This window comes from Podarcis raffonei, chromosome W, assembly GCF_027172205.1.
Source record: "Podarcis raffonei isolate rPodRaf1 chromosome W, rPodRaf1.pri, whole genome shotgun sequence".
Classification (NCBI taxonomy): domain Eukaryota; kingdom Metazoa; phylum Chordata; class Lepidosauria; order Squamata; family Lacertidae; genus Podarcis; species Podarcis raffonei.
This window is the reverse complement of record NC_070620.1, coordinates 21,728,257-21,800,345: the sequence shown is the minus strand read 5'-3', so window position 1 is coordinate 21,800,345 and position 72,089 is coordinate 21,728,257. Positions and strand designations below refer to the sequence as shown.

General features: G+C 44.1%; 1 protein-coding gene across 1 annotated transcript; it reads right to left on the bottom strand.

Moving 5' to 3' along the window:
- Positions 1-37,930: 37,930 nt before the first annotated feature.
- On the bottom strand, positions 37,931-40,069 carry LOC128406021 (syncytin-2-like). The gene is made up of 2 exons (XM_053373075.1): positions 38,242-40,069; positions 37,931-38,098 (listed from the first exon to the last, which is right to left on the bottom strand). Exons 1-2 carry the CDS (start codon positions 39,356-39,358, stop codon positions 38,061-38,063), a joined length of 1,155 nt encoding a protein of 384 aa, XP_053229050.1. The 5' UTR covers positions 39,359-40,069; the 3' UTR covers positions 37,931-38,060.
- Positions 40,070-72,089: the final 32,020 nt, after the last annotated feature.

Here is a 72,089-nt window from a genome sequence, read left to right as displayed (position 1 = left end):
ATAGGGAAGAATTCCAAGAATGTGAGGTCCCGGGTGATGGGTTGGCCCTGCCACTCTGAAGGCCACCTTTGGGCACACCACTGTCCCCGGAAGTAAACCCCGAAGCCCAGAGATCCAGCAGCGTCCGACTGAACTTGGAAGTCGGCCTTTAGGGACATAGACTCTTGCCATAAGGATACGCCGTTGTACTTGTCGAGGAATTGGAGCCACATGCCCAAATCCGCCTTTACTTCCTTGGAAAGGCGAACCCTATGCTGGGGAGCCCTAAGTCCAGCGGCCAATCTAGCCAGGCGGATGCAAAAGGGGCGGCCTGGCGCAACAACTCTACAGGCAAAATTTAGGTGGCCAAGCAGGGATTGGATTTGCCTAAGGGTGATCTTCTTAAGGGGCAGAAGCTGCTGGATCACCGTTCTAAGGGCGGACAGCTTCTCTTCCGGTAGTCGCGATGTTTGCGCCACTGTGTCCAATTCAATGCCTAAATAAACCAAGGAAGTGGCTGGACCCTCCGTTTTTTCGGCGGCCAGGGGGACCCCTAACTCCTCTGACAGGGCTGTGAAAGCCCCTAGGAGGGCGGAACAGCCCTGCCTACTGTCGGCCACTAAAATAAAATCATCGAGGTAATGGGACACGCCCACAGACCCTGTTCTGAAGCGGAGGGCCCAATCGAGGAAAGTACTAAAAGACTCAAAAGCCGCACAGGCTACGGAGCAGCCCATAGGCATCGCTTTGTCAATGAAATACTCCCCTTGAAATTTAAAGCCCAGCCAGCGAAAGTCAGCTGGGTGGACCGGGAGGAGACGGAAAGCTGACTCAATATCACATTTTGCTAGCAGCGCTCCCCTCCCGAATTGCCGAATCATTTTAACTGCTTGGTCAAAAGAGGCATATTTTACCGTACAAAGTTCCTGGGGGATGGCATCGTTGACAGAGCTTCCCCTCGGGTAAGATAGGTTATGGATCATGCGAAATTCTCCTGGAGTCTTTTTTGGAACGATGCCCAACGGGGATAGGTGAAGCCCTTCGAATGGAGGCGCAGAGAAGGGACCTGCCACCCTACCAGCCTTAATCTCTTTCTCTATCTTCTTCCTGGCTATGTCAGGCCTTTCCCTAACAGACTTTTGGTTTTGCGGATCTCTGGGGGTAGGGGGAACAGCCACAGGGATTCTGAAGCCTTTTGAGAAACCCTCCCACAGGTATTGCGCAGCTTTTTGGTCCGGGTAAAGATCTAGCAGGGCTTTTAGTGGCTGGAGTCGGATAGGGGTATGGGCCAACCGAAGCTCGTGATTACTGGCGGTTACTAGGTCCTTGATGAGATGGTCCGGGGGCACCTCTGGCATTGTTGAGGAAGTACCCCCTGCCCCCCGAAAGGGCTGCTGCTTATTCTTAAAGCACGAGGAGGCGGGGTGGTTTCCCCAACACCGCTCACATTCATGGGCATACTTACAAAAGGGGCGAGAACAGACGCCCCGATTGAACTCCCAGCACTGTCGGCGCCTTTTTGCTTCAAACTTACCAGTTTTGGCCGGGTCCTGGTTTTTCTTTTCTATGTAGGGATTGACGTCCTCGCCCCAGTAATTAGGATCAGTTAGGTCCCAACGGGTGGACGGCAGGAGAGAGGCATTCCTACGAAAGTTCTCATCATACGTTAACGCAGCACTTTCTCCTGCAAGTGAGTACGCCCTTCTCACGTGAGCCAGATAGGCCACTAGGTCCATGGATCGCCGGGGATAAGCGGCGCAAACGACACCCATGAAAACCTGGTACCCATCTAACCAATTCTCGAAGGTGCGCTCCGCCCTAGGCGTTCTATACCTCCGTTTTCCGTAGGAACGCCTCTTTTCGCCCTTTCCCGTTAATTTGGCAGGGGGTAGGAGGGTAAAGATATCGACATAGTCCCCGTTGAGGATCTTATTCCTCTTCTTTTGGGACAAATGGTTCCCTAATATGAAATCAGTAGCCTGGTTGGTGGATACTTTCACATCCTCGACCAACGCCCCATCCCTCCATTCCAGCACTCCATTGAAAGTTTTGCGGTGGGAGTTAGCCCTCCTTTCATGTGCCCAGAGCGGAATCCCATGGTTGCTCTCGCCCATCCCCCAGTACCCATCCATCTGGTCCTCAGAGTCCGACTCGGAAGAAGACGTACCTGAGTCATCCTCGGTTTCTGACTGCTTGTTCCGTTTCCTCTTAGCCGACGTATGTTTCTTCTTAGCTTTCCTCTTACCCCCTTGTGCCTCACTGATTGGCGTGCTCCCGCTGGCCGCCGGCTGAGCACTTGGAGGATCCGGTTGCTCCCCCTCGGAGCCGGAACATGCACTGTCCTCTGTTGAGCTGTGCTGAGGGTGCTGTCCCTGAAAGACACTAGGGATATCTGCAGCCAGTGAGAGGGTATTGCCGCTGGTACCTTTGGTAGGCGCCTTCCCCTTACCGGGACCCTTCGCTGGCGCCTTCGCTCTGCCTGCGTTATGGCTAGCCTTCCTAGCAATAGCTGCCTGGGCACGAGTATTAGGGTGGCTTGCTACTGAGGGCCCGGGATGCGCGTTGACCCCCGGATTTGCCTCAGCACCCTGCTGCCCTTGGATATTCGGGGGCGTATCAGGTATCACGTCTTCTGATGGCTCGGATGCTGGAAGCGCTAGCGATCCTCTAGACCTGCATTGTCTGTAAAAGGTTTCGAACGCCACAAAAAATTGGGCGAAAGCCTGAGGGTCGCATGGCATGGCTGGTAACTGTTCACCCCCAGAACTATTGGATGCTGGCTGGGTGCCAGAAGTAGATGGCTGCTGGTCACCACCTGAAGCCATTCCTAAATCCAAGGACAACAACCCACGGTCGAAAGGACAGTTCAGTATGGGCTACACTGACAGTGAATACGCTTCCTTTTCCTCCCCTATTTAGTTATTTTTTATTTATTTATTTATTTATTTATTTAATTTATTTATTTAATTTTTTTATTTTATTTTATTTTATTTTATTTTATTTTATTTTTATTATTATTATTATTATTATTATTATTATTATTATTATTATTTTAATTCAAAACTTTAATTGCCTTATTTAGATTATTTTATTTTATTTTATTTTATTTTATTTTATTTATTTATTTATTTATTTTAATATAAATTTAGCTATATAATTATTTATGCATTTAAATATTTATTCTCCTGCTTATCTATTTGTTTATTTATTCACTTAAAATTAAATTTATTTAATTATTCGTTCATTTATTATTAAATTTATTATAATACCTGGCAATTATATATTATATATATTCAACAACCGCAGTGGGAAACAGGCAACCCGATCTACCAACAATCTCTGGCTGTTGCTGTAAATAAGGGATCTGAAATGCACTGCACAAAAAAAATAAAATAAAAAAAATAATAATAAAAAAACTGCAAATATATTTCTTGCCGCTAGATGGCAGTGTTCGCCATGAGTTCGCTTAAACCCACTGCAGAAGACGGGAACCTAGCTCCAACCAACGTAACTAAAAATAGAAATTTGTTGTTCACCAAAATGCGAAATAAACAGTAGCTGCCAAATGCAGATGCGATATATATTAGTATTGTCTTCTAGATTTTTACTGATTAGCAGTTAGGAGCGTAAGTATGAGGCTTTTATTTTTTATTTATTTATTTATTTAATGGTTAATGCCCAATCCCAGCGAACTGCGCTGGCAGGGGCGCCCCTGTTGGTGTCTTAGAGGCGCGCTGATAGTAAACCCGAGTGTATCAAAGCCTAGAACCACGGGAAATATGTATAAACTCAAAACAAATCAAAGGCAAGACTATTTAAAATTTTAAATGTGGTTGCCAGGCCCTTTTCCCTTAAACAAAATGGCTGCCCTAGCTTCACACGTGGCCTCCCAAAATGGCGACCGGCAGGGGAACAACAGTACTCTGCCCTTACTCAAAATGGCCTCCCTGCCTTCACCACGTGGCATCGCAACAGTGACGCCCGGTGGCTTCTCTAGCAACCGGCAATGGAAGGAAACCCTCCCCTAAGGCACTACAGACAAGCTGCAAGCGGCGTACAGGGATTACGCTTGGAAACAAAGCTGGCACAACAGGAGATCCGTGTAGGAAAGGCTGAGGGGGGAAGGGATACAGGAAGCAACAAACAAGCGTACCGGGATGACGGCTGGAAGTAAAACCGGCGCAACAGACAGGACCATGCAGGAAAGGGGGGGGATGGATATAGGGTGTTTCAAGCACACGTTACCCTTCTACTTGGCACCCGATCCTCTGCCGATCCTTGCGATCCGCTGGACGTTGTGCCTGCGCTGAATCCGCTGCAAGGACCAGGTAAGCTCCTTTTAGACCCCTGTGCGGGTCCTCGCTTAACTATGTTGCGTACAGGCACGCTAGGGGTAAAACTGCTCGCAAAAATAAAAAACAAAAGAAACCCTACAGTCGCAAAAACCAAAAACCGCTCAGCTGCTGGGCGAGGGGGAAAAGAGGGCGGTCCCTGGGCGTGCCTGGCCTTAAGTAGCCCAGGCTGCGCCTCCCCTCACCTGCCGATTGGCGGGCTGGGTTGCAGGCACGCCCAGGGATTCCCCAGCTCTCGCGGGGGCAAGGGAAGCCCCCGCGAATGTGGGAGGGCCCTGCCCGCAACACCCTCTCCTCTGCAGGCTCGGAAAGGGCTTTGGTTCCAAAATTCCTCTATGTTTACTCCATATCTTATAGAGTGATCTCCTTATTACGTGGCTTAAAAATCCTTTGTGGACCTTCACCTTTTTGTATATTAGATAGGCATGCCAACCAAACCGGTTGCCGTGCCCCTTAGGATCCAGCATGTCTGTGTCTTTTAATGTAATCCATTTTTTTAACCATACTAGTCCAGCTGTATCATGGTATAATTCCAGATCCGGTAGTCCAGATCCTCCTCTTTCCCTTTTGTCTATCAATAAAGGTAAAGGTAAAGGGACCCCTGACCATTAGGTCCAGTCGTGACCGACTCTGGGGTTGCGGTGCTCATCTCGCTTTATTGGCTTCCGGGTCATGTGGCCAGCATGACTAAGCCGCTTCTGGCGAACCAGAGCAGCACACGGAAACGCCGTTTACCTTCCCGCCGGAGCGGTACCTATTTATCTACTTGCACTTTGACGTGCTTTCGAACTGCTAGGTGGGCAGGAGCTGGGACCGAACAACGGGAGCTCACCCCGTTGCAGGGATTTGAACCGCCGACCTTCTGATCAGCAAGTCCTAGGCTCTGTGGTTTAACCCACAGCACCACCTGCTGATGTTTAATTCTTGGTTTATTTCCATTCCAGACAAATCTGACTAATTCCTTTTTCCACTCCTGGAAACATTTCATTCCTCCCAAAATTGGTAAAGTTTGAAACAAAAAGAGCATTTTGGGGAGGATGTTCATTTTTATTACCGAGATTCTTCCCAAAAGGGAGAGGTGTAGTTTAGTCCAGCTTTCCATATCTTTTTTATGTCTTTCTATATTTTAATATAATTATCTTCGTAGAGATTTATATTTTTATTTGAAATCCAAATTCCCAGGTATTTAACCTTATTTTTAATTTCCAAACCTGTTTTTTCCTGTAATTCAGTTTTCTCTTCCTGTGTTAAATTTTTGGCCAGTAATTTTGTTTTCTGGTAGTTTATTTTCAGGTCCATTAGCTTCCCATATTTTATAATTAGGTCAATAGCTGCTGGAATGCTTTGGTTCAGATCCTGCATTGTTATTATTATATCATCTGCGAACGCTCTAATTTTATATGATTTCTCTCCAATTATAATTCATTTTATTTTTTATTTTTTCCTGATGTTATGCAACAGTGGTTCCAGAGCTAATATAAATAACAGGGGTGACAAAGGGCACCCCGTCTGGTTCCTTTAGTTATAGGGATGTTATCTGTTAGATTTCCATTTATTATTAGCCTTGATTTTTGATGTTCATATATTGCCTCTATTCCTTTTCTAAATTTTATTCCTAGATCCATTACCTCCAATTGTTTATTCATATAATACCACAAAACGTTGTCAAATGCCTTTTCTGCATTGAGTAGTAAAAGGGCAGCTTTTTTATCGTTTTTAGCTTCTAAGTATTCTATAATATCCACAATATTTCTGGTATTGGTCGAAATTTGTCTTCCCGGGAGAAATCCTGACTGATTTGGATGTATTATTTCATTTAATCTTTATTATCACTATTCTCCCTTTGGGGTCCAAAAATAACAACTCTGGCTCTAACACAGGTCTAACATAAATCACTACTGCTCTTTTTTTTTACATTGTCTGCAGCAATGAATTCTTTTCCTAGTTTGGGGTTGTTTGGGGTATTTCCTGGAGGCAAGTAATAACATTCTTTTGTTTGGTCAAAATGTGTGCTATTTTATTTCTTTTTTTATCATTTAGTCCATTAACATTCCAAGGCAATATTTTTAAATTCATCTTTATTCGTTAAAATATGTTATAACACAAAGTTTATTTACAATTTTTATTTTTGGCAATTCAATTTGTTGTTTTTTTGTGAGGTATTTGCCACTCCCTGAGCCATGGTCTGAGTTTGTGTTTTTCAAATTCTTTGGGCTGGACTCTTTTTCTGTAAAATGTCTATCGCCCCCTAATTCATTTTCGTATGTTCTGTAAAAATTTTCTGCGTCTTCCACTGTTTCCAATCTTCTTCTTTTCCCTTTAAAATTGAAGGAGATTCCTTCCAGAAATGCCCATTTAAAAAATATGGATTTCATTTTTAGGACTTTTGTGAGGAATTGCTATTTTTCTCTCTTTTTCAGCAAACGAGGAGGGATCTCTTTCAAAATTACGATTTCCTCTCCTCCAATTTTGAACAATTTTTTCCTTCTTTGCAGTAGTATCCTATTCCTTAGTATATTTGATGTAAACATAATTAGACAGTCCCCTGGCCATTTACTCATCTTTGCTTTCTTGGAATTTACTCTAAATATACTTTCTGTATTTTCAGCAATTTCATTTTCTTTTATTTCTAACCAATTGGCTAGTTCTTTTATAATAGTGTTTTGCACATTCTCTTTTGGGTTCTTTTGGACACCGCGTATCCTCAGAGTTCTTTCTTTAGTTTGCATTTGAAGAATGGATAATGCATCCCGGGTTGCTTCCTGGGTGACTTTAAAAGCATCATTTTCCTTTTTAACCTTATCCCATTCTTTTTTACTTTTTCTTAAATCTTTGGATGATTTCTTATAAAATTCTTCTAAATGTTGTGTTTTAAGTTCCTGAACGGTTTTTGTTAGTTCTTTCTTTTCCTCTGCAAATTCTTTTACTTGTCCTTTTAATTCCATTACTGATTTAGTATTCTCATCTATTCCCCATCTTATCTAATTTGTCATCTAGTCCTTTTACTTTACTTTACTGTTCATTTCCAGCTTAAGGTCATTAAATTATTTCTTCATTTCCCCTATATTGTTCTTCAAACTTAATATAAGATCTCTCAGATCCATTTCTTGTTCGAGTCCAGAATTCATTCTGCCTTGCTGATTATAAGTAGGACCAGTATTCCAGCACGCTTCCCCCTGCGAGCCTCTGCAGGTCGTAAAGCAATTAGCAGATAGCAAAGTTGCACAGCGGACGTGTGTTGGAAAGGGCAGTAAACAAGCCCAGGCGTTTCTTCTGTCTTAATATCTCTTTATTTGCTCAAAAGTAGCATATTTACAATTCATAAAAGCCATCGGATTCCAGCTGCATCTTCTCCCTCTGTTTGCAGCTACGCAACAAACTGCTTTCGCTTTTTACTCAGCTCACAGCATTCCAAACTGCCTTCGTCATGTCCTGGCTTACTTCCCTTGTAAGCGCCTCCTCTCAGGCTTGAGTCACAGAAGGTTAACCCTTCACTACACCCAACAGATGACATGCGGGTCTTCTTCTTTTTTGGATCATCTTTTGGATCTTATCAAGTTTTGAGTTTAAGTTTGATTCTTTGGTTGTCTATTTTCCTTCTAAATGATGTTGTTGTGTTGTTTAGTCATTTAGTCGTGTCCGACTCTTCGTCACCCCATGGACCAGAGCACGCCAGGCACTCCTGTCTTCCACTGCCTCCCGCAGTTTGGTCAGACTCATGTTTGTAGCTTCGAGAACACCGTCCAACCATCTCGTCCTCTGTCGTCCCCTTCTCCTTGTGCCCTCAATCTTTCCCAACATCAGGGTCTTTTCCAGGGATTCTTCTCTTCTCATGAGGTAGCCAAAGTATTGGAGCCTCAGTTCCATGATTTGTCCTTCCAGTGAGCACTCAGGGCTGATTTCCTAAAGGATGGAGAGGTTTGATCTTCTTGCAGTCCTCCAGCACCATAATTCAAAAGCATCAATTCTTTGGCGATCAGCCTTCTTTATGGTTCAGCTCTCACTTCCATACATCACTACTGGGAAAACCATGGCTTTAACTATACGGACCTTTGTTGGCAAGGTGATGTCTCTGCTTTTTAAGATACTGTCTAGGTTTGCCATCGCCTTTCTCCCAAGGAGCAGGCGTCTTTTAATTTCGTGACTGCTGTCACCATCTGCCGTGATCACGGAGCCCAAGAAAGTAAAATCTCTCACTACCTCCATTTCTTCCCCTTCTATTTGCCAGGAGGTGATGGGACCAGTGGCCATGATCTTTGTTTTTTTGATGTTGAGCTTCAGACCATATTTTGTGCTCTCCTCTTTCACCCTCATTAAAAGGTTCCTTAATTCCTCCTCGGGACGCGGGTGGCGCTGTGGGTAAAAGCCTCAGCGCCTAGGGCTTGCCGATCGAAAGGTCGGCGGTTCGAATCCCCGCGGCGGGGTGCGTTCCCGTTGCTCGGGACCTAGCAGTTTGAAAGCACCCCCGGGTGCAAGTAGATAAATAGGGACCGCTTACTAGCGGGAAGGTAAACGGCGTTTCCGTGTGCGGCTCTGGCTCACCAGAGCAGCGATGTCACGCTGGCCACGTGACCCGGAAGTGTCTCCGGACAGCGCTGGCCCCCGGCCTCTTGAGTGAGATGGGCACACAACCCTAGAGTCTGGCAAGACTGGCCCGTACGGGCAGGGGTACCTTTACCTTTACCTTAATTCCTCCTCACTTTCTGCCATCAAGGTTGTGTCATCTGCATATCTGAGGTTGTTGATATTTTTTCCAGCGATCTTAATTCTGGCTAGGGATTCATCCAGCCCAGCCTTTCGCATGATTAATTCTGCATATAAGTTAAATAAGCAGGGAGACAATATACAGCCTTGCTGTACTCCTTTCCCAATTTTGAACCAATCAGTTGTTCCATATCCAGTTCTAACTGTAGCTTCTTGTCCCACATAGAGATTTCTCAGGAGACAGATGAGGTGACCAGGCACTCCCATTTCTTTAAGAACTTGCCATAGTTTGCTGTGGTTGACACAGTCAAAGGCTTTTGCATAGTCAATGAAGCAGAAGTAGATGTTTTTCTGGAACTCTCTAGCTTTCTCCATAATCCAGCACATGTTTGAAATTTGGTCACTGGTTCCTCTGCCCCTTCGAAATCCAGCTTGCACTTCTGGGAGTTCTCAGTCCACATACTGCTTGAGCCTTCCTTGTAGAATTTTAAGCATAACCTTGCTAGCATGTGAAATGAGTGCAATTGTGCGGTAGTTGGAGCATTCTTTGGCACTGCCCTTCTTTGGGATTGGGATGTAGACTGATCTTCTCCAATCCTCTGGCCACTGCTGAGTTTTCCAAACTTGCTGGCATATTGAGTGTAGCACCTTCACAGCATCATTGTTTAAAATTTTAAATAGTTCAGCTGGAATATCATCACTTCCACTAGCCTTGTTATTAGCAGTGCTTTCTAAGGCCCATTTGACTTCACTCTCCAGGATGTCTGGCTCAAGGTCGGCAACCACACTACCTGGGGTATACGAGACATCCATTTCTTTCTGGTATAGTTCCTCTGTGTATTTTTGCCACCTCTTCTTGATGTCTTCTGCTTCTGTTAGGTCCTTTCCACTTTTGTCTTTTATTATGGTAATCTTTATACGAAATGTTCCTTTCATATCTCCAATTTTCTTGAACAGATCTCTGGTTTTTCCCATTCTATTGTTTTCCTCTATTTCTTTGCATTGCTCGTTTAAAAAGGCCTTCTTGTCTCTCCTTGCTATTCTTTGGAAATCTGCATTCAATTTCCTGTATCTTTCACTATCTCCCTCACACTTTGCTTGCCTTCTCTCCCCCGCTATTTGTAAGGCCTCATTGGACAGCCACTTTGCTTTCTTGCATTTCCTTTTCGTTGGGATGGTTTTAGTTGCTGCCTCCTGTATAATGTTACGAGCCTCCATCCTGAAGACAGAGTTCTTCAGGCACTCTGTCCACCAAATCTAAATCCTTAAACCTGTTCCTCACTTCCACTGTGTATTCATAAGGGCTTAGATTGTATCTTACTGGCCCAGTGGTTTTTCCTACTTTCTTCAGTTTAAGCTTCAATTTTGCTATAAGAAGCTGATGATCTGAGCCACAATCAGCTCCAGGTCTTGTTTTTGCTTACTGTATAGAGCTTCTCCATCTTTGGCTGCAGAGAATATAATCAATCTGATTTCGATGCTGCCCATCTGGTGATGTCCATGTGTAGAGTCGTCTCTTGTGTTGTTGGAAAAGAGTGTTTGTGATGACCAGCTTGTTCTCTTGGCAGAACTCTATTAGCCTTTGCCCTGCTTCGTTTTGAACTCCAAGACCAAACTTGCCAGTTGTTCCTTTTATCTCTTGACTCCCTACTTTAGCATTCCAATACCCTATAATGAGAAGAACATCCTTCTTTGTTGTCATTTCTATAAGGTGTTGTAAGTCTTCATAGAACTGGTCAATTTCAGTTTCTTCAGCACCAGTGGTTGGTGCATAAACTTGGATTACTGTGATGTTAAAAGGTCTGCCTTGGATTCGTATCGAGATCATTCTATCATTTTTGAGATTGCATCCCAGTACAGCTTTTGCCACTCTTTTGTTGACTATGAGGGTCACTCCATTTCTTTTATGGGATTCTTGCCCACAGTAGTAGATACGATAGTCATCCGAACTGAATTCGCCCATTCCCATCCATTTTAGTTCACTGATGCCCAGGATGTCAATATTTATTCTTGCCATCTCATTTTTGACCACATCCAACTTACCAAGGTTCATGGTTCTTACATTCCAGGTTCCTATGCTCTTTTTTTCTTTACAGCATTGGACTTTCCTTTCGCTTCCAGGCATATCCGCAACTAAGCATCCTTTCGGATTTGGCCCAGCCGCTTCATCAGCTCTGAATCTACTTGTACTTGTCCTCCGCTCTTCCTCAGTAGCATGTTGGACGCCTTCCGACCTGAGGGTCTCATCTTCCAGCGTCATAACTTTTATATGCCTGTTGCCTTTGTCCATGGAGTTTTCTTGGCAGGGATACTGGAGTGGCTTGCCAGTTCCTGCTCCAGGTGGATCACGTTTGGTCAAAACTCTCCACTATGACCTGTCCAGATTGGGTGGCCCTGCACGGCATAGCTCATAGCTTCTCTGAGTTATTCAAGCCCCTTCGCCACGGCAAGGCAGTGATCCATGAAGGGGTCTAAATGATGTATTTTGCATCAAATAATAATTACCATATGAAATTACAGATTTGCTCAACCAATTTCCTCTCCCCCACCAATTTTTGCACAGAATGACAAAACTTCAATTTACACATAAAAGTACAGAGCTACAAAATCCACCTCCTCCCTCCCCTCCCCTATTCCCCCTGAATTGTTGGTTAAATATATTAATCTAAAAATAATTCCATTTTTTTGTATGCCAATTCTTATCTCTTTCTATTATCTCTTAAGTAAAAAGAAGGGGAGAAAACAAAAAGAAACAAAAAAAAGGAGGAACCAAAAACATGCATTGGAGAAAGCCAGAATCTAATATTTCTTATTCAGATATCTTACTGTCAATTTTTTGTTGTATTAATTATACCCTTCTAATTTCATTAATCCAAAGCATTTTCTCTTTTCCTTTCCTTCCCCTTTATATTTTATTCTAGATTCAATATTGCAGATGTCACTTTTTCCTTTGTTATTGTCCACCAAATCCTTATTGCTATATTCCAAAAAGGACTGTCTTTTTCTTACCCTCCTAGTCTTTTACCAAAAACACTTATTCAAACAATGTTACAATTCAGTACAATTGACTGCTTTTCTGCTGTTCACCACTGGTGTCGCTATCAGTATTTTCTCAAGTCTTTATGTGGAGTGATCTATCTTTAATTCTGAGAGGTCGGATGCCTTTCTGCTGTTCGCCACTTGGTGTCGCTGTCTCTTTTTGAAGAGCAGCTTATCTTTACTTTTATAGTCCCTCTCTTCTTTTGACCAGATCCTTCCCTCCTTTTGCTGTTTTTCTTCTCTTCCTGATTCTCCAAGTAGTGCAGCCGTTTCTCCTAGACCACGCTACGCCATCTTTGCCATCTTTATAGGTAAGTGTTTAATATAAGATCAATATTAAAAGTGTTGCCTTCTCTTTTACCTTTGTTTTCCAGTAGTTTCCACTCTTTTACCACAAACAGCGCTGGCAATCCAAATCTTTTAATTCAGTCCCTTTTACTGAGCTCACGCTGCTTCAAAGTAAAAAGCAAATTAAGTCCTTAGACTCCGTTTCTTTTAATGAGCTAATGCCGCTGCAGAGTAAAGTTTGAAACTGTTCTCTTTTTCCTACTGGTACTTCTTGGAGATTTCTGTGCTTATGGTTAAGTATAATGAGAAAGATTTCCGATATATTTGAAGTAAAATCTCCCGTTCTTTTCTCTGTATGCGCTAGTCTTTCGGGGTCTGTTTCAGAACAGTTCACTTTGTATAAATAAGTCTCACAGACCCTCTTCTCTTCTTCTCCCCAGTCTCTCCTTTTTAGCTTAGTCCAGAAGTTAAGGGGATTTAGAAAGTTGGACTTTTTTTTTTACAATAATATTTATTAGTTTTCAATAGACATAACAAAAAAGAGAATATACAACAACACAACAACATAACAACAACAACACAATATAGAAGTAAAAAATAAGAAAAAAGAATAACAGACTTAACATACCTAAACAGAAAAACAAAAGAAACTCAATTAATTAATTAAAATCCATTTTCATGAACATTTTAGTTGACTTCCTCTAATCTCCTCCATCTGAATTTCCTCTTAAGGACTTCCGGATTAGCGCCATCGGCTAATGGCGGATTCCCTCCGAGCTCCGGAGGGAATCGGCTTCGTAGGAGTTGGGTCTTGCCGCGGCGGCGACGCGGGGACCCTTAGAAATCACAGGCGGTGAAGCCTGTGAACCTGGTGACTCGGCGGGCACCATTAGCGCCCCCCGACCCACGAAGGAGCCTTTTTAAAGGCTACAGAACGGGGGACGGGGTGAGTGGCGCGGTGCTGAGAGTCAACTGCTTCTCCTGCGGAGTGAAGCCGCGTTGCCATGGCCGGAGAGCGCTGACTTCTTCTTGTAAATTTGGATTTGCAAAGAAAATTTTCTTTGAATTAGGCACGATCGGGGAAGGCGTAAACAGGAAGTCCGTGTCCCCGTCCTGTAAACAATCTAAAACAAGGACCTGCTAACTAAGGTCGTGAGAATTCTTTCTCTTTATTGGGCAAAAGATATTAATTTCACGATTTGGCACTACAAGTAATTGTACTGGAGGATAAGAGCTAATTTTGGGAGCTGAGGTACCACCCCCCCTCAGACCCGGGAGTGATCCGCGAGAGAGCCTGTTGGAAAGGTATTGAAGATTTTGACAGCTGTCAAGACGGAAAAAGGGAACTTTGTTTCTACTGCTTCTGCTGGCTATATCTGTGACAATTTGATTTTATTTTGTTGAAAATAAGGAAGAACTGATACAAACTAATTTGATTTTTGGATTTGAACTGGAAGGAATGCTAAGTAACCAAAATCCCTCTAGAGGGGGTTTTGGGACATTACAAGAATGGCTGAAGGAGGGGAAATTCAAGCTAAGTTGGACAGAGTTTTTGTTCTCTTGGGAAAGCTACAAGGCCAAGTTGATGTTTTGGCTACAAATGTTGCAACTCTGGACTTAACAGTAAACAAATTCATTGAATTTGATAAGGATTCGACTCAGGAAGCTTATGCAGCTGGTCAAGAAGAGAAACTTGAGAGATTTGAGAGTGAGGGGAAAGAGGTATATGTTGTTCCTGAAGAAAAGGAAGGAGGACCTGCAATGTTGTCAAAGATAAAGGAAGGCCAGAGGCCTGACACGATGGCTACAAAGGAAAATAAGAATTTGATGATGAAAATCTGGTTTGAATTGGGAACTGAAAAATGGAGGGATCTCCTTATGTGGAAATCTGAAGACCTAAGGATTACAAATTTGATTAAGGTGGAAGGTGGAGCTTTGGGGACATTTGGACTTGAAAGGATTAAGAAACAAGATTCAGGCTCCACTTTTAAATATGGAGGTCTGGCTGGAGGAAACTGTTGGGATACTGCCAGGGAGATAAAGTCCATCTGAGCCCCCAAGCTCGGTGCTGGACGATCCATCGACCTCCCGTAGTCACGCAGTAAAAGCAATTTAGCGACACTAAGCCTCAGGCTTAGTGCACACTCTAACAGCAGAATTCACACAGCAAAAGTTGCACAGCATGAGAGCAGAACATGCATATTTACAGTTTATTCAGCGTAGGTCAGAACATGAGAAGACATGACCGTCTGCTCCGACTGCTCAGGCAAAACAGCAGAAAACGAAAGGAACAGACAACATAAACATCCTGTGAGACAGGAAACGCGCAGGCTGTTATACAAACATCCTGCTCCCTTTTAAGGTGGAACGGAAATATCCTAACATCCTCCCCCTTTCCGTGTAACCTGTAGTACCTGTGGTTCAACCCAATTGCAACCTTTGTACGTAAACCTTAAGTTGTTCTCTGTTAACAACCTTAGACAACAGATCAGCAGGAATTTCATTTCCTGGCATGTAGGACACCTGAATGAGTCCTTTCTGAATACACTCTCTTGCACAATGTAGCTTAATCTGTAAGTACTTGGTCCTTTGCTTGCAACTCTCTGAGTTCAGCAAAGCCAAACAAGATCTATTGTCTTGATACACTTGTATAGGACATTTCACAGAAACCCCAATGTCCTTAAACAGTTGCATCAACCATTCACAATCCATGAGTGAAAATGACAGAGCATTGAGTTCTGCTTCACAGGAACTTAGGCTAACTGTTGTCTGCTTTTTGCACAACCAGTCAAACAGGCAGTGGTTGTACATGTAGCGTACTCCAGAAGTGCTTGTACCATCCGTGGTGTCACTTCCAAAACTTGCATCTGCAAAGATTTCAAGACCTCCAGTCTTCTGACTGGTGAACCTCAGCCTGTAGTGCATAGTCCCTTTCAAATACCGGGCTATGCGCTTCAGAGCTTTCCAATCCTGAACAGTAGGATTGTTAGCATGTCTGCTCAGCAGGTTAGTGCTTACAGCAATGTCAGGTCTCGAACATCTAGCAATGAAATTCAACTTGCCTAGAATGCATCTGTACAGCGTTGTGTCAGAAAACGCTTCAGCAGTACTATCTACCTGGTAACCTGTCACCATCGGTGTGTCTGCTGGGTTTGTATCAACCAAATTCAACCTGGTTAATACATCAGTAATTTTCTGTGTTTGGTGTACCAGAAAATTACCTGCTTGGTCCCTCTCCACCTGCAGAGAAAGATAGTTGGATACCTTACCAAGATCCTTCATGTCAAAGTGCTCCTTCAGCTGAGCTAGGGTGCTTTGGTAAAAAGCCTGATTCTTCCAAAACATCAGAAGATCATCAACAAAACATAAACAATACAGTTTGTTTTGCCCCTCCTCCTTGACAAACACACATGGATCAGCTTTGCCCTGGTGAAAACCTAGAGAGAGCAATGTCTCAGTGAGTTTTGTGTTCCAACACCTGGCACTCTGCTTGAGACCATATAAGGATTTCCGGAGTTTACAGACCATTCCCTTCTGTATCTGCATTCCATCAGGTGGAAGCATGTACAGCTGCTCGTTCAAAATCCCGTACAAAAAAGCTGTATTAATGTCATGATGGGAAACATGCAGTTTCTCCTCCGCAGCGATCTTGAGCATCAGCCGAATGCTCTCATATTTGACCGTGGGTGAGTAGGTCTCGTGGTAATCCTGCCCTGGTACCTGTGAAAAACCTCTGGCAACCAATCTGGCTTTGTGTCTGACAACCTTGCCATTCTGGTCTGTCTTGGCCTTGAAGACCCATTTGCTGCCAACCAGTCTCATCCCTGGGACTACCGGTACCAGTTCCCAAGTTTGGTTCCTGTTCAAGGAATCAACTTCAGCCTTCATGGCATTAAGCCAAGGCTCAGCATCTTTAGAGGTTAACTCCTGAACCTCTTTGAAGCTCGAAGGTTCCCACACCTTCTCTGAGCTACTAAGAACAGCAGTTGCCGTCTTAGCAAACTCATCAGCAAATCTCTTTGGAGGTTTGCCTTTGGTCGCCCTTTCAGACCTGCGAGCCAGACGCAAGTCTTCTGGACTCATCTCCTCCTTCTTAGGAGAAAAGTGACCAATGGTGAACAGTGGTTCTTCCAGTTCATTGTCAGACTCATCAGATGGTCTGACTGAGGCCTTTGCGCTCTTGTAGTCTGCTGTGTCATCACTGTCACTGACAGCAGCAGCAGCGCCGCCCACTGAACTGGAATTCAAACTCTGATCATCATCATCATCATCATCATCATCATCATCCTCAGTTTCCTCAGCTTTCTCAGCATGATCTGCTTTCTTCACATCACCTTCATCCTCCTCTGGGTAACTCTGGAAAATTCCCACATTTTCCCCCCACTTAGGATTGTACTCAACACTCCTTGTGAACTTTATGGATTTAGAGTTAGTCATCCATACCCTGTATGCACCTTTTTCGTACCCCATGAACAAACCATGTGCCCCACGCTTCCCAAGCTTGTTGCTTTGTGGGGTGTGTACCCACATGTCAGAACCAAAGATTCTCATGTGCTTGACATTAGGTTTCCTCCCAAACATTTTCTCATAGGGAGTGCAGCCAATAGGTGATGACAGTCTCCTGTTAAAAGAATAAACAAAATTCGCCAAAGCCTCCCCCCAGAACTTCTCAGGGAGGTTGGCATCATGCAACAAGGTTTTTATCCCTTGCAGCAACGTTTGATTTGCACTCTCCGCAAGCCCATTCATCCATGGCGATCTAGGCGTTGACAAGTCATGCTGGATTCCCTTCTCAGTCAGGAAAGCTTCAAACTGCTGAGAAGTGAACTCCCCGCCTCGATCAGTAAACAGACAACCGATACGTTTACCGTGAGCATTCTCCAACCAAGCACAGAATGCCTTGAACCTAGGAAATGCTTGCGATTTCTGCTCGAGCATAAACACATGAATGTACCTGGAAAAAGAATCAATTAGAACCATGAAGTACCTTGCTCCTCCCAAAGAGGGCGCTAGAGGACCTACTAGGTCTGCGTGCACTAGCTGGTAGGGTTTGGAAGCCTGCCTGCTAGACTCCTTGCCTTTTGGAGCAACCTTCACCTTGTTCTCTGCACAAGATACACATTTCATGTGAAATTTACAGGGTTTGATGTCCAAACCTTCAACCAACCCAGGCATCTTGGCTAGCGCTTGCCAAGATAAGTGACAAAATCTTCTATGTGCATCATGAATATATCCTGCATGAAGAACCTTGTTAGTTTGTGCAACACAACAAGTATCAGCATTAGATATAACAGCATTGTCATCATAAGTTAGACAGAACAAACCATCCATCAACTTTGCATGCAAAATGTCCTCTTTGCCTTTTCTGATGACACAGACAGTCCTCTTGAAGGAAACCTCAAAACCACGCCCAGTCAGCTGTGGTACACTAAGCAAATTGTCCGCAGCTCCTGGAACAAAAAGTACATCGCTGATGGTAGTATGCAGACTTGCAAGTTTCACAGTCCCAACTCCTGCAGCTTGCAAAGTCCTTCCATCAGCCAGCTGGATCTCTCCATCTTGAGGTGTGAAGGAGATGAACAGATGGCGGTCTTTGGTGAGATGGCGCGTGCACCCTGAATCCACAACAAACCTGGCCTTTTCCTTGTTTCCCACCAGCGTGGGCTTTTGCAGCTTGCCTTTAGCCTTTGGTGAAGCTGTGCCAGCAAACATAGCCTTGTTTTCCACTGGCGAGGGCTTTTGCAACTTGCCCCCCCGCTCCTGGCCATCAGACGTGCCTTTAGCCTTTGGTGGAGCTGTGCCAGCAAACATAGCCTTGTTTTCCACTGGCATGGGCTTTTGCAACTTGCCCCCCCGCTCCTGGCCATCTGCAGGCTTTATCCTTTGTTTACATCTGGCCTTCCGGCCTCTGCATAGGCTCTGACCTTGGTTCTCACGAGAAACAGAGCTCTCAGCCGCCGACTCCTTGGCTCCCCCTGGAGGCTGGAATGCTGCCTGGCATGACGTGGCAGTCTGCTCCCCCTGCAGCTTGCAATCGGTGCCCTCAGCATCCCTGCATTGACTCGCATTCTGGGAAACAGCCAGGACCTCCGATGCATTCAAACCCTGGGCTGGGGTGATTGGCAGGTGGGCCTTTTTCAAAGCATCCCACATGTCACGTGCCGTGAGATTTCCAGCAAGCGTCTTTATTTCCTCCAGAGAGACGGATAAGACTATTATATCAACGGCCCTCGAATGCTGGGCCTCCCATTTCTCTGTCTGAGGAACTGGAGTGGCTTCAAACACAGTATGCCAGACTCCAAACTGACGCAGCAAACTCTCACACCATTCTGCCCAGGTCTGATAATTGTGCCGATTTAACTTTGGGCACTCAGTGGCCTCCGAAGCTTGGAAAACATCCATTCCAGCTTTTTGCTTTAGCCGTGAGCCTTTATGCCTTCAAAAACGGCTTATCTCGGCAGCCCATAAATCACGATGCCTCTGGCTCGGCTCCCAGGCCAATTAGTTTTGCCGGACATCAAAAGCCTTTTCCGCGGCATCCAGAAAAGCCTCTACTTTCACTTTCCCAGCACATACCTCTCAGCAGTCTGTCGCTGTCTTACTCTCTTGCAAGCGCCGTGAATCTGGGCCCATAACCTATTGTTGGGATACTGCCAGGGAGATAAAGTCCATCTGAGCCCCCAAGCTCGGTGCCGGACGATCCATTGACCTCCCGTAGTCACGCAGTACCAGCAATTTAGCGACACTAAGCCTCAGGCTTAGTGCACACTCTAACAGCAGAATTCACACAGCAAAAGTTGCACAGCATGAGAGCAGAACATGCATATTTACAGTTTATTCAGCGTAGGTCAGAACATGAGAAGACATGACCGTCTGCTCCGACTGCTCAGGCAAAACAGCAGAAAACGAAAGGAACAGACAACATAAACATCCTGTGAGACAGGAAACACGCAGGCTGTTATACAAACATCCTGCTCCCTTTTAAGGTGGAACGGAAATATCCTAACAGAAACATGGACCTTATTGGTCTAGAGCTTCTCCGAGATTTGGTGTTTAATACCAAGGACTACAAAAAAAAACCGGCAGAGAGGAATTGAGAGAGAATTAAGAGCCTCGGACGTGAGATCTCCAGGCTGATAGTAGATGGACTGATGGACGTTTGTTGGGGATTGAAACCGGGAAAGGGGGGGTGGAGTTTGGGGATCCAAAGGGTGTATAATTTAACCCGTTCTGTTTTTATTTTGTTTGGATATTTGTATGAAAATTGGGGAAATCGTGGAAGGGAATTTAGGCCGACTTTAGAAAAAGGTTTAAAGAATAAGCAATGATGTATAAATATGAAGTCTATAAGGCAAAATTGGTTTGTTTTTTTAAAAAAAGAATTAAATATAAGAAGGTTTAAAAATAGGGACAAGAACTTGTTGAACGAACAATCTGAACTGGAATACAAGAGGGAGAGGTGTGGGGAAGTCAGGAAAATATGTTATACAAAATAAGGATTATGAACTTTATGTGTTTTTAAACTTTTTTTGTTTTTTCTCTTTTTTGATTTTTTATTGTATTATGGTGGAAAATCTTAATAAATATCTTTTTTAAAAAAATGAATTTCCTCTTAATTTGAATGTAGCAGTTTCCAATATCATTATTTCATAAAACAATATTACAGTCGTATTCCAAATTCTTTACCTTTTTTATAGTACATTTTCTTATTTATACATATAAATCTAATTTTGTCCTAGGCCTAATTGGTTCTTTCAAGTGGTTACATATCTTTAATGTTAGAGTATTTATTCAAACAGTCTTTAAATTTCTTCCAATCTTCTTGGTGTTCCTCTTCTTTCTGGTCGCGGATTCTCCTGGTGAGATCAGCCAGCTCCATAAATTCCATCATCTTCATCTGCCATTCTTCTACCGTTGGTAATTCTTGTGTTTTCCATTTACTGGCTAGTAAAATCCTAGCAGCTGTTGTGGCATACAAAAATACTTTCATGTCTTTTTTGGGCAGTTCAGTACCAACTAACCCAAGGAGAAAGGCCTCTCGTTTCTTAATAAATGTATATTTCATCATTTTTTTTAATTCATTATAATTTTTTTCCCAGAAGTCCTTTACCTTGGGACAAGTCCACCACATATGATAGAAGGTACCTTCTTTTTCTTTACATTTCCAACATACATTGTCACAATTATGGTACATCTTTGCCAATTTAACAGGGGTTAAGTACCATCTATACATCATTTTCATAATATTTTCCTTTAGCATAGTACATGCGGCAAACTTAACCCCTTTCTTCCAAAGTCTCTCCCAATCCTCCATCATTCTGTTATATCCCACATCTTGTGCCCAATCAAGCATAACCGACTTTACTTGTTCATCTTTTGTGTGCCATTCCAGTAGTAAACTATACATCCTAGACATATTCTTAACATTAGTATCTAACAACTCCGTTTCCAATTTGGTTTTTTCTGTTGCAAAACCTTTTTTCTTATCAATCTTAAATAACTCATTAATTTGATAATATTGGAGCCAATTTATTTTATCTTTAACTAATTCAAATGGTTTTAATTTAAATCTCTCAGCATCCTCTATCAGTAAATCAGAGTATCTCAACCACTTATTCTCCATATTTAACTTTTTTTGTGCATGGGCTTCCATCGGTGAAATCCATTTGGGTGTTTTTCTTACCAAGAGATCCTGATATCTAATCCATACATTATAAAGCGCCTTCCTGATTATATGATTCTTAAAACCACTATGGGCCTTTACTTTATCATACCAAAGATATGCATGCCATCCAAACCTATTATCCGGTCCCTCCAAGTCCAAAATATCCTCATTTTCTAATTTAATCCAGTCTTTAATCCAGCAGAAGGCCGCTGCTTCAAAATATATCTTCAAATCAGGCAGGGAAAAACCTCCTCTTTCTTTTATGTCCGTAAGCAATTTATACTTAATTCTCGGTTTTTTCCCCTGCCAAATAAATTTAGACAGGGTCTTCTGCCATTCTTTAAAGCATTTAACATTGTCAATAATAGGTAAAGTTTGAAACAAAAACAACATTTTCGGCAATACATTCATCTTCACCACCGATATTTGACCCATAAGTGAAAATTTTAAATTTGACCATATCTCTAAATCTCTTTTTACTTCATTCCATACTTTCTCATAGTTATTGTCAGGAACGAGTTGTGAGTGCTAGCGGAGATTAGAGTCCGGGAATCCAGCCATATTTACAGAGATTTATTGCTATTTACAGTCAGCGTTGAAAGTCCGTTCCAGTCATGGCAAGTCAGTTGCCTCGACTAAATTTGCTTTCGGTTTCCCCAGCATAACCACTTCCGAGGCCCAGCCCCCCTCTTTCCTCTCTTACGAGAGTGGCTTGGCCCCAGAAGTGCCTCCCCCCTCTCAGATTCATTGCCTCCTGACAGGCTTTCGTCACTTTCCTCGTCCGAGGAAGAACAGCTGCTAATTAAAGGCGCCTTCTCTCGATAAGTTGCCATTCTCTCCCCCTTCCCTGGCTCCAATTCCCTGACAGTTATCTTTATATAAATTCAAATTTTTCGCTGTTAAGTTCACCCCCAAATATTTAACCTTCTTCGTAAATGCCAGGCCTGTTTTTTCAGTAATGGTATTCCTTTCATCTTTATCTAGATTCTTTTCTATTACTTTAGTTTTGCTCTTATTCAATTTAAAACCTACCAGCTGCCCGTACTCCTGTATCATCTCCAGTGCTTTCAATACACTGGACTCTGCATCCTGCAGAGTTAACACCAAATCATCAGCAAAGGCTTTTAATTTATACTGCTTAGATCCTACCACAATGCCCGTTACTTTCTCTTCCTTCTTCAATATATTCAGCAATACCTCCAGGACCAAAATAAATAGTAGGGGGAAAGTGGGCATCCCTGCCTGGTTCCTTTCTCAATTTTGATTTCCTCCGATACCACATTGTTAACAATAATTTTAGCTTTCTGTTCAAAATAAATCGCCTTAATACTATTTAAAAATTGTTGGCCAACTTCAATACTTTCCAAAAATTTTTCCATAAAAAGCCAAGAAATATTATCAAAGGCTTTCTCTGCATCAATAAACATTAATAATGCTTTAGTATTTCTTTTAGCCTCTAATCTTTCCAGAATAGCCACTATATTTCTGATATTGTCTTTCATATGTCTTCCAGGCAAAAAAACCTGCCTGGTCTTTATGTATATATTCTGTTAAGATTTTTTTCAATCTATTAGCCAAAATATTTGCAAATATTTTATAGTCCACATTAAGTAATGAAATTGGTCTATAATTCTTTACATCCGATCTATCTTGTTCAGATTTTGGTATCAAAGTTATATATGCATCTCGGGGGCCACCAGGTGGCACGTTGGAAGATGGCCGACAATAACATCTCTCTGACCCATACAAGGTAATTAAGGGGCTGCTATGGGAAGTATGCAGCCTTCCCACCCCCCCTGGATATGGGGGGGCCACTGTCTTGCCAGCGGTGTTCACAATGCACCCCCTGATCCGAGAGATGGGGGTGCCGAACACTTGGCACAAGCCCTTGGTAAAGTCAGATCTTCCTGACGCCGATTCCAATTAGCGCGTGCTGGTTGCTTCAGCTCGGAATTATAATTGGAAACATATGATTGGAAATGAAGCTGAAGCACATACATCAAGTAATGCTCGACAGATAAGACTGCTGATTAATGGATCTCTGTGATCTGGAGTGACGGATGGATAAGTAAATCTTCTGATGAACCACCACTAGGAGACTGTATGTTTGGAACGAAGGGGGGTGGAGGAAAAAACTCTTTTTTTCTTTGCACGATGTGATATTAATAACCCTTCACCCCAGATAGAAACCAGATCGTCGCGTTTTTATTAATCATAAGCAAGATTTTACGAACTGTGTGGGATGGATTATAACAGGAGAGAAAACTGGTGAACGGTGAGAAAGAGGAAAATTTTTATGACGCAGTTAAAAAATGGCGTCTCGCCAAGACAGGCTTGCCGGAGAAAGAAGGACAGGGGGAGGAGAAGCAGGATCGTTCGAATGAGAAGGAATGTTGGAACGCAAGTTTGACCTGACAGAGCCCCCTGATTCATTTGATTTATTTGGTAAGCCTGAGAAAAATAAAGGACAGACCGAAGATTAATTTTGTTTATGGAAACGTTGAACAGAGGCTGTCCCTGAGCGATATGATCTCCGAAGAGTATAAAACCCACACAGAGACGCTAGTTTTCAATCTGCTTGTGAAAATCATCAGAGATCGCAAAGGAAGGAATATATGATAACATCAAGAAGAGAAAGAAAGTAATAAAGGACTATCCGGATCGAAATGGATAGAACTGTCTAATTAAAGCAGTAATATAAGTGATGCCTGGACTTTTCCGGAGTTTTGGACTCGTGCGGAGCTTGATGTATGGGTACCCTCAACAAAATTTAAAATTTGGCTGTATAATTTGGAACTAATGTGATTTGGATTATGTGATGTGATTGGCCTGTTAATAAAAATTATTTTTTTAAAAAAAGTTATATATGCATCTCTCCATGTTTCAGGAGCCCTCTCCCCTCTCAATATCTTATTACATACCTCTGCCAACGGTTGAATTAACCAATCTTTAAAAGTTTTATAATACTTGGCAGATAGTCCATCCAGTCTGGGGGCTTTGCCCAATTGCATTTGATTTATTGCTGTCTCTACCTCCTGTCTTGTAATCATGTCATTGAGTAGTAATCTTTTATCTCCGGGAATTTTCTGCATTTCATTTAATCTAAGAAATTGCTCAGTTTTGTCTTTATCTTCTTTACCTTTTTTATACAGTTGTTTGAAATATTTCTGAAAACATTTTCTAATATCCCAAGGATTTTCCACAGATTTCCCCTCTGTTACAATATTTCTAATCGTATTTTGTTTCTGTCTTTTTTTTAATTGCCAAGCCAGCAGTTTTCCACATTTATTTGCAGATTCAAAATTTCTCTGTTTCATTAATTTTATTTTCCATTCTATTTCTTGGTTTATAATTTGAGAAAATTGAGTCTGCAGAGCTTCAATTTCTTTTTGTATCTGTTGGCTTTTGGGCTTTGATCTTAATTTCTTTTCTTTCTCATTTATTTTGGAAATTTTTTTTCCCTTTTTTCCATTTTGTAACTTTTTCTTTATAGCATTCTGTTGTATGAGGAAACCTCTCATAGCAGCTTTACTAGCATCCCAAATGACTCTTGCTTCTACCTCTGTATTTATATTTAATTCAAAACAATCCTTTAGAGTCTTTTGGGCCTTTCCCACCACCAAGTCATTCCTCAACAACCCATCCTTCATCCTTCGTCTAAAAGAACCCTGCAGATACAATTTCATTTCCAATAACACTGCATTATGATCAGAGCATGTCCTAGGACATATTTGAATTTTGGATACCCTTGGAGCTAAGTCTCTAGTAACCCATAAGTAATCGATTCTTGAAAATGTTTGGGGGAAATTTGAGAAAAATGTATAATCTTTTTCAGTCGGATTTCTTAGTCTCCATATGTCCGACAAATCATATTTGTCCACCATCTCAAAAAACAATTTTGGGAGTCTGCCTGCATTTTTTACTTTTTGTTCTTGTGATTTGTCCATTAATGTGGAGACTACTCCATTCAAATCTCCCATCAATATTATTTTATAATCCAAATATTAATTAAGCTTCAAGTCCAAATTTCTGAAAAAGTCCACTTTTTTGTCATTTGGTGCATAAATTCCCAATAAAAGGTATTTGTCGCCTTGTGCCATGTATCTCCCCTCCTCATCCTTAAACAAAAACTTGGGGTTCCATTTTTCTTTAATGTAGAACACCACTCCTCTTTTTTTTTTACCTTATCTGATGAAATAAAGTCCTGTCCGAGTTTTTTATTCTGTAAATTTTTTCTGTGTAATCTAATAACATGAGTTTCTTGTAAACATATTATATCCAAATTGTTTCTTTCCAAAATATGAAAAACTTGACCTCTCTTTCCCGGAGAGTTAAGGCCATTAACATTCCAGGAATAAATTCGTAAAGACATCTTAATTTTTAAAGGTCCTTCAGCCCCTGCACCCAGAGGAGGGGAACTTTCCAAACCAAGTTCTTTTGCGTTTTTCTCCAGAAATCTCTCCTTCTCTCCTACAGTTCTAATCCTCTGTTTCCTCCCTTGAAATTTGAAGGAGAGACCCTCTGGAAATTCCCACCTGAAGAAGATATTTTTCTTCCTTAGATTAGTTGCCAGATCCGAATAGTTGCTCCTCGAAGATAAAAAGTATCGTGGGATCTCTTTGAACAAAATGACCACCCTACCATCTATCTTTAAGCTTTTTTTATAATGATGTCCCAATATCGTGTCTCTCTGTTCCTTTGTTTTAAAAATCACCATGCAGTCATGTGTAATTTTAGAATCCTTTTTAGGACCAAATCTGTATGCTTTATCAATCCACAAATTCAATTCTTCTTTTGAGATCCCCCCAATAAGTTGAAAATTCCTCAATGAGCCAAGCCTTCAAATTATCCTGTTCTTTCTGGACCACTCCCCTCAGTCTCAGATGAGCCTCCTTCTCCTTTAGCTCCAAAAACGCAATTGAAGTTAGTGCCTGCTGCTGAACAGTCTCTAAGTCCCGAATTTTTACTGTTTCCAGTTGTGTGATTCTGTCCTCATGTGAGGTGATATTAGACCTCAGTGCTTTCAGATCTTCTTTCACTTCAGAGAAATCACTCCTCAATTCTTCTGTTCTTCTGTTCTAATTTCCTGGAGAAGGTTCATTACTGATTCTTCAAATGTTGGTGTTTTAGAGTCCCTTCTAGGTTTACTTTTTACTTTTTCAAACCTCTCTGACTTTTCTGTCTTGTCTGGTTTGTCAGCCCCATCCATAATTTTGTTTTATTTTTTCAAGGTCAGCTGCAGTCACAAGAGGGAGCCAGAAGGCTAAACAGGCTGTTTCCCATCTACAGAAATCCCCACTTCAGAGTAAGAGTCTTTCCTGTCCACAGTCTTTCAGTTTGGTAAATAGAATACAAGTCTTTATTTTCTCCTTTAAACACTCCCCAAAAGTTTAATCCAAGTCCTTAATTTAATTGCAGAGGGTGGAGGATACAGTTCCAGGTATTTTATGAGCTCTGGCAGCTGTGGTTACTTTGTAATTATCCAAAGTGGAAAACGAAAGTTGAGAGCTTCCTATCCCTTTGTTACTTCACAATGGAGTCTAGCCTCCCCCCACCCGGGAGGTCCGCTTCCACAAAGAAGATACAATTCAAGAGAAATCCCTAATTCTTCTGCAGGTGAGTTTGTTTTTTATCTTTTCCCCCCTTCCCCCTGCTAGAAGGGGGGATATAGGAAAGACTTGAAAGTTTCTAAACAATAAGTCTAAAGTTACGGCTTTTGGTTTTGTTAGCTGCTTTCGTTTTTACTTCAGTGAAAGGGATCGAACTCTGTTTTTAAATCCCTTTCCTTCCCAAATCGAAGTTCCAAATACAATCCTTTTACTCACAGTTTCCAGGAGGGATAGTCCAGATTTTTATTTTATTTTTGTCCTTAGAGGACCTGGCTGCTCACGATCACTGGACTCAGAGCTTCACGCTTTGAAGGAAGCAAATTGATTCCCTAGTGCCACCGTCTCCACCCTGCCCGCTCTCGGCGCTCTTTTTTAGAGCTTACCGGGGGGCAGGGGAGTCATCTCCAGCACCTGCAGGAACTAGAAAGTTGGACATTTTGCTGCCGTTCTTACCGTTTAGGGTTTTGAGGCTTGCTGTTGAGGGTTGTTCGTGTCCTCGCGTCCAGGTACTCTCCGTCAACTCACCTCCTGGTTGGGACGTGGGCTTCGAAGGGTTCCTTTTTTGATGCTGCCAGACAGTGTCAGCCCTGGGCCACCCCCAGGGCCTTTTTGGAGGTTGCGTAGCCTTCGCGCTGCCCCCCAAAGATCCCTCTAACAGCTGCTAAGCGCGGAGAATCCGCGAAGCGCACCCAGAACAGAGGGTGGAAAAACCGGAAGTCCTCTCCTAACCAGTTCTAAACCACGTTTTTGGGCCCTGGTGTTCCCAGGAAGCCGTGGATCTGTGTTATTTGGGGTACATGATGTTCCTATGGACATGACGTGTGATTTATCGGGGAATTTGGGGTGGCCCAATGCAAAAACCCTGAGCATCCATGAAGATTCATGGTTTAGAACCATATTTTTGGCTCACGGAGTTGCCAGGAAGCCATGGATCCATGTTTTTTGTGGTGCAGGCTGTGCCCTTGGACTTGACATGTGATTTGATGTTGAGCAAAAACACTGAGGATCCATGAGGATCCATGGTTCAAAACCACGTTTTGGGGACATGGTGTTGTTAGTTTCTGTGCACGAAGCAAACAACAGTAAACTTAAGTTCTTGTGAAGCTGAACTGAATGCACTGTCTTTTTTTTTAAAGATATTTATTGAGATTTTCCACCTTAATACATTAAAAAATCAAAAAAGAAAAAAACAAAAAAGTTAAAAACACATAAAGTTTACAATCCGTATTTTCAATAACATATTTCCCTGACTTCCCCACACCTCCCCTTCTTATATTCCAATTCAAATTGTTAGTTCAACAAGTTCTTATCCCCAATTTTTGAACCTTTTTATATTTAGTTCATTTTAGAAAAACCAATTTTAACTTATAAACATCAATATTTGTACATCAGTGCTCATTCTTAAAACTTTTTTCTAAAGTCGACCCAAATTCCCTTCCACGAATTCCCCAATTTTCATACTAATAACAAAACAAAATAAAAAAACAGATTATAATTGTACACCCTTTGGATTCCCAAACTCCCCCCCCTTTCCCGGTTTCGATCCCCAACAAATGTCCATCAGTCTTAGTCTACTATCAGCCTGGAGACCTCACATCCGAGGCTCTTAATTCTCTCTCAATTCCTCTCTGCCGGTTTTTTTGGTAGTCCTTAGTATTAAACACCAGATCTTGGAGAAGCTCTGTCCCAATAGGGTCCATGTTTCTTCAAGCCAGACCTCCATACTTAAAAGTGGAGCCTGAATCTTGTTTCTTACTCCTTTTAAGTCCAAATGTCCTGAAAGCTCCAACTTCCACCTTAATCAAATTTGTAATCCATAGGTCTTCAGATCTCCACATAAGGAGATCTCTCCATTCTTCAATCTCCAATTCAGACCAGATTTTCATCATCCAGTACTTATTTTCCTTTGTAACCATCATGTCAGGCCTCTGGCTCTCCTTTGTCATCTGCAACATTACATCTCCTCCTTCCTTTTCCTCAGAAACAACATATAACTCTTTCTCCACACTCTCAAATCTCTCAAGTTTCTCTTCTTGTCCAGCTGCATGAACTTCCTGAGTCAAATCCTTATCAAATTCAATGAATTTGTTTACTGTTAAGTCCAGAGTTGCAACATTGGTAGCCAAAACATCAATTTGGCCTTGTAACTTTCCCAAGAGAAGAAAAACTCTGTCCAATTTAGCTTGAATTTTTCCTCCTTCAGCCATTCTTGTAATGTCCCAAAACCCCCTCTAGAGGGATTTTGGTTACTTAATCTTCCTTCCAGTTCAAATCCAAAAATCAAGTTCGTTTGTATCAGTTCTTCCTTGTTTTCAACAAAATATAACCAAATTGTAGCAAATATATCCAGCAGAGATAGCAGAAACAAAGTTCTCTTTTTCCTTCTTGACAGCTAATTTGACAGCTGTCAAACTCTTCTATATCTCCTCAACAGGCTCTCTCACGGATCACTCCCGGGTCCGGGGGGGTGGCACTTCAGCTATCAAAATTAGCTCTTATCCTCCAGTAAAATTACTTATACTGCCAAATCGTGAAATTAATGTCTTTTACCCAATAAAGAAGAAGAAGTTCTCTCGACCTTAGTTAACTAGTCCTTGCTTTAAATTATTTACAAGACGGGGAGACGGACTTCCTGTTTGCGCCTTCCCCGATCGTGCCTAATTCAAAAAATTTTTTTCTTTGCAAATCCAATTTCCGTACTACTCACGGGTTGTTGCTTTTAAAGTCCAATTGTTCACAAGAAGAAGTCAGCGCTCTCCGACCATGGCATGCGGCTTCACTCCGCAGGAGAAGCAGTCGACTCTCAGCACCGCGCCGCTTGCCCCGTCCCCCGTTCCGAAGCCTTTAAAAAGGCTCCTTCGCGGGTCGGGTTAGCACTGTGAATGCACTGTCTTATTCACTTGTGGATTGTGAATGGTTGTTACAATTGTGTAAAGGCATGAGAATTCCTGTAAAGTCTCCAATCCAGGTTTATCAGGACAACAAAGCATGTTTAGCTTTGCTAACTTCTGAAGATTGTAAGCAAAGCATGAAGCACTTGCAATTGAAGCTGCAACATGCTAGAGAATGTGTTCAGAAAGGACTCGTAATGGTGTCCTACATGCCAGGTAATGAAATTCCTGCTGATTTATTGTCCAAGGTTGTTCCGAAAGATCAACACTGTACCTATGTACAGAAACTGAGTTTGGAAATTTTGGAACAAGAAGGGGACAAACTGAAACTGCAGAGCTTTGAGAAATTAAAAGATAAAGTGCGAGACTGGCTTCATTATTATCAAATAATGGAGGTTTACAAGTTGGACAGGAAAATTGGCTTTCAGGTGGAAAAATCAAAATTGGAAACATAATTGTTAGAACCCAATACTAAAAATTTGTCAAAAATGTATAACTTGCTATTGAAATGGAATACGCAGGATGAAACAGTGAAGTCAGCCATGATTAAGTGGGCACAAGACATTGGTCATAACATTATGTTTGCTGACTGGGAAAAGTTGTGGACCACCGGTATGAAATTTACGGCATGTAATGCCTTAAGAGAGAATATTATGAAAATGATTTATAGGTGGTACATGACCCCAGTCTAGCTTGCAAAAATTTACCACTTGCCTGATAATAAATGTTGGAAATGTAAAGAAAATGAAGGTACATTCTTTCACCTTTGGTGGACGTGCCCGAAGATTAAGGCGTTCTGGGAAATGATATATAATGAACTGAAAAAGGTATTTAAATATACCTTCCTGAAGAAACCAGAGGCTTTTCTCTTGGGTATTGTCGGCCAATTGGTGTCAAAGAAGGATACAACATTCTTTATGTACGCCACAACAGCAGCAAGAATACTCATCGCGAAGTATTGGAAGACACAAGACCTACCCACCTTGGAAGAATGGCAGATGAAGGTGATTGACTACATGGGACTGGCAGAAATGACTGGCAGAATCCGAGACCAGGGGAGAGAGACAGCGGAGGAAGATTGGAAGAAATTTAAGGACTATCTTAAGAAACATTGCAAAATTAATGAATGTTAGTATGACGCTGGTTTAGAATTTATGTGGTTTCCAGCTGTAACGGATAAGTAAAAAGAAAAGAAAGGTAAAAAATTAAATGAAATTTAGGGAAAGGATTTGCTGAATCAATAAATTAGAAACTGGAATACAGAAAGGGGAGGTATGAGGAAGTCGGGGAAGTAAGTTACAAGAAAATAAGAGATAGAAAATATACTTGTTTGTTTTTATTATTATTATTCTTGTCTGTTTCTATTTTTGTATTTTTGTATTTTTGTATTTTTGTTTTGTTATGTCTTTATATAATTTTTGAAATTTTAATAAAAAGCTTTTTTAAAAAAAAAAACACAGAAACTGAGTTTGTACTGAGATTGTACTGACACACTGCCCAGTGGTGTTCATAGAAAGGGGGAGGATGTTAGTTTCTGTGTGTTGCCACTGTGCAGTGCTTTGGAGTCACAAGACTCTGTTTACATTCCACACATTCCATAATGTTGGAAGTCTCACAGGAGACGGGAGATGGATGTGACGTTAGTGGTTTCCTGTTCCTTTGTTCCTTTGTTTGTTTCAGTTACTCTCTGCTCTCACAGAAAGATTATGATTTCTCTTCTGTCTGCGTAGCTTAGAAATAAACTCTTTGCAATGTAGCCATAAATCTCATCACTTCCGTGTGCTGCTTTGATTCTCTGCTGAATGGGAATGTGCCTGAGGCCTCATCAAAGGCTCAGGTCGTTAATCACATCGGAGGGCGATTCCGAAGGACTCGGCCGGAGGAAGATGAGCTTTATCAGCTCGGTAGAACAGAGTTTCCGACAGGTGTCGCCAGGAAGCCGTGGATCCGTGATTTTTGTAGGGGAAAGGTTGTGCCTATTGCCATGATGTGTGATTCAACAGTGAGTTAGGGGTGCCCCTGCAGGGATGATCACTGGGTCCGGAGCACACTCCCCACCCACAGGCAGCCTCAGTCTGCCTGCACGCATGACCTTGGGGTGTGGAACACACTCCCTCTCACAGACAAAGCCACAGCCACATGCCCTCTGTCTAACCTATTGCGGTCTTAGTAGTCTGCCGTGCCCTGTCTGTAACCCCTGTTTCCTTCGAGTAAAAACATTGTGCAAGGGGAAAGTGAGGCGGTGGAAACAGGTGCCAAAATAACCTGTACTACCCCTCGATCTCAGGATTGAAAGATGTGTAAAGGTCACAGTCCAAATGTATCTGCCTGGTTTTGCATATTGTGTCAATAAAAGGAGCCTCTGCGGCCTTTAGCGAACAGCTTGCTTCTGCACAGCTCACCTGATGATCAGCACCTGTCTTGTACCTTCACTTCATGCCGCAGTGCAAAAACCCTGAGGATCCATGAGGATCCGTGCTTCGAAACCATGTTTTTGGCTCACGGTGTTGCCAAGAAGCTGTGGATCTGTGCTTTTTTTGTGCAGCCTGTGCCCATGGACATGATATGTGATTTGATGCTGCTTTTGGGGTGGCCCAATGCAAAAACCATGAGGATCCATGCTTTGGAACCACGTTTTTGGCTCAAGGAGTTGCCAGAAAACCGGGGATCCGTGTTTTTCTTGTGTGCAGTCTGTGCCCATGGACATGATGTGTGATTTGACGGTGAGTTTGGGGTTCACCAATGGAAAAACCCTGAGGATCCCTGGGGATCCATGGTTCGAAACAACGTTTTTGGGCCATGGTGTCGTCAGGAAGCCATGGATCCGAGACTTTTGTGGTGCAGGCTGTGCCTATGGCCATCAAGTCTGATTCGACAGTGAGTTAGGGGTGCCCCAATGCAAAGATCTGGAGGATCCATGAGAATCTGTGCATCAAAACCAGGTTTTTGGGCGAGGATCCATAGTTCGAAAAAATGTTATTGGGCCATGGTGTTGCCAGGAATGCGTGGATCTATGATTTTTGTGGTGCAGGATGTGCCCATGGACATGACATGTAATTTGACAGTGAGTTTTGGGGTGGCCCAATGCAAAAACCCCGAGGGTGCATGAGGATCTGTACTTCGAAACCACGTTTTTGGGCTATAGTGTCATCAGGAAGCCATGGATCCATGTTTTTTGTGTTGCAGGCTGTGCCCTTTTACATGATGTGTGATTTGACAGTGAGTTAGAGGTGACCCAATGCAAAAACCCTGAGGATCCATAAAGATCCGTCCTTCAAAACTATGTTTTTTGCCCACGGTGTTGCCAGGAAGCCGTAGACCTGTGTTTTTTGTGGTGCCAACTGTGCCCATGGATATGATATGTGATTTGACGGTGAGTTTAGGCTGGTCCAATGCAAAAACCCTGAGGATCCATGAAGATCCAGCGTTCTAAACTGCTTTTTTGGTCCACGGTTTTGCCATGAAGCCGTGGAGTTGTGTGTTTTTTATCTGCAGTCTCTGTCCATAGACATGACGTCTGATTTGATGGTGAGTTGGGGGTGCCCCAATGCAAAATCCTTGAGGATCCATGAGGATCCGTGCTTCGAAACCACGTTTTTGGGCCGCGGTGTCGCCAGGAAGTTGTGGATCTGTGTTTTTCTTGTACCAGGTTGTGCCCTGTCGGGATCTCCACTCGGCCAAGCTGATAAAGCTCATTTTCTTCCCCCAGAATCGCCTTCCGACGAATAACTAAGGACCTGAGCCTCTGATAAGGTTCCAAGGCACGTTCCCACATTAAGCAGAGTATCAAAGCAGCGGAAGTGATGAGATTTATGGCTACATGCTATGCTTTATTTCTTACGACGCAGACAGCAAGGAAATATACATCCTCTCTCTATGAAAGCAGAGAGCAACTGAACAAAGTATAACTGACCTTGGGAACAAAGTGAACTCTAATGCAGAAGCAATTGGGAAACTACTGGAAGATTCATCTACAACACGAAAGATAGCTGAGGAAGCTAAAGAAATTGCAACTGCTGCCGAGGAAAAATTTCCACCGGTGTACAGGAAACTAGATGAGTACGAGCTGGCACTCTCTATGCAGGATATGCAACGCAAGGAGAAGAACCTAAGGATTAGACTTGTGCCGGAAAAGGAAGGAGACAACTTGGTGGATTACTTGACAAAAGAATTTTCTGACTTTTGGAAGCAGGAGCTGGATAAGGAAGAATTTAAGATAGAGAGTGCATTTAGACTGGGAACAAGGCAGAGGAAGAACAGACCCAGAGATTGCCTAATAACTTTAAGATCAAAGGAGGAGAGAGACAAAATACTGAACCTGCACTACCAAACAACCCTTCAAATTGAAGATTTTCACATTGAGATTTTTAAAGATATTCCCAAAAGTATTTTGGATGCAAGAGGTTTTTACAAGGACTTGGTGACACTGCTGAAAAGGAACTACATACCATTCAGGTGGGAGTTTCCCCAAGGCTTGTCTTTTAAATACAAGGGGAAGAAAAGAAGAATAAAGACAGTGAGTGATAAAGACAAGTTCTTAGGAGAACACGAAGAAGACCTACAGAAAGAGACGTTTCCAGGACAAGGGCATCCTTCAAGCAAGGGACCATTAGATACGGATACGGAACCACCGACAAAAGAGGAACAACAACTGGGAGCTGTAGGAGGAAAGAGTAAATAACCCCATCATGGCTCTGCAACTTTTAACCTGGAATTGTAACGGTTTAAATATTCCCAGAAAAAGAAAAAAATATATTTCATGCTTTAAAGAAAGACCAATTGGATTGGATTTGTTTACAAGAGACTCATGTGACAAGAGCACATAGGAAATTATTAATAAATAAAAGATTGGGACAAGAATTTATATCTTCAGACAGAGTAAAAAAGAGAGGAGTGGTGATCTATGCAAAGGAAAATTTGCAACCGAAACAAATTTTTAAAGATGATCAAGGAAGATATTTGGCAATTGAAATTCAATCTCAAGGAGAAAAGTTTTTGATAGTGGGAATCTATGCACCAAATGAAGGGAAAGCTGAATTCTTTAAGAAGTTGCATGAGACTTTGATGGACTACATGGATTACAATTTAATTATGATGGGTGACATGAATGGAGTAGTTTCAACAAATATGGACAAAGCACAAAGACAGGTAGTTACAAAAGACGGAAGACTACCAAAAACTTTCTTTGAAATGACTGACAATATGGACTTGATTGACATTTGGAGAACAAAACACCCATTAGAAAGAGAGGGAACCTTCTTTTCTGAAGCCAAAATGACATGGACACGGATTGACCAAATTTGGGTGACTAGCAGTATGGCGTCGAACATAAAGAAAGTGGAAATCTGCCCAAAAACCTTCTCCGACCATAACGCAGTAAAGATGGTGATGAAGCAAACAACAACTGGCTCCTTCAGATGGAGAATGAATGACACCCTATTTAGAGACGAGGAGATTTGTAAGAAGGCCCAAAAAACTTTGAAAGATTATTTTGAAATTAACTTAAGGACTAAAGTAGAAAAAAGAATAGTATGGGACGCAAGTAAAGCCGTGATGAGAGGGTTTTTGATACAACAAAATACATTAAAGAAAAGAAAGCAAAATGAGAGGAAAGAGAAAATTTTGGAAAAGATAAAAGAAGGAGAAAGGAAACTAAGATTGAAGCCAAAATCGCAAGAGATTTTAAGAGAAATTAAATTATATCAAACACAATACATGGAACTGATGAATCAAGAAATAGAATGGAAAATTAAACAAATGAGACAAAAGACTTTTGAATCTGCAGATAAATGTGGCAAGTTATTGGCTTGGCAAATAAAGAAGAGACAAAAACTCAACACGGTAATAAACATAGAAGTGGAAGGAAAGAACATATGTAACCCAGCGGAAATTAGGAACTGTTTTCAGAGCTACTTTAGACAACTGTACACACAAGGGCCGCAGAAAGAAATGGATATACAACAATTCCTCGAGAAAAATGGGCTGAAAAAGATTTCGCAGGAAAGTAAGACAATTTTGAACCAGGAGATATCAGCACAAGAAATAGAAGATGCCATTCAAAGCATGACGTTGGGCAAATCTCCTGGACCGGATGGACTGACTTCCAAATATTACAAAGTTTTGAAGGAAGGGTTGATACAACCTTTGAAGGAAGTCTGCAACGAGATCATGGAGGGGAGAAGGGCACCCGACACGTGGAGGGAGGCCTACATCACACATATACCAAAGACAGAGACTGAAAAGACTCAACTTAAGAACTACCGACCCATCTCGTTACTAAATGTGGATTACAAAATCTTTGCTGATATTTTAGCAAAGAGATTGAAAAGAGTTTTGATGGAGGAGATTCATGGGGACCAAGCGGGCTTTCTCCCGAAAAGGCATTTGTCGGATAACGTAAGGAATATAATTGACATTTTGGAGAAGTTGGAAGTGAATATAAACACTAAGGCTGTTTTGATATTTGTGGATGCCGAGAAAGCCTTTGACAATATATCTTGGAGTTTTATGTTGAAGAACCTCCGGGGGATGGGGGTAGGCCAAGGGTTTGAAAATGGTATAGGTGCAATATACTCTGAACAGAAAGCAAAATTAATTGTAAATAATGTGGTCACAGAAGAGTTCAAGATTGAAAAAGGGACACGTCAGGGGTGCCCTATCTCCCCACTACTTTTTATATCGGTCCTGGAGGTTTTGCTTAATATGATTAGGAGGGACCAGCTGGTTAAAGGGATTCAGGTCGGAGCTAAACAATATAAACTGAGAGCATTTGCAGATGACCTAGTACTTACATTACAAGAGCCAGAAGCTAGCACGAAAAGAGTTTTGGAAATAATTCAAGAGTTTGGTCAAATGGCAGGATTTAAATTGAATAAGTTAAAGACTAAGGTATTGGAGAAAAATTTAACACAGGTTGAAAAAGAAAGGTTTCAGAATGAGACAGGGTTGACTGTGGTTAAAAAAGTGAAATATTTGGGTATAAATATGACAGCTAAGAATGTGAACCTATTTAAAGATAATTATGAAAAAACTTGGACAGAAGTGAAAAAAGATTTGGAGATTTGGTCAAACTTGAAGCTTTCCTTGTTAGGTCGAATTGCAGTTATAAAAATGAATGTATTGCCAAGAATGTTGTTTTTGTTCCAAGCATTACAAATAATGGATAAAATGGACTGTTTCAAGAAGTGGCAAAAAGATATTGTAGCACCCTGCTTGTGGTTAACGCTTAGCTGGAATGAAATATTCAACGCAGCAATAGAGAAATTAAAATAATAATTTATTTGTCAGACAAATAAATAAGAGGCACAGTGGTATATGGTTACCAAGCTCTGGCCTGGCCTCCTGCCCTTATGGCCAGCACTTATATTCCCTCAATCCAGCCCCCTTTCTCCTCCCTTTGGCTGCCTCTGTCCAATCAGCCTGGTTAAAATTCCTATTGGCTGTTTGCTAGAACCAATCATAAAAGATACACCCATTTCCTATTACCTTTTATGGGAGACAAAGAGCTATATTTCCTTCTATTTATAATTGGCAAATAAGTAGTCATATATCTTACATTTACCTCGACCAGGCACCTTAATTACCAGATAACCTTTTGCCCTAGACTAGGCGCCTTAACTAACATTTCATCTTTTGCCCTATTGCCCTATTCACTCCAAAACAGATGGTGGCTAATTTTATCTGAACAGATCTTTTTGTTCATCTCCCCACACATTATCAATGAAAGATCTCCTTCTTTGGAGGTCATTAAGCAAAGGCTCAACAACCATATGTCAGGAGTGCTCTGATGGTGTTTTTTCTTGCTTGGCAGGGGTCTGGACTCGATGGCCCTTGTGGTCTCTTCCAACTCTTCTATGATTCTATGATTCTTACTTTCTAAATCCTTTGCATAATTACATTTAAGCCAATATTTCATACATATATAGTTTTTTTTAGAAGAAAGGGAACTTAGTAAAAGCTAAGCTAAATTCTAAGTTTTCTCTAAATTCTCTGAAGCTTCAAAGCAGCTTCAGAGAGAAGCCTCTTCCCTATCCAGCTGCTGTTTGTATTAGCTCTTGCCCTTTTAACCTTAGGAAGATGTGGCTCAAGTTTAATGGGAGGCACAATAATTATTACTATTTGTGTTTTTGCAACCTTGATTGTATTCTATAATTTGTATGGTCAGTGTGACCTTTTGTTCCCAGCCTGTAATTTCCTTTTACAACCCTGAGACACTGCTATAGATCAGGGGAGCCCTCGATCAAGAAGATAAACAGCTGCCAGAGTATGGTTTCTGCCTGGCATGAGAGATACAAACATTTACAAATATATATTTCTTTAAGGTCATTTTTAGAATACAGGAATCTGATCAAAATATAAGCCTTGATTAAAAATGCAGGCTATGATCAGATGCCTCATTCCCCCCTTTCAAGCTCAAGGACCTTCCCAAGTGTCCTTGATAGCTTGACCTTCATCATATTCCTGAGGTAAAGCTCTGTATAGGGCCATGATATGAGGTAGAGTTTCATTTGAAATCATCTTGCTAATTGTACTTCTAAAACATGAAATGATACATGGCACCATACACAAAACCTTACTACTACCGTCAAGAAAAACAAGCAAGACAATAGTATCCCTTTGAGTCCTGCGACATTTGGTAACCAGTCCTTCCCATGTTTGTACTGGGACATGTACTATACTCTCCATCTTTGTAGCCAACACACGGATTGCCTCACCATTATCAGAAATGTTAAAGCAACAGGCATTCCCTGTCAAGTTCAAGACTCCACATAGGCCTCCCTGCCTGGCAAGTACATAATCCATTCCCATTTTCAGCTGCAAAATGGCGGCTCTACTTTCATCCAACTGTTGTGCAATAAGTCTCAAACTCTGGGCCGTTGCATTGGTTACAAGTTCCACTACTGCTTGCAATCGAATTATTCTGTTTAGATTATAAATAGGATCCCGAGCCCCTTGTATGAGCTCATCAGGATTCCAGGAGGCAGGTTCATAATAGGCTATAATGCGCTCTGGTGGCCAATCATCAGTATCGCTCCAACTTTGGGTACTTCCTCCTGCTATATGAGAAATATCAGCGTTTCTTCGTGTACGCTTGGCTGAACTAGTGGGCATAATCCACATTGGTGGTAATACCCATCCCAGGAAACAAGTCCCACTCCATTTGGAAGGGAGTTTCTTGTATGCCCATTCTCCACATATCCACCACAACCATCGGGTCTGAGGTTTTTGGTATGTGGAGTGCATAAGGCGAAATATCAAAAGGGGTACAGAGTTCACAGTGCAGTATGTTAGATTGCCTTTTTCTGTCACAGTTATGTTCCACACCATTTTCCATGCATGAATAAAAGGAGGTGCACAGGGCAAGGTATTCCGAGTTCGATAGGTAGTACCGTTTGCCCAGGTTTGACTATTCTTAATATAATCCCAAGTATAGTGGCAATGAGAAGAGCCTATCATGGTAGAATCAGCTGCCTCTGATGATTTATGTACACAGAATTCCCCTTGTACAGGTATAACTCGTATTGGTTTAGTTGAGTTCCATCCGGGGAAATTCTGTACTTCTGTTTGGTGTGGCATTTCGCTTACCATACCAATGGCATTTAATGGTATTGGTAATAAGGGCATACCTCCCTCTGAATCATCTGGCCCAAGAGAGCAAACAAGGCAATTGGTCCTATTTGTAACATTGGCTACCATCTCAGCTAAGCCTACCCACATATTGTGGTTATGGTGGAATCCATATTTAGCAAATTTGCTCAAATTCAAGGACCCTTCCCCTTCCCAAGGGATCAGGATTAATAATAAAATCATGTTGATGTCTAGTATATGCATTCCTTCCACAAAAGATTACCTTATTGTGATAACAAAAAAATATTAGCCCCAATATAATTCCTCCAGTGACAGAAATGGGGAACCACCAAGACCAAAACATATATCCCAAGGATCCCCAATGAGTAATATCTCTAATAATTGTTCCACAGGGGGGGGCAGTCAATCAATTGTATAAGAGAATCTTCCCGTTCACAATCGCTGGTTCAGACGCTCCTCAAGCTTCAGGCGTGCGCAGGTCAGCCAGCTTCCAGGTTGTGGCTGCAGCAGGCCAGTCGTCTAATGTTGCCCGTGACCTAGCCCGTTCCCCGTAGGGCTAGATACAGGGTTTTTTTGGAGAGAGTCAGTTTAAAAAAGGATTAGAGGGGTCACCTTTGCACGTCCAACTGCCTTCGGACTTCTTCAAACGGGAGTGATGAATCCAGGGGGTCACCTCAGCTACCTTCACCGTTGTTGGAGTAGAGAGCAAGACGGTGTAAGGTCCACGCCACTTAGGTGCAAGTGGATCACGTTTCCACTCTTTCACCCATACGCTATGCCAGCCTGGAACTGATGAATCGGCTCGGCAATGCTGCAAGGCGTGTGCTTGAGGGCCCACCTGTTAAGATAAACAACAACAAAAAACACGGGAGAGAGACAAAAACACGGGAGAGAGATTGCACTTGTCCCTGTGTCACATGGTCTCCTATTTGTTTGAGGTCAGCTGGAATATCCTGAACAAAAGAGGGTGGCCTCCCATACAGGAGCTCAAAAGGTGACAACTTAAGTCTTTTGTGGGTGCACACTGAACACGAAACAGTGTTATGGGTAACACATCACTGCTGTGGCCAGCATTACCATCTTTTCTTTCTGCCACTTCTTCTTCTCTTGTTTCTCAGCCTCATCCCTATTCCGATAAACTCGGCGTGCAATGGCCATAATTTGGCTCATCAGCATCCCTTCCCATCCTTCTGATTTCTGAATTTTCTTACGAATGTCAGAAGCACACTGGGCCACAAATGTAGCAGTAATCATTCTGCCGTTTTCAGGGGCTTCAGGGTCAAAAGGAGTCCATATACGATAGGCTTCCTGCAGCCTCTCTAAAAAGTCTCCCGGACTCTCATTTGGTTTCTGTTCTACTTCTGAGACTTTAGACATATTAGTGGGCTTCTGGCATGCCCTGCGGATACCTTGCACAAGCGTCTGGCGGTAGGTGGTAAGCCTGGCCAGGTGAATTGCATTGTTTGGATCCCAATTAGGATCTTCCAAAGGAAAGTTATCCTGGAGATGACGGTCAATATTAAAAATATTTCCCACTCTGGCCTGCTCACGCAAATATATCTGTGCCTTCTCAATTATGTCTCTCCTTTCCTCAGTGGTGAACAGAGTATTCAAGAGTTGGCGGCAATCTGTCCAAGTAGGACTATGAGTATTTACTATTGAAGTCACCAAGTCCATCATAGCCTGAGGTTTTTCTGCGAAAGATGGGGTGTGTGTTTTCCAATTCATCAGATCCGTAGTTGTGAATGGAATGTACTGGAGGATCGAAGTTCGAGGTGGCCGTGGTCCGGGTTGCCCGTTAACCAGCACAGGCTCCTCAAGTGCATCAAATACTCTTCTAAGAGGGGCTACTACGTGACCTTTCTCTTCGCTTTGCTCTAGGGGCCTCAAATCATAGGGGATGGTATCTGTCCCAAGGCGTTCTTTTAGCAGCTTTATACGCCTTGCTGTATTGCTTGCTGACCGATCAAGGTCTCCCTGTAACTCCTGTAATAATTCTCTAGGATTTGGATGTACAGGGGTTTGGGGTGGGCAATTAGTTGGTCCACTAAAGGAGACTGTAGATGGAGTTCTACTGGGACTCACAGGTGGAATAACCACTTCTGCTTGGGCTTTATTATAGGACTCCAAGGCCTCCTGAAGATATTTATCATAATCTATCAAGGAATCAAGTTCTGTGACTCCACCCCCATTATTCGTTCCACTTTCTTGCCTTGGGGTTACAACTGGTGGAGTACCCTTCGATGTGGAGCATAGGGTGGAGGTGGAAGCACCTCTTCCTCTGGTCCCTCAAAAATGGGTTTGAGTTTATTTGGCAAGATTCCTTTCCTAGCTTCGGCTTTTACAGCCAATAATTTGCATCGTTGGACTTTGCATTCCCTTATCCATGGAGGATTTTTATTTAATGTGCTCAGCCAAGAATCTATATATGAAAATTGTTCTGGGCACCCTCCAGTTTCTTTGGCGATATTAGACCAAAGTTTGCTTACTAAATTTATATCAAAGGTTCCCTGAGATGGCCATTCAGTATTTTGTTTCGGCCACTCTAATTCACATAACGTTCTCAAGCGCTCTGGCGTCATTTTGACTCCATATGCCCCTGAGAAGGCTTTCTTAAAATTATTTAACATACATTCAAGAGGTGTATTTCCCCCCTTTGAACCTCCAACTCCCATTATATGGGCCTGTGAAGTATCCACTCAGTCACTCACACACTCGCCTTACTGAGAAACGAAGTAGTACCCACTCCACACTTACAGATTGTACTTTCTCACACATACAATGCGCTGGATACTTCACCACACTCTACCTCCCAACCTTTCCCTTTTCCCTACACCAGATCACCATCTGATGTACCCAGCCATGTAGCGTACTCAGTTTCCCCTTACTGAGACGCAGAAGTTTGATCAGGACTTCTCTTCCTCCTAATTAATTGGAGGGCCAAACCCTTTGTGCACTTACCCTTAGCTGGTTCCCAGTTTATTTCTCTGGTTACCCCCGGTCCGTCGCCGTCGGTGGGCAGGGTATCAGACAGACGAGACTTCTGCGTTCCCCTGGAAAAATGTTCCAGTGCGCGCTGGGTAAGCAGTCAGTGGTCCTCCCTCTTGTACCCTGCCCAGTAAGGCGAAGGGGCTGCGTTCCAGCAGACCACTTATCCGAGTCACGGCACCATAAAATGTAGCACCCTGCTTGTGGTTAACGCTTAGCTGGAATGAAATATTCAACGCAGCAATAGAGAAATTAAAATAATAATTTATTTGTCAGACAAATAAATAAGAGGCACAGTGGTATATGGTTACCAAGCTCTGGCCTGGCCTCCTGCCCTTATGGCCAGCACTTATATTTCCTCAATCCAGCCCCCTTTCTCCTCCCTTTGGCTGCCTTTGTCCAATCAGCCTGGTTAAAATTCCTATTGGCTGTTTGCTAGAACCAATCATAAAAGATACACCCATTTCCTATTACCTTTTATGGGAGACAAAGAGCTATATTTCCTTCTATTTATAATTGGCAAATAAGTAGTCATATATCTTACATTTACCTCGACCAGGCACCTTAATTACCAGATAACCTTTTGCCCTAGACTAGGCGCCTTAACTAACATTTCATCTTTTGCCCTATTGCCCTATTCACTCCAAAACAGATGGTGGCTAATTTTATCTGAACAGATCTTTTTGTTCATCTCCCCACACATTATCAATGAAAGATCTCCTTCTTTGGAGGTCATTAAGCAAAGGCTCAACAACCATATGTCAGGAGTGCTCTGATGGTGTTTTTTCTTGCTTGGCAGGGGTCTGGACTCGATGGCCCTTGTGGTCTCTTCCAACTCTTCTATGATTCTATGATTCTTACTTTCTAAATCCTTTGCATAATTACATTTAAGCCAATATTTCATACATATATAGTTTTTTTTAGAAGAAAGGGAACTTAGTAAAAGCTAAGCTAAATTCTAAGTTTTCTCTAAATTCTCTGAAGCTTCAAAGCAGCTTCAGAGAGAAGCCTCTTCCCTATCCAGCTGCTGTTTGTATTAGCTCTTGCCCTTTTAACCTTAGGAAGATGTGGCTCAAGTTTAATGGGAGGCACAATAATTATTACTATTTGTGTTTTTGCAACCTTGATTGTATTCTATAATTTGTATGGTCAGTGTGACCTTTTGTTCCCAGCCTGTAATTTCCTTTTACAACCCTGAGACACTGCTATAGATCAGGGGGGCCCTCGATCAAGAAGATAAACAGCTGCCAGAGTATGGTTTCTGCCTGGCATGAGAGATACAAACATTTACAAATATATATTTCTTTAAGGTCATTTTTAGAATACAGGAATCTGATCAAAATATAAGCCTTGATTAAAAATGCAGGCTATGATCAGATGCCTCAATATATCTAAATTTGTCTGGCAGGGCAAGAAGCCCAGAATTAAATTTAAGATATTAACGGATTCAAAGGAAAGAGGGGGGTTTGCCCTGCCAGACTTTAAACTGTACTATGAAGCGGCAGCTTTCTGCTGGCTAAAAGATTGGCTGCTTCTTGAAAATACAGACATTTTGGATTTGGAAGGTTTTAACAATATTTTTGGGTGGCATGCATATTTGTGGTATGACAAGGTTAAAGCACATAAAAGTTTTAAAAACCATATTGTCAGAAAAGCACTATTAAATGTCTGGGTCAGATATAAAGATTTGCTGGAAAACAAAACTCCAAGGTGGCTGTCGCCAATGGAAGCTAAGGCAGTTAAAAAGTTAAATATGGAGTCGAAGTGGCCAAGATATTGGGAAATTCTGGAAAAGGAAGGGGACAAACTGAGATTGCAGAGTTTTGAGAAATTAAAAGGGAAGGTGAGAGATTGGTTGCACTATCACCAAATAAATGAAGTGTTTAAATTGGACAGTAAAATTGGCTTCCAGGTGGAAAAATCAAAATTGGAGACTGAATTGTTAGAATCCAGTACTAAGAATTTGTCAAAAATGTACAATTTGCTGCTGAAATGGAATACACAAGATGAAACGGTTAAATCAACTATGATTAAATGGGCTCAGGACATTGGTCATAATATTTTGTTTGCTGATTGGGAAAAGTTGTGGACCACCGGGATGAAATTCACGGCATGTAATGCCTTAAGAGAAAATATTATGAAAATGATCTATAGGTGGTACATAACCCCAGTCAAGCTTGCAAAGATTTACCATTTGCCTGATAATAAATGTTGGAAATGTAAAGAAAAGGAAGGCACATTTTTTCACCTTTGGTGGACGTGCCCGAAGATTAAGGCATTCTGGGAAATGATCTATAATGAACTTAAAAAGGTATTTAAATATACCTTCCCTAAGAAACCAGAGGCCTTTCTCTTGGGTATTGTCGGCCAAGGGGTGTTAAAGACGGATATAACTTTCTTTATGTATGCTACAACAGCAGCTAGAATACTCATTGCAAAGTACTGGAAGACACAGGATCTACCCACACTGGAAGAATGGCAGATGAAGGTGATTGACTACATGGGCTTGGCAGAAATGACGAGCAGAATCCGAAACCAGGGAAGAGAAGCAGCGGAAGAAGAATGGAAAAAGTTCAAGGACTATCTAAAGAAATATTACAAAATTAATGAAAGTTAGAATGATGTTGGACTGGAAAGTAAATGGTTACTATTAGCAATGGTTAAGATAAGGAGAATAAGGAAGATTAGCTTAAATTTAAAGTAAAACAAGGGAAGATTTGCTGAGTAATTGATTAGAATCTGGAATACAGATAAGGGAGGCATGAGGAAGTCGGGGAAGAAAGGTATAAGAAATTAAGATATGAAATGGTACTTGTTTTTTGTTTTGTTTCTGTTTTTGTTTGTTTATGTATTTGTTGTTTTTATGTTATGTTTGTGTGGTTATAAAAACTGTTTAATAAAAAATATTTTAAAAAAAAAAGAGAGCAACTGAACAAAGGAACAAAGGAACAAAGGAAACAGGAAACCACTAACGTCACATCCCGTCTCCCCTCCCGTGAGACTTCTCACAGTCTGGAAGGTCTCTGGAATGTAAACAGAGTCCTGTGACTCCAAGCAGCTGCACAGTGATAAGAACAGAAACTAACATGCCTATGGACATGATGTGAGATTTGATGGTGAGTTTGGGTTGCGGCAATGAAAAAACCCTGAGGAGCCAAGGGTACCCAAGGTTCAAAACCACGTTTTTGGGCCACGGCTTTGCCAGGAAGCTGTGGACCCATGTTTTTTGTGTTGCACGCTGTGCCCATGAACATGATGTGTGATTTGACGGTGAGTTAGGGGTGGTCCAATGCAAAAACTCTGAGGAGCCATGGTTTGGAACCATGTTTTTGGCCCACAGTGTTGCCAGGAGCTGAGGACCCGTGTTTTTTTGTTGTGCACACTGTGCCCATGGAAACGATGCATTTTTTGATGGCCAGTTGGGGGTGCCACAATGCAAAAACCCTGAGGATCCACGAGGATCCATAATTCAAAAAAAATGTTTTTGGACCATAGTGTTGCCAGGAAGCCGTGGTTCCCTGTGTTTTTGTGGTGCAGGCTGTGCCCATGGACATGACTTGTGATCTGACAGTGAATTTGGGGTGCGCCAATGCCAGAACCCTGAGGATCCATGAGGATCTGTGCTTTGAAACCACATTTTCGGCCAACGGTGTTGCCAGAAAGCCGTGGATCCGTGTTTTTTGTGTGTGCAGTCTGTGCCCATGGACATGACATGTGATTTGACGGTGAGTTAGGGGTGGTCCAATGCAAAAACCCTGAGGATCAATGAGGATCCATGGTTCCAAACCACATTTTTGGCCAACAGTATTGCCAGGAAGCCGTGAATTCGTGTTTTTTGTGCTATAGGATGTTTCCGTGGACATGACGTTTGATTCGACGGTGAGCTAGGAGTGGTGCAATGCAAAAACTCTGAGGATCCATGGTTTGGAACCATTTTTTTGGCTGAAGGTGTTGCCAGGAAGCTGTGGACCCATGGTTTTTTTGGTGCAGGCTGTGCCCTTGGACATGACGTGTGATTTGATGCTGAGTTAGGGGTGGTCCAAAGCAAAAACCCTGAGGATCCATGTTTTGGAACCACATTTTTGGCCCACAGTGTTGCCAGGAAGCCGTGTTTTTTTGGGTGCAGGCTGTGCTCATGGACATGACATGTGATTTGACAGTGAGTTAGGGGTGCCCCAATGCACAAACCCTGAGGATCCATGAGGATCCATGCTTCGAAACCATGTTTTTTGCCCACAGTGTTGCCAGGAAGCCATGGATTCATGATTTTTGTGTTGCAGGCTGTGCCCATGGACATGACGTGTTATTTGACGGTGAGTTGGGGGTGCCCCAATGAAAAAACCCTGATGATCCATGAGGATCTGTGCTTCGAAACCACGTTTTTTGCCCATGCTGTTTTTGGCCCACGGTGTTGCCAGGAAGCAATGGATCCGTGATTTTTTTGGTGCAGACTGTGCCCATGGACATGATGTGTCATTTGACAATGATTTAGGGGTGCCTCAATTCAAAAACCCTGAGGATCCATTAGGATCCATGGTTTGGAACCACGTTTTTGGCCCACAGTGTTGCCAGGAAGCCGTGGATCCGTCTGTTTTTTGGTGCAGGCTGTTCCCATGGACATGATGTGTGAGTTGACCATGAGATTGGGGTCTTCCAATGCAAAAACCCTGTGGATCCATGAGGATCCTGCGGATATTTTCACCCCCTCCCATTGAAAGAATCTCCTGATATGTTGTTTTCAGAAAGGAGGGGGCGGAAACTGCTCTTCGCTTCTTCCGCTCCTGCCTAACTTTGTGGGAGTCTGTATGTTATCTATGTAAAGATTAGATGGCTGAGTGAAAGTTGTAACACTCATGCAAGCCAGTAGCTCTTTAGTTTAGTTTGCAGTAGCTATTACAAAATAAAGAAGTTATGCTTCACAGCTTTCTTCTGTGTTGTTCATACTCTGCTGAGTTTGGTGCTCACAATGGACAGTTGTGGGTCCAGTGCACTTAGACCTGTTCTCCAGGAGTGGAAGATCTCAGGAAGTGCTTCAGTCGCCTAGCCCAGTTGGCGGCAGAAGCAGTTATTGAGCCCAGTCGTTGGCATTGGCTCAAAGGCCCAGTTATGGTTATGGGGCCCAGTGGCTTCTGACATTGATTTCAGGTCCAGAAGCTGCAAGTTGGATTTGTTTGCAGTGCCCAGATGCCAGACAGCAGAAGCAGAGCTGTGAAGCTGAAATGTTTTCCGTAGCTGTTTTCCACGCTGCTGCTGCTGCTTGATTTATGGAGGTATGTTGCTGGCTGCCAAGAAAAGAAGATAGCGTCCCTGTTTGCCTGTGAATCGCGCTGAGTGGGAGAGAGAGTTGCTGGAGGAGTCCAAGGCTTTATTTGTGTTGCACATAGGGAAGTGTCTCGCTTTAATTTGTAGCAGACGTGGCCTGTGCACATTCCCGCCAAATGGCTCTATCTTTTCCTCTCCTCACGCCCGAGAGCTATTCCATACTATAGATGACCCCCCCCCGGAGGATGCGGGTGAATGGCCAGAGTGGCATGTTGGAAACCTGAGAGCCAGGGGGACAATTGTTTTGAGTGTCTCAGACCACTTGTTGGTAAACTTGGAGGGTCAAGAGACTGCACGGTCTGTTTGGCATAAATTGCAAGATATCATTTGAGGCAAGGTGCCGGCTCCAGCATGATTTTCTTCAAGAAGCTGTGCAGGCTGCAATTAAAGAAAGATGGTGATTTGCCCAGCCATATGTCCCAATTAAAATGCCTCAGGCAGGACCTTGTTCAGCGAGACCCGAATATTTCAGAGGCTGTGTTTGCGATGCTAATGATAAACAGTCTCGATGATTTCTTTGATGGAGTAGCTGTTCAATATCAACTTTGCCTTCTGACCGGCTAACAGAAGATTATGTGTCTAGCGTGCTCTTGAATGAGTGGGATCGCAGACAGCCTGTTAGAGAAAGCCGGGACAATGGTGCTGCTGAATATGTGCCTAAGTCTCCAACAGGAGAAAGTGAAAGTGCTGTTAAAGTTGCAGCATTGTTTTTCCTGCAGCGCAGAAGACCATCTTAGTTTTCAGTGTAAAAAAGCTTCAAAGAAGAAGGGCAACTTCAAAGACAGAGGGGGAGGGGGACGAAAACCCCAAGGGCCAGCTGCATCAAAGGCTTTGATCTCGCGCTGCTCCAGTCTACGTGCACGGAGAGTCTTCATTGTTCATTCTGGCTGCACAAACCACATGTGCAGAGATAAAGATCTCTTTGTTCATCTTGAGAAGCAAGAGAAAGCAATTCATCAGGCGGATGGAACTGTTTTCAGAAGTTTGGCTCAAGGAACTGTGTTTTTAAAGAGCCTCAATGCACCAATTAAGAATGTCCTGTATGCTCCTCATCTTCAGGACAACCTTTTGAGTGTTTCCCAACTTGATTATCAAGGGTTTAAGGTGGTTTTTGCTGGATCTCATTGTGAAATTCGTCAAAATGGCAAGCTCATTCTGTATGTACTAATGGTTTATATCAATTGCCTTTTGTTACAGGTACAGCTGCTGAAGCCACTGAGAAGACATGTTGTAACATTTCTGTAGATAAGAATGAGAAACTGCATGACCATTGTATTCATGAGTACTACTGTCTTTATGGTCATTTGCATTTCCAGGCAGCAGCTAAAATGCCAAGCATGGTTGATGGCATGAAATTGAAAAATTGTCCTTTGTTGTGGCTCTGGACTGTCAGGAGTTAACACTCCAGGAGCGTTCTTATCAACTGGGTGCACTGCCCACATGATCCGTGCTTTTTTCCTTTGATCTGTGCTCTGTGGGGGCTGAGCTCTCTCTGGAGAGCAGTCTGTCTGAGAACGTTAGCAAGGTCGTTTCAGTTTTTGTTAAGAGGCAGAAAGCTGCGAACATGCAGCTAGATTCTGTAGGTTTTCTTTTCTATTTTGAATGCTTCTAAATAAAGAGTGTTAGGTGGCGAATGAAGGAGGAGGTATGGAGAGATGATCAAAGGGTTAAAAGGGCTAAGGAAATATTGAAAGAATTTTATGAAATAAATGAAAATCAGGATACTGATAAAAAAATTATTTGAGAAGCGAGCAAAGCCTATATGAGAGGGTATGTAATACAACAAATGGGAAGGATAAGGAGAAATAAAGATAATAATATTATGGAAATAAATAAACAAATAAGAGAGAAAGAAAAAGATTTAGTGAAAAACCCAAAGAATGAAGATATCCTCCAACAAATAAAGAATTTACAAGCCCACCTTTCGAATTTAATAAATAGGGAAGTAGAGGAAAAAATTATATGGACGAAACAAAGATATTTTGAACAGGCAAATAAACCGGGTAGGATGCTGGCATGGTTTATTAAAGAAAGACAGGTAGAAAGAGTAATAAATAGAATTATTGATGAAGAAAAGGAAATCATAGACCCAAAACAAATTAAAGAAAGTTTTATAAAATATTACAAAAAATTATATGAAGTAGAATTAAAAGAGGAAAAGAAAATCCAAAAATACCTATCAGAAAATAGACTACCAGATATAGAAGAAGAAGAATATGCAATATTAAATTCAAATATTGAACTTGAAGAGATTAAAAAAGTGATTAAAAATATGAAGGAGGGGAAATCGCCGGGACCAGATGGAATCTCAGTAACATATTATAAAAAAATAGAGGAAATAATAACACCCAAATTGCAATTAATTATGAATGAAATTTTAGACAAAGGAGAAATACCTAATTCGTGGCAAGAAGCATTAATAACCCTTATCCCAAAGCAAGGTACAGATTTGAGACTTATAAAAAACTACAGGCCAATATCTTTATTGAATATAGACTATAAAATATTTACTGGAGTCCTTGCAAATAGAATGAAAACTCTGCTAAAAAGGGTAATTAAAAAAGATCAGGCAGGATTTTTGCCAGCCAGACAAATAAAGGACAACACTAGAATAATTATAGACTTAATAGAATATGCCAAAATGAATCCAAGTAAAGAAATTTCAATGCTCTTGGTAGACGCTGAAAATGCATTTGACAGTGTCTCTTGGAAATTTATGATCAAAACCTGTGAAAGTTTAAATTTAGGTAAAAGATTTATGAATGGAATTCAAGCAATCTACAAAAAACAAAGAGCCAAATTAATACTAAACAACGAAATTACAGAGGAATTCAACATCGAGAGAGGGACACGACAGGGATGTCCTTTATCCCCACTCCTATTTATAACAATATTAGAAACCCTATTAATAGCTCTGAGAAAGGACGAAGAAATAAGGGGCATATGTGTCAGGGAACTGCCATCGGAGAAACAGGAGGTGAAAGGGCTCACAGAGGCTGAGAGAGACTTATCAGCTGAGGAGGGAACCAGCAGGGGGAGAGGAAGAGCTCCAAGGGAAAGTGAGTCGGAGGGAGGGCTCAGAGACAATTCCAGCGAAAATAGCGGGGAGGTTTCAGGACCTCCCATAGGGACACCCACTCCTCGCCGGAAACTGTCACGCCGAGAGTCCAGAAGACGCGTTTCCGTTAAGGAACTTTTATGCTGGAAGAAGTTCCGTAAACGCCCACTGTCCGATTCTACGAGCGACTGATGGAGCCATGCTTAAGGAGCTCCGTCACAGACAGAGGTTTGTGGACTTAGCCAAACTCTGAGGGACTAGGACTTTATGCACAAGCAGCTCATCATCCCATCACAGCAATCGGACAGTCCCTGAAAGCAGCTTGTGCAGAGAGGCATCATGAGCAACCCAGCCGGAACCAGGGGAGCAGGAGGAGCTGGAGAGGGTCCAAGCCTGGAAGAAAGGTACCGGGTGTTGGAGGTCCAGCTAGCGCTGCAAACGGCGAGGCTAGAGGAAAGGAGGGCGCAGGATGCAGAAAAGGCAAAAGGCGCCCCACTAGCAAGAACGATGCCAGGATTGGTGCAGAAGTTTGGGGGGGACCCCAGGAACTATCAAGCCTTTAGGACAGAGATGCAGTATGCTCTCAATCTGCAGTTTGACGACTTTCCTGACGAGGAATCTCGAGTGGCGTTTGTGGTTGGCCATCTCGAAGGGGGGGCGAGAGACTGGGTTAGACCCCTGATGGCAGGGAATAATGAAATCCTGAAGGACACGAGGAAGTTTTTTCGCGCCATGGACCTGATGTTTTCCAGCGAGATTGAGCAGGGAGTGGTGCGCAGACAGTTGATGGCTTGTAAACAGGGGAGCCGATCGGTTCGTGAGTACTGGACTGAGTTTACCATGCTGATACATTAATTGGGGTGGGACCTATCGGCGGAACCCATTCAAATGCTTTTCGAAGAGGGGCTTTCTTCGACGGTGAAAGACGAACTTTCCCGGGCGCCCAGGGCGGAGTCTATGGACCAGCTGACCAAATCAGCACTGACCATTGGAGCGCGCCAGGAGGCAAGAGCCTTGGAGAAGCGGGAAGGGAAAGGAGAGCGTTGGAGGGATTTCCGCATTCCAGAGATTCCGGAGCCAAATTTCCCGCCAGGAGAGCCGATGGAAATTGGAACAGCGCGCGCGCGCGCAGTTTCAAATCCCAGTGAAGGGAGGAAGAAGGAGGGGAAGAGCGCCAAGAAATGTTATCTCTGCCAGCAGCCAGGTCACTTTGCCAGAGTCTGCCCGCAAAGAAAGGAATGGCAAGGGATGGCGGGAGCTGTTGGGGGAAAGGAGGAGGAAGTCCAGGAGCAAGTAAAAGCCAACGCCTGGCTGCCACCGTCAAGGCACAGCAGCCAGGCCAAGGAGCACTAAAAGTGCCCACGCCGGAACCTCCAAGACCAGCCCTAGTGATAGAGGTGTTGCTAGAGCTGGCAAACGGACACCCACTAAAGACAAAGGCGCTATTGGACTCAGGCAGCTCCTGTAATTTTATGAGTAAGGAGTTTGCAGCTGAACACCAGATACAGATACTCCCTTTAAGTAACCCCCTGCAGGTGACCACGATCGATGGGAGGGAGCTGTTGGGAGGAGAAGTTAGCCTACAGACCGTCCCAATGGTTATGAGGGTTGCCAGGCACACCGAAAGGATAGCGTTCAATGTGGCCACCTTGGGAGGGGCTCCCGTTATTTTGGGAATGAGCTGGCTAGCGTTGCATGATCCGCTAGTGGGCTGGCATCAGAGAGTGGTCTCCTTTGGGTCAGCACATTGCCTGGAACACTGCAAAGAGGGAAAGGCGCCGGAAGGGGCAAAAGCCTTTCTAGCAGGGACGGAAGTAACGGACAAAGGGAAGGTGCCCAAACAATACGCTGACCTGAGCAAAGTCTTCAGCGAAAGGGAAGCAGATAAACTACCACCGCATAGAGCCTTTGACTGCCAAATCAATCTAGTCCCTGGGGCCCAGCTCCCAGTGGGCAAGCTGTACGCCATGTCAGACAGGGAAATGCAGGAGTTAAGGGAGTTTATTGATAAAAACCTGAAGAGAGGCTTCATCAGAGAGTCCAGAGCGGTGGGGGGCAGCCCAGTGTTTTTTGTGGACAAAAAAAACACGGATAAACCGAGACTTGTAGTGGACTTTAGGGCCCTAAATGCAGTGTCAGAACCAGTGGCTTTCCCCATGCCCAGAATTGATGGCATTTTGACCAGGGTGAGGAAGGGAAAGATATTCACTAAACTGGACCTGAGAGGGGCATACAACCTGATACGGATAAGGAAAGGGGATGAATGGAAAACCACCATGTTCACCCCTTTGGGGGCTTTTGAATATCTCGTTATGCCCTTCGGATTACAATCAGGCTCAGCATGTTTTCAATCGTTCATGAACCACGTCCTGGGACCTCTGCTCTACAAGAATTGCGTGGCCTTCCTAGATGACGTGTTGATATATTCAGAGAATGAGGAGCAGCATGTAAAGGATGTCAGGGAAGTGCTGAGCCAACTGCAAGCAAACCAGCTGTGGGTGAAATTGGAGAAGTGTCAGTTTCACACCAAGGAGGTGGAATTCCTGGGGTACCGCTTCTCAGACAAGGGATTAGCCATGGATCCAGGCAAGGTCCAGGCGGTGCTGGAATGGAAGACACCGAAAACGAAAAAGGATGTGCAAAGGTTCTTAGGGTTTGGGAACTTTTACCGTAAGTTCATCAAGAACTTTGCCCACTTAACGGCTCCCATCACGGACTGTCTCAGCAGCAAGAAGAAATTTGTTTGGACGGCGGAGGCGGAGCAAGCATTTGAGGAATTGAAAAGGGCATTCGCTTCGGAAGAACAGCTCCTGCATGTGGATTTACAAAAACCAATGAGAGTGGAAACTGATGCATCAGACCGGGCGGTGGGGGCGGTGCTTCTTCAGCCAGGGAAGAATAAGTCGGAGTGGAGACCGTGTGCCTTCTTTTCGCGTAAGCTAAACAAATCCGAGAGGAACTACACCGTATATGACCGAGAACTACTCGCCATTCACGAAGCGTTCCGGAGATGGAGACATTTACTAATTGGTGCACAGCATAAGGTGCAAGTGTGTACGGACCACAAGAATTTGGAGTATTGGAGAACGGCACGAGTGCTCAACCAACGACAAGTGAGGTGGGCCCAGGAGTTCTCCAAATTCCATTTTGAAATTTGCTATGTGCCAGGTCCAGAAAACGTCAGAGCGGACGCTCTCTCACGCAAACCTGAATATTTGGAGGGGGAGGGAGCACCTGAAGAGAGACATATCATCCCAGAGGACCGCTGGGTGTGTGGGGCGGCCTGGGTGGGGCAAAGGGAACTGGTAGAGGGAACGGTGAATGATGAATATGCCCAGAATAAGCTCAGAGGTTTAAGGAGAGAGGGAGAAGACCCCGGAGGTTTTGAAGAAAGAAACGGGGCATTGTATTACAAAGGGGCACTATATATACCCGAAGGGGAATTGAGGGGGAGAGTACTCAAACAGCTGCACGACAACCCCACAGCGGGGCATTTTGGGCAACACAAGACCATGTGGTTGGTGACCAGGGAATTTTGGTGGCCCAAGGTGAGGGAGGATGTACGGGAGTATGTAAGAGGGTGTGACCAATGCCAGAGAGCCAAAGGAGAAAGGCGGGCGCCGGCGGGGTTATTAGAACCGTTACCCACACCAGAACGACCGTGGGAGGCGGTATCGATAGATTTTATGACTGATCTGCCGAAATCCCAGTGGAAAACCGCCATACTGGTCGTAGTAGACCTGTTAACTAAGATGGGCCACTTTGTAGCTTGCTCACATGCAGTCATGGCGGAAGAGACAGCGAATTTGTTTGTAGAACATATTTTTAGGCTGCATGGCGCCCCCTTGAGGGTGGTCTCCGACAGAGGGAAACAGTTCACGTCCAGGTTCTGGAGGAAACTTATGAGCTTACTGCACGTAGAGGTCAATTTTTCGACTGCCAGGCACCCTGAGACCAATGGGCAGGCGGAGAGAGCAAACGGTATCCTCCAACAATACCTGAGGTGTTATGTCAATGACAGAGAGAACGATTGGGTCGAAAAGTTGGCGCTAGCGGAATTTGCCTACAATAATGCGGAGAATGTGTCCACCGGGATGAGCCCCTTTTTGGCTAATTATGGGTGCCACCCCAGGGCGTTTCCAGGGGGAGGAGGGGAGAGATGGAGTGTCCCGGCCGCCGAACATTTTGTAGAAGAAATGGAAGCGATCCATCGTCAACTCCAACTCAACTTAGAAAGGGCCAAAGAAGAATATAAGAGGCAGGCAGACAAGAGCAGAAGGGAAGGTGAAACCATTAGGGTGGGGAGTCAGGTCTGGCTGTCAACCCAAGGGTTGCCGTTCAAGGGGGGTTGCAAGAAATTGAGACCCAAAAGATTGGGACCATTTGAGGTCATTCAACAGGTCAACCCAGTGGCTTTCAGACTCCGGTTACCGAACCACATGAAACTGCACCCAGTATTCCACAGGTCATTACTGTCACCGTATAGGGGGGAAGGTGAAGGGGTATCCACACGGGGGCCAGTCTTAGAAGAAAGGGAAAGCAGCAACCATGTGGCGGAGATCATCGACTCCAGGTGGAAGGGTAATCAGGTGGAGTATTTGGTCGCGTGGGAAGGGGAACCGGAGTCGGAAAACACCTGGGTGACGGCAGAGGAGGTCAGTGACGAGATCTTGATCGAAACGTTCCACCAAAGGTTCCCCAGGAAACCTCAGCCAGTAGCGAGGTTCCGGAGGGAGTACTTTGGCACCACCGACGAGGAGGAGGAACTGGAAGGATTCAGGGAATCGGAGTTGGAAGAAGGAACAGACTCCGATGAGGAGGAGTACTTAGAAACCGGAAACAGCAACCGGTGGAGGGAAGTGTTCGAAACTTCGGAAGATGAGGGAGGTTCTTTCAGGGGTTTTGCTCCCTCGCCTCCCGCAGAGGAGGGAAGGGGAGGTGGTGAAGGGGGCCCTGGAGGGGAGGTGGATGTCAGGGAACTGCCATCGGAGAAACAGGAGGTGAAAGGGCTCACAGAGGCTGAGAGAGACTTATCAGCTGAGGAGGGAACCAGCAGGGGGAGAGGAAGAGCTCCAAGGGAAAGTGAGTCGGAGGGAGGGCTCAGAGACACTTCCAGCGAAAATAGCGGGGAGGTTTCAGGACCTCCCATAGGGACACCCACTCCTCGCCGGAAACTGTCACGCCGAGAGTCCAGAAGACGCGTTTCCGTTAAGGAACTTTTATGCTGGAAGAAGTTCCGTAAACACCCACTGTCTGATTCTACGAGCGACTGACGGAGCCATGCTTAAGGAGCTCCGTCACAGACAGAGGTTTGTGGACTTAGCCAAACTCTGAGGGACTAGGACTTTACGCACAAGCAGCTCATCATCCCATCACAGGTATTCACCGTTTGTCCAAAGTTTTTAACTGCAACAGTCATCAAATCCATCTTCTCATGCATCTGCTCCAACAAAGCGCTTGTCTTGCAAAAAGCAAGCACCAAAACTTCTTCTAAACACATTTTTTACTCAAGGTCAGAGTCTGGTCCCACAATCCTAATCTCCCAGCTGTGAAATCCCCAGATTGACTCCAGTAACAATTTAACAAGCTCCCTCTAGAGGAGACAATTTCTATTTGTATCCATCTTTTAAAAGCAGATCCAACAAAAGAAAATTACTTTCATTTTTCAAATATTTTGTTTCTTTTAAATGCAGAAGGCAACATTAGAATCAATTTGTTTCTCTTTTTTAGCTATCTGTCAAAGACGTTCCATTCACAGTCAATGAACTTCCCCAAAAAATTCTGTCTCTGGCACCCCGTTCCCAGGTTTGAGACGGTGGAAATTTATCTTTCTTTTCTCTCTCTCCTGCAGGCTTGAACAGTCAAAGTTCCCCCCCTTTTCTCCTGCTTCCAAGGGGGTTTTTGGTGGTTATAAATGAAGGAGATTTAGACCTTTATATACGACTTTCCAGACTTTAGCTTGCAAGGTATTTGCTTTAGTCTATTTACAAAAGCGGAAGGCGGACTTCCTGTTTTGAGCCTTCCCGCTTTGGTGCCAAATTAAAATGTTTCTTTAATCCAATTTTCCGTTTCTACTCACGGGTACTTGTTTTAGAGACCAATTGTCCACAGGAAAAAGTCAGCGCTCTCCGGCAACGGCTGTGCGGCTTCACTCCATAAAAGTAGCGGTCGATTCAAAACACCGCGCTGCTCACCCCACGTCGCTTCGGATCCCCGAGAAAGGGTTTCCCTGCGAGTAGGGGAGGCGCTCCTGGTGTCAGCCGAATCCCACATTCCCAGGCTTCCTCCGCCTGGGATTTTTAAAGGGTCTCCGCCTTCGCCGCGGCGGCAAGACCCGATTTTCACGGAGCGGGTTCCTCCCGGTCAGAGGAACTCCGCCATTGCCGATGGCGCTAACCCGGAAGTCTGAACAGTCTCCAATCTTTGGGTTCGTACTGTGGCACTCCAAGCTTGAGCAGAAGCTGCGCAATATCTGCACAGTACACCAAGTCCTTCTCTTCCGAGAAAAAACGGAGGTACTCTTGATGCCTGTTGCGGAAGTAGCTGATGAGAGCACTGTCAGAGAGGAGGTTTTTTCCCTTCAATCTGGATGCCAACAGTTCGGCAGAGTCCTTTGACAAGCTGAGGTCGCGAACTAGATCATTCAACTCCTTTTGGGAAAATGGATGTGGAGCATCATCTTCAAGAACCACTTCTTCTTCTTCATGTCCTTCAACACTGGAGGCATCTTCATCACTAATGTCAGGAAGTTCTCCGAAGATAGGCACTGGAATTTCATCACAATGAACTACAGGAAGAGGTGCTGATTGAAGATCAGGATACTTCAGGCTGCTCCGGTTCTTTCTGTTGATCCCAGTCACATCAACAGCGCAGAAGTAGCAGTCAGTGACATGGTTTGTCGGCTCCCTCCAAACCATGGGAATTCCAAAGTTCAGACTCCTCTTGCCATTGGTCCACCCATGTAGAGTCTCGGTGCATGCCTTGCACTCCATGTGTGGCGCCCAAGCTTTATCCTGATCACCAAGTTTAATACCAAAATAAGCATGGTAAGCACGCCTTATGAAACTTGTGACTGGCTTCCTATTAGGAGTAATGGTGTATTCTCCACATATGTAGCAGAACACGTCGGGCTTATTTCTGCACGATCTTCTGGCCGAAGTCATCTCATTCACCTGAAAAACAAAACTAGGTAGAAATTTGTCATAAGTTGGCGCATGCGTGGGTGGAGTTTTCTATACACTTCGTGGGGCGGCTGCCCCATTAACTTAGTTTTGATCCCCCAACTTTATGCTTTGCCGCACCAATTTATGGAAGATTTCGAGGTTTTATGACTTCAAACTGATCCCTTTTCAACATAATCACCCAGAACTATCGGACCGGAATACTTCTTGTCATTAAAATAATCATTTGCGTGGTGATTCCCGCCCCCTCCCACAGATGGAATAAATAAAGACACATGGACACCAGAATTTAGGTTAATGGGCGAAAAATGGCCACAACTTTATTGATTACAGGTAAGAGCAGTATTGGCTTTAGCCATTGGCCCTATCAGACTAACCGGCATAGAACCGGGAAGCGTTAAGCACCAAAAGGGGAGCCCCCAAGATGCACATCCCTAGGCATTCCCCAAGGGGTTACCGCTCGGGATCGCGCTTTAGGCCCTAGCCTCCATAGGTTTCGGACGAGGCGACACCCCCCGGAGTCCTTTACCGACCTACCCTTCAACATTTGGGGGAGGTGATGGCGTTCCTCCCCCCCAACTCATTTGCATAATAATACCCCTGCCAATGCCTAACCGCCCAAACCAAAGGTGTTGTGACGTTTTGCTACGAGGTAGGCGAAAAAACCAAGTGGCTTCCAAAATAATGCCAATTAGCCAAGTGGAAAAACTCCTACCAGGCCCCTTGCAGCGACCAACCGAAGTCCATAGCAAAGTCAAAAAAAAAGCCTAGAGGGTGGGTGGGTGGGAAACCGCAGCTGGCTGAAAGAAAAGATAGGGGCGAGCACGGGCTGCCCCGACCTTAAATGAACTCAACTAAGCCCGCCCCCGCTGCCAGCCAATTGGCTGGCACGCTGAATGATGATTCTCGGGATTCCCAAGTCCCGCGGGGCTGCAGCCAGCCCCGCGAGGATGTAGGTGGGGTGTGAGCCCGCAACCCCCCTCCTTATGTCGGGAGTGGCTTTCCAATCAAAACAATTATTCGACATGGCATTTTACCCCCACCAACTTCTTCTAAAATGCTCCACACAAGCGTACATGTGAACAAAAATGTAAAAAAACGACGTGGCCATAACTCAGAAACTTGACCTGATTGAGCAAAACCAATGTGATTTTTGGATTCAGCGCATCAGATTCATCCTAAATCAACTGAAAAAACACAGACAACAAATTTCTTGTTGACCAGTGAATCTGTGTCATCATCAGAATCTACATTGGCACCAGCATTATTATCATCAGCAACAACAGGATCTGCCTCTTTCTTAACTGCTTTTGCACCATCATCATCTGAAATGGGATTACACTGAAAAATGCCAACTTTGTCCCATTTTGGATTGCAATCCATGCTTCTGGTCAACCTAATCGCCTTTGTGTCAGTGATTAACACACGATAGGAACCCTTTTCATAACCCAGAAAAATACCATGTTGGCCACATTTGCTCAATTTGTTGTCCTGCAAAGTGTGCACCCATACCTCTGAACCAAAAATTCTTAAATGTTTCACATATGGCTTCTTTTGGTAAAGCATTTCATATGGGGTGCAATCAATAGCTGATTGATATCTGCGATTATACACGTAAGAAAAACAGGATAAGGCTTCAGCCCAAAAGGGATTGGGTAGGCCTGAATTGTGCAACAGAGTTCTTACACCTTGTTGCAAGGTTTGGTTCACTCGTTCACACAAACCATTTTGCCTTGGAGATCTGGGTGTGGCAGTCATGTGCTCTATGCCCTGTTCAGTAAGGAAATTCTCAAACGCTTCTGAACAAAATTCTCCACCCGTCAGTAAACAAACAATGTACGTGCTCATCGTGCACATTTCTAAACCATGCACAAAATTGTTGAAACCTAGAAAAAGCTTCAGATTTCTTTTGCAGCACATAGACCCACACATATCTTGAATAGGAATCTATCAGCACCATGAAGAAATGTGAATTGCCTCTAGAGAGTGCTAAGGGTCAAACCAAGTCAGCATGTATGATGTGATGGCCTGGGATTCGGATGCTGAACCTGAGGAATTCCAGCCTGCACAGGATTCCCCGCCTCCAGAACCAGCTGAGCCGGGGCTGGGGCATGAGCCCAAAGGGTCCTCACCTGTGCTGGATCCTCAGGTGCAGGACCAGCTGAATCTGCTCTGGCTCCTGAGGGGGTGGAGGATCCATTGCCTGCAGGTGCTCCACTCTCATCCCCATCAGGGGAAACTGAGGTAGCCTCTGGGTCCGGTAACCCTCCAGCTTCTCCTGAGTTGCAGAGGCTCAGGGCAGAGAGGTGGAGGGAACTAAGTTCCCACAGGAGGAGTGTTCGCCTCCAGGCCAGGAGAGGCGAGTCACCTGAGGATCGGGGCTCCCTGTGCCTCGGGGCAGATAAAAGCCAGACAGCCTCAGTCCCAAGTTGCGGGAGCAACTTTGTTGGTTGTCAGTTCCTGCCTGAACCCTGTCCTGCTATCCTGCCGGAGCTTCTGACCTCACCCGACTACCTGCCCTGCATGCAGCTTCAACTTCTTCGGACTGCCTCCATACTGCACCCTTGACCTCGAACTGGACTCGGACCTCGCCTCTTGGTTAGCCCACAGGACCAGCACATATGACTTCATAAGGTTTCTTAGCTTCTCTCCCAGATTTTACACCTTTGGGAGCTTGCTTAGCCTTGTTTTCAGCGCAAAAAACACATTTCATATGGTAAAAGTTTGTTGGGTCGTATATGTTTTGACCCACTGAGTCTGCTGCAATGGCCCTGCAATAAATTTGATTTATTGCCACTCCAACAAACTTCCAATGGCGCCCACACGCTTCCACTCTGCGTGCTGCCACTCTCCTCAGTTGCCGGATAATAGCAGAGTTCACACGCAGCATAAAATGGCTTGTCTGTGTCGATGTGGTGTCCTCAATAACTCAGCTCGACACCAGTGCTTCTAATCTAACACTCTTTTTTTAAAAAATGTTTTATTAATTTTATTAATTTTATTAAGTACAAATTAAAAAAACATACATATTCACAGCAAAAGAAAATACAAAAGAAAGAGAAAATACATCTAACCAAGGAAAAACAATTAGAGAAAGTTTTGTCTCTTTTCATATTTACAGTTATTTATACCTCTATAAAATGCTGTTTACAATAAAGCAGTGAAATGAAAGATAAGATATTGGGGGAAAAGAAAAAAAGAACAAAGAAAGAATAAAGAAGTAAAAGAAAAAGATCATTTTTGAAAAAAAAAAAAAAAGACTTCCACCGTTTACCTCACGCGTTTTTAATACTCCGTTTGTCAGAACCTCTGTTCTTCATATTTGCCCTTTGGAGTTCCTTAATGTCTCACTTTGTATTTTTTATATTACACACAAGATTATTCTAAACACAACCAGATTTTTGTAGTTGAGCCCTGGTTTTGTAAATAATCATTTAAGCACTCCCATTGCTTCATAACTATAGTTTTGGATTTTCTCCTTATTATATCTGTCAATTTTGCTAATTCCAGGTACTCGCAAAGTTTCCCCAACCATTCTCTTTTTGTTGGGATGCTTTCCTCTTTCCGATAGCTAGCAATCAAAATTATTGCCGCTGTTGTCGCGTATAGAAATAAGTTAGTTTTATCTTTTGGGATATCTTTATCTCGAATTCCTAATAGATATGCCTCTGCTTTTTTGTGTGTGATGTCCTTATCAATTTTTTTATTTCGTCATGGATCATGTCCCAAAAAGTTTTAATCTTTGGGCAAGTCCACCACATGTGGTATAACGTACCTTTTGTTCTGTTACATTTCCAACATTTGTCGTTGTTCCTTTTATTTATTTTTGACAGTCTGTCAGGAGTTAGGTACCATCTGTGGTGAATTTTTCTGAAATTCTCCCTTAATAAATCACACACAGTAAAATTTATGTTTTCCTCCCCAAAAGTTTTCCATCTTTCCAGATCTATCTCATATCCTAAATCATGCTCCCATTTTAACATGTTTTCCCCTTTTGTCTCTTGCTCTAAGGTGGTTTGCATTAATAATCTATACATTTTTGCAAGTATTTTTTGATCGCTCTGCAGTATTTCCTTTTCTAATTTTGAGATTTTATTTTCAAATCCCCCCCTTTTTATGTCTTTTTCATATGTTGCTTTTAATTGATAATATTGTAACCAATTTATTCCAAATGTTTGTAATTGTTCATAAGTTTTTAATTTATTGTTTCCGTCTGCATCCTCTAATATTTCCCTTTTACATTGCTCTTTAATGTTGTAGTTGCTTCCACTGGCGAAACCCATTGGGGAGTTTTCTCAATAATTTTTCCTTTTGTTCTTTCCCAGACATCCAATAGATGTCGGGATCCAAGCAAAAGCCAGAGCCTCCAGCTCTGCTCTTAGTCCAGAGGAATTTGGCCACCCTCCAGGTGCCCGGCTTGAATCCTTAAGACCTCCTGCCAGCGTCTGCCGGCAAGATCAAAGGAGGTCTCTTCGGCGATTCTCCTCAACGTGAAGAGAACACACCACCACTCCCCCTCCCATCTCCAGGGGGGGGGGAATGAGACAGACAGAAATATATCTACATGTTTTTATTTCTGTCTTTCAGCAGTACAGAGAAAACATGTCTGCACACTCTGCTTCCCAGCTGCAGAGAGAGAATAAACTCCGCCCATGTACTTCCAGTACAGGGTCATGTGCTGCTCTGAGGTAACATCCGGCTCTCAGAGCACTTTACAAACAGTCCCAGTTTCCCACGGGACAATCCAATAACATCAGTTTCCTGTTTACCATTCCAGCCACCTGGTGCTTGCTTCTGCATTGCTCCTTTTTCGTAACATCCTCCCCCAAAAGAATCAATGCGTGTTGCAGCAAGCAAAGCATGATCCAGAGAAGAAAACAAACAGTTGTTATACACATAACACTCCCCTGTTGTTTCAGTTCCACCCTTGGAACTCCCCGCCACTGGTTTCCCCAGTGTACCTCTCTGGTTGTCTGGTTTCCAAGGAATGAGTGCACCTGCATTACCTTGGCTAGCAACTCTCTGTTGTGTCTTTGTCTCTGACTTAGACACAGCTCCAACCTGTCCTCGGTTGTTTACAACAGCAACACATGCAACAACTAAGTTAGCAAACTCTTTTGAGTACCTCTTGGGTGGTTGACCCTTTGTAACTCTCTCAGACCTACGTATGAGGTGCTGATCCTCTCTGCTCACTGGTCCAGTCTCAGGACTCTTTGGAGAACCAGTTCCAATGGTAAACAGTGGTTCATCCTTCAGTTGTGAAGGCCTATCTATTGTGTGAGACTTCCTCTCAATGACTGTGACAACTGAGCTCTCCGAGCTATCAGTGTCATCACTTTCAGTACAGCTGAAATCAGTGAAATCATCATCAGAATCGTCCTCAGTGGGAAAAGTGTGTACTATCACTCTCTCCTGTTCAGGAGCACTCTCTAGAAATTTTGTGAGAATCACCTGACCAGATTCAGACAAAATTACTCTGTAGAGACCCTTTTCATACCCCACAAAAATGTCTCTGGCATTCTTTACTCCACCTGGAGCTTCTGTTCTCACATGAGACCCAAAAACCTTGAAATGGGCAACAGAAGGTTTTCTGTGGAACAGTTTCTCAAAAGGAGAACTTCCCAACTCTTTTGAAATCTTTCTCACTTTCGTATAACAGAACGACATTAGAGACTCGGCCCAGTACTCATGTGGCAGATGTGAACTAAGCAATTGCGCTTCCATCCCCTTTTGCAATTCTCTGTTCACCCGTACACAGACACCCCTGTTCCACGCTTCCGCTGAAACAGAAACCTTGTGTCTTATTCCCTTCTTCTGCAGGAACCTCTGGAAATCCTGTAAAAGAAAAATCTGCTTCTTGTCTGTGAATAGACAATCAATGTTAGCATCATGCATACTCTTAACTTTGTCACAAAACTCCTGAAACCTCTCCAAGGCTTCCTTTGGCTTTCTCAACACATAAACCCAGACATAGTTAGAGAAATGATCCACACACACAAGATAATATCTTGCATTGCCTCTAGATGGTTCTAGAGGACCAATCACATCAGCATACACCCGCTGAAATGCCCTGTTGACTCCGGTCTTCTTCTTGCTCACACCTGCAAGAGAAACTAGGTTAGACACAGATGAATTACATTCCATGTAATCACTTTGTGCAAAAGTCAACAAATAAAGTCCATCCTTCTGTTTGGCAGAAAGATATAACTCTCCATCTTTGTAGATCTCGCAGCTCTCAGCATCATAGGACAGTTTCAGTCCTCTCTTCGCAATCTGCGAAACACTCAGCAGATTGAACTTCAATTCAGGAACCAAGTAAACATTGTTTATTGTCAAGTCCAGACTCTTTAGATAGACAGTCCCCACGCCGGCCGCTTCTAGCTCCTGACCATTGGCCTGTGTCACAGTGAAGCTTTGCTTCTTAAACGTTGAAAAGAGTTCTCTGTGTGGAGACATATGAACTGTCGCTGCAGTGTCGATAATAAACGCGTTCCCAACATCTGGCGTGGTTTCTTTCGCCATCAAAGCCTTTGCAGGTTCCACCATAGGCTTGGTACGACCTTTGCCTGACGCCTCAGGCTTTGCTGAGCGGCCCTTCGCTCCTTTTGGCTGACGTGGCTTCTTGCAGTTCCGCTGAAGATGCCCAGCCTGTCCGCAATTGTAACACTGGACAACATTCAAAGCTACAGCATCCTTTCCAGTAGCCTCATCGGTGGGGGAATTAGAACTCCGTTCCTCCCTCCCCCTGTCCTTTTCTTCCAGTGCAGCATGCCGGCTGTGTTCATCTAGAACCACGGCATTCAGGGGCACTCCCCCCTTCTTGGCATCCATGCTGAATCCAAGGGTCAGCTTTACACTCAATCTCAAGCCAGCTTTCACTTTTCAAGCCAGTAAAACTCCAAAAGTTCTCTGTTTACTGCTTCACTGGCAGGCTTGCCTTTGGGCTGTTTTTTCAAAACCCTTGCACAGCTGCGCAGATACACTTTCGATTTCCCAGGCTCTTTTTAGCCCACTCAGTAACTGGCAGACGTTGCCTAGCAACCTGCTCAGGACGGAACTCCTTATCTAAACCACAGGAATTCCTGGTATGCAAGCTTGCCCTCAGAGCTTGTTTTTTTCAAACGCAGCTCTTTCTTGTGAACCAGAAAATAAGCCTTTCTGCGTTCATTCTCTCTAGCTCAAAATGCAGCATACCTTATCTGGCTCCGTTGCCTTGAAACACACTCCTCTCGGTGTCCAGCTGTCTGTTTCAGCTTTCTGGCTGCAGGCAGACGCTTTCTTTATCTCCTTAGGTGCAGAGGATGGCAACGATTCATCGACCTCTCACCTCTCATGCAGATTCTCATAGATCAGATAACCATCGGTCTGCTACCAGTTGTCGGGATCCAAGCAAAAGCCAGAGCCTCCAGCTCTGCTCTTAGTCCAGAGGAATTTGGCCACCCTCCAGGTGCCCGGCTTGAATCCTTAAGACCTCCTGCCAGCGTCTGCCGGCAAGATCAAAGGAGGTCTCTTCGGCGATTCTCCTCAACGTGAAGAGAACACACCACCACTCCCCCTCCCATCTCCGGGGGGGGGAATGAGACAGACAGAAATATATCTACATGTTTTTATTTCTGTCTTTCAGCAGTACAGAGAAAACATGTCTGCACACTCTGCTTCCCAGCTGCAGAGAGAGAATAAACTCCGCCCATGTACTTCCAGTACAGGGTCATGTGCTGCTCTGAGGTAACATCCGGCTCTCAGAGCACTTTACAAACAGTCCCAGTTTCCCACGGGACAATCCAATAACATCAGTTTCCTGTTTACCATTCCAGCCACCTGGTGCTTGCTTCTGCATTGCTCCTTTTTCGTAACACCTTTCTTACTATGTGATTTGTAATTTTTTTATGTTGTTCTTTTTTGTCATAGAATAAATAGCTGTGCCAGCCGTATATTTTGTCCCAGCCCTCTAATGTTAGGACTTCATTATCTTTTAATAATATCCATTTTTTTATCCAACACGCTCCCTCAAAATACTTTCTTAAATCTGGCACTGCAAATCCTTCACTTTCCTTTGGGCCCGTCATTACTTCTAGTTTTATCCTTGCTTTTTTCCCTTGCCATATAAAATTTGCAAGATCTCTTTGCCAGCTTATAAAATATTTAGTTCCTATTACAATTGGAATCGTTTGGAATAAAAATAGAATTTTGGGGAGTATCATCATTTTAATCATAGATATTCTTCCTCCTAATGATAGTTTTAGTTTTCCCCATTTATCCATACTTCCTTTAATTTCTTTGCATTTTTTGATATAATTATCCTTAAATAAATTTGTATTTTTATTTGTAATCCATATCCCTAAGTAGTTCACTTTATTTTCCATTTTTAGTCTTGTCGTTTCCTCTAATTCCTTTTTCCCTTTCTCGCCTATATTTTTAGTTATCAATTTCAATTTATCTTTATTCAATTTGAATCCTGCTACTTCGCCAAATTCTTTCATTCTTTCTAATGCTTTTTTATACTTTCTTTTGGTGTTTCGGTTGTAATGCTCACGTCGTCTGCAAATGCTCTTACTTTGTAACACTGTGTCCCAAGACATATTGTGATGGGATGATGAGCTGCTTGTGCATAAAGTCCTAGTCCCTCAGAGTTTGGCTAAGTCCACAAACCTCTGTCTGTGACGGAGCTCCTTAAGCATGGCTCCGTCAGTCGCTCGTAGAATCAGACAGTGGGCGTTTACGGAACTTCTTCCAGCATAAAAGTTCCTTAACGGAAACGCGTCTTCTGGACTCTCGGTGTGACAGTTTCCGGCGAGGAGTGGGTGTCCCTATGGGAGGTCCTGAAACCTCCCCGCTATTTTCGCTGGAAGTGTCTCTGAGCCCTCCCTCCGACTCACTTTCCCTTGGAGCTCTTCCTCTCCCCCTGCTGGTTCCCTCCTCAGCTGATAAGTCTCTCTCAGCCTCTGTGAGCCCTTTCACCTCCTGTTTCTCCGATGGCAGTTCCCTGACATCCACCTCCCCTCCAGGGCCCCCTTCACCACCTCCCCTTCCCTCCTCTGCGGGAGGCGAGGGAGCAAAACCCCTGAAAGAACCTCCCTCATCTTCCGAAGTTTCGAACACTTCCCTCCACCGGTTGCTGTTTCCGGTTTCTAAGTACTCCTCCTCATCGGAGTCTGTTCCTTCTTCCAACTCCGATTCCCTGAATCCTTCCAGTTCCTCCTCCTCGTCGGTGGTGCCAAAGTACTCCCTCCGGAACCTCGCTACTGGCTGAGGTTTCCTGGGCAACCTTTGGTGGAACGTTTCGATCAAGATCTCGTCACTGACCTCCTCTGCCGTCACCCAGGTGTTTTCCGACTCCGGTTCCCCTTCCCACGCGACCAAATACTCCACCTGATTACCCTTCCACCTGGAGTCGATGATCTCCGCCACATGGTTGCTGCTTTCCCTTTCTTCTAAGACTGGCCCCCGTGTGGATACCCCTTCACCTTCCCCCCTATACGGTGACAGTAATGACCTGTGGAATACTGGGTGCAGTTTCATGTGGTTCGGTAACCGGAGTCTGAAAGCCACTGGGTTGACCTGTTGAATGACCTCAAATGGTCCCAATCTTTTGGGTCTCAATTTCTTGCAACCCCCCTTGAACGGCAACCCTTGGGTTGACAGCCAGACCTGACTCCCCACCCTAATGGTTTCACCTTCCCTTCTGCTCTTGTCTGCCTGCCTCTTATATTCTTCTTTGGCCCTTTCTAAGTTGAGTTGGAGTTGACGATGGATCGCTTCCATTTCTTCTACAAAATGTTCGGCGGCCGGGACACTCCATCTCTCCCCTCCTCCCCCTGGAAACGCCCTGGGGTGGCACCCATAATTAGCCAAAAAGGGGCTCATCCCGGTGGACACATTCTCCGCATTATTGTAGGCAAATTCCGCTAGCGCCAACTTTTCGACCCACTCGTTCTCTCTGTCATTGACATAACACCTCAGGTATTGTTGGAGGATACCGTTTGCTCTCTCCGCCTGCCCATTGGTCTCAGGGTGCCTGGCAGTCGAAAAATTGACCTCTACGTGCAGTAAGCTCATAAGTTTCCTCCAGAACCTGGACGTGAACTGTTTCCCTCTGTCGGAGACCACCCTCAAGGGGGCGCCATGCAGCCTAAAAATATGTTCTACAAACAATTTCGCTGTCTCTTCCGCCGTGACTGCATGTGAGCAAGCTACAAAGTGGCCCATCTTAGTTAACAGGTCTACTACGACCAGTATGGCAGTTTTCCACTGGGATTTCGGCAGATCAGTCATAAAATCTATCGATACCGCCTCCCACGGTCGTTCTGGTGTGGGTAACGGTTCTAATAACCCCGCCGGCGCCCGCCTTTCTCCTTTGGCTCTCTGGCATTGGTCACACCCTCTTACATACTCCCGTACATCCTCCCTCACCTTGGGCCACCAAAATTCCCTGGTCACCAACCACATGGTCTTGTGTTGCCCAAAATGCCCCGCTGTGGGGTTGTCGTGCAGCTGTTTGAGTACTCTCCCCCTCAATTCCCCTTCGGGTATATATAGTGCCCCTTTGTAATACAATGCCCCGTTTCTTTCTTCAAAACCTCCGGGGTCTTCTCCCTCTCTCCTTAAACCTCTGAGCTTATTCTGGGCATATTCATCATTCACCGTTCCCTCTACCAGTTCCCTTTGCCCCACCCAGGCCGCCCCACACACCCAGCGGTCCTCTGGGATGATATGTCTCTCTTCAGGTGCTCCCTCCCCCTCCAAATATTCAGGTTTGCGTGAGAGAGCGTCCGCTCTGACGTTTTCTGGACCTGGCACATAGCAAATTTCAAAATGGAATTTGGAGAACTCCTGGGCCCACCTCACTTGTCGTTGGTTGAGCACTCGTGCCGTTCTCCAATACTCCAAATTCTTGTGGTCCGTACACACTTGCACCTTATGCTGTGCGCCAATTAGTAAATGTCTCCATCTCCGGAACGCTTCGTGAATGGCGAGTAGTTCTCGGTCATATACGGTGTAGTTCCTCTCGGATTTGTTTAGCTTACGCGAAAAGAAGGCACACGGTCTCCACTCCGACTTATTCTTCCCTGGCTGAAGAAGCACCGCCCCCACCGCCCGGTCTGATGCATCAGTTTCCACTCTCATTGGTTTTTGTAAATCCACATGCAGGAGCTGTTCTTCCGAAGCGAATGCCCTTTTCAATTCCTCAAATGCTTGCTCCGCCTCCGCCGTCCAAACAAATTTCTTCTTGCTGCTGAGACAGTCCGTGATGGGAGCCGTTAAGTGGGCAAAGTTCTTGATGAACTTACGGTAAAAGTTCCCAAACCCTAAGAACCTTTGCACATCCTTTTTCGTTTTCGGTGTCTTCCATTCCAGCACCGCCTGGACCTTGCCTGGATCCATGGCTAATCCCTTGTCTGACAAGCGGTACCCCAGGAATTCCACCTCCTTGGTGTGAAACTGACACTTCTCCAATTTCACCCACAGCTGGTTTGCTTGCAGTTGGCTCAGCACTTCCCTGACATCCTTTACATGCTGCTCCTCATTCTCTGAATATATCAACACGTCATCTAGGAAGGCCACGCAATTCTTGTAGAGCAGAGGTCCCAGGACGTGGTTCATGAACGATTGAAAACATGCTGAGCCTGATTGTAATCCGAAGGGCATAACGAGATATTCAAAAGCCCCCAAAGGGGTGAACATGGTGGTTTTCCATTCATCCCCTTTCCTTATCCGTATCAGGTTGTATGCCCCTCTCAGGTCGAGTTTAGTGAATATCTTTCCCTTCCTCACCCTGGTCAAAATGTCATCAATTCTGGGCATGGGGAAAGCCACTGGTTCTGACACTGCATTTAGGGCCCTAAAGTCCACTACAAGTCTCGGTTTATCCGTGTTTTTTTTGTCCACAAAAAACACTGGGCTGCCCCCCACCGCTCTGGACTCTCTGATGAAGCCTCTCTTCAGGTTTTTATCAATAAACTCCCTTAACTCCTGCATTTCCCTGTCTGACATGGCGTACAGCTTGCCCACTGGGAGATGGGCCCCAGGGACTAGATTGATTTGGCAGTCAAAGGCTCTATGCGGTGGTAGTTTATCTGCTTCCCTTTCGCTGAAGACTTTGCTCAGGTCAGCGTATTGTTTGGGCACCTTCCCTTTGTCCGTTACTTCCGTCCCTGCTAGAAAGGCTTTTGCCCCTTCCGGCGCCTTTCCCTCTTTGCAGTGTTCCAGGCAATGTGCTGACCCAAAGGAGACCACTCTCTGATGCCAGCCCACTAGCGGATCATGCAACGCTAGCCAGCTCATTCCCAAAATAACGGGAGCCCCTCCCAAGGTGGCCACATTGAACGCTATCCTTTCGGTGTGCCTGGCAACCCTCATAACCATTGGGACGGTCTGTAGGCTAACTTCTCCTCCCAACAGCTCCCTCCCATCGATCGTGGTCACCTGCAGGGGGTTACTTAAAGGGAGTATCTGTATCTGGTGTTCAGCTGCAAACTCCTTACTCATAAAATTACAGGAGCTGCCTGAGTCCAATAGCGCCTTTGTCTTTAGTGGGTGTCCGTTTGCCAGCTCTAGCAACACCTCTATCACTAGGGCTGGTCTTGGAGGTTCCGGCGTGGGCACTTTTAGTGCTCCTTGGCCTGGCTGCTGTGCCTTGACGGTGGCAGCCAGGCGTTGGCTTTTACTTGCTCCTGGACTTCCTCCTCCTTTCCCCCAACAGCTCCCGCCATCCCTTGCCATTCCTTTCTTTGCGGGCAGACTCTGGCAAAGTGACCTGGCTGCTGGCAGAGATAACATTTCTTGGCGCTCTTCCCCTCCTTCTTCCTCCCTTCACTGGGATTTGAAACTGCGCGCGCGCGCGCTGTTCCAATTTCCATCGGCTCTCCTGGCGGGAAATTTGGCTCCGGAATCTCTGGAATGCGGAAATCCCTCCAACGCTCTCCTTTCCCTTCCCGCTTCTCCAAGGCTCTTGCCTCCTGGCGCGCTCCAATGGTCAGTGCTGATTTGGTCAGCTGGTCCATAGACTCCGCCCTGGGCGCCCGGGAAAGTTCGTCTTTCACCATCGAAGAAAGCCCCTCTTCGAAAAGCATTTGAATGGGTTCCGCCGATAGGTCCCACCCCAATTAATGTATCAGCATGGTAAACTCAGTCCAGTACTCACGAACCGATCGGCTCCCCTGTTTACAAGCCATCAACTGTCTGCGCACCACTCCCTGCTCAATCTCGCTGGAAAACATCAGGTCCATGGCGCGAAAAAACTTCCTCGTGTCCTTCAGGATTTCATTATTCCCTGCCATCAGGGGTCTAACCCAGTCTCTCGCCCCCCCTTCGAGATGGCCAACCACAAACGCCACTCGCGATTCCTCGTCAGGAAAGTCGTCAAACTGCAGATTGAGAGCATACTGCATCTCTGTCCTAAAGGCTTGATAGTTCCTGGGGTCCCCCCCAAACTTCTGCACCAATCCTGGCATCTTTCTTGCTAGTGGGGCGCCTTTTGCCTTTTCTGCATCCTGCGCCCTCCTTTCCTCTAGCCTTGCCGTTTGCAGCGCTAGCTGGACCTCCAACACCCGGTACCTTTCTTCCAGGCTTGGACCCTCTCCAGCTCCTCCTGCTCCTCCGGTTCCGGCTGGGTTGCTCATGATGCCTCTCTGCACAAGCTGCTTTCAGGGACTGTCTGATTGCTGTGATGGGATGATGAGCTGCTTGTGCGTAAAGTCCTAGTCCCTCAGAGTTTGGCTAAGTCCACAAACCTCTGTCTGTGACGGAGCTCCTTAAGCATGGCTCCGTCAGTCGCTCGTAGAATCAGACAGTGGGCGTTTACGGAACTTCTTCCAGCATAAAAGTTCCTTAACGGAAACGCGTCTTCTGGACTCTCGGCGTGACAGTTTCCGGCGAGGAGTGGGTGTCCCTATGGGAGGTCCTGAAACCTCCCCACTATTTTCGCTGGAAGTGTCTCTGAGCCCTCCCTCCGACTCACTTTCCCTTGGAGCTCTTCCTCTCCCCCTGCTGGTTCCCTCCTCAGCTGATAAGTCTCTCTCAGCCTCTGTGAGCCCTTTCACCTCCTGTTTCTCCGATGGCAGTTCCCTGACAATACCCATATAGAAACCATTCAGGAACCAACTCAGGAACCTGTCTTGACAGGGCAAGTGCAAGTGCAGAAGATAATGGTTGCTGTTGAACCTCAAGTAACACAAATGGAGAGACCCGAGGCCCTGCAGGAGCATAAGCCGCTGTTTTTGAAGATTGAATCTGGAGTGGGCCAGGGGGGTCTGGAGTTGTGGGGGCTCTCAATTTCGGAGGGACTTTGAAATATGCTTTTAAATATTCTCTGGACTACACTGCTGACTGTGGGGAGTGGGACTGTGGGGAATGGGCTGATCTGCTGAGGGGAGATGGAGATAATTTTGGGCTGGAGTCTCCCCGAGACCTACTCCTCATTGAGAAA

Bases quoted from the DNA above. Each gene is read 5' to 3' on its own strand.
- LOC128406021 (XM_053373075.1), bottom strand. From the start codon at position 39,358: ATGCATATACTAGACATCAACATGATTTTATTATTAATCCTGATCCCT. The intron at 38,099-38,241 runs GTGAGGCAATCC...GGTAGTAGTAAG, and splicing joins CTTTAACATTTCTGATAATG to GTTTTGTGTATGGTGCCATG.